Genomic DNA, 72,089 nt, shown 5'->3' with positions numbered 1-72,089 from the left:
GCATCTTGCTCTTCTCCCCCATCAGCTCCTGGATCAGCTTTGGCTTTTCCTTTTCTTGTTTTTAAAACTGCTACTTGCTTAATTGGAGCTGTGTTTGAATTTACAGCCACCTTAACAGAAGCTGACAGGTTTTGAGACAGATCAGCTGCTTTGGAGGGCGCTTCCCATCCTGCCGTAGGAGGAGGAAATGACTTTGCCTCGTTAATGGCGGCTGAAGATGGGGGAGCCGCCATGTTGGAAGCTGCTGCCGCCCCTGGCTGCTTGCCAGAATCAGCAACAGAACCGTTCAAAGTAGCCTTTCCAGTAGACTTTTTAGCTTTATCTTTAACTGATATAGATTCTCCACTCTCCTCATTGCTAGAAGTCTCTGGGGCAGAGCCAGAAGTATGCCTTCTTTTCTTTGATCTATGCTTAATAATGAACCAGGCCTTAGATACTATTCTCTCCTGGTACAAAGAATATAACAAATATGCATTAGTTATCACCAGTAGCAGGATTACACACATAAAATAAATCACCTTTGGATCCCAGCCATCACTTAAAATTACTCTTTCACCTACTGGAATCTTGAACTCCCTTATCTCAATTGGCAAAGTGGTCGAGGTTATATTTCCGTATGTACTAAGCCCAAAAAAACCCAGACAGCGGTCATACAGAAGCTGAATTTTATACCTGAACCATAAATATAATTTTTGCATTAAATATTTACCTATGTGATTGAGAAGTAAGCCCAAACAATATCTATTCCACCAATGAACATTTCGAACCTGTAAATAGGTTTTATTTAACATTTTTCACAGGATTTTTATGATTAATAAAATTATCAATATTTTTATCAATCACTCCAATTATTGAATATTATACAGCCTTTTACCAGTCATATCAAGGATCCCACCAGTCCTGTCAGCAGATTATTCCAATGGTTGACTGTTCTTGTTGAGAAATTTCCTCTTGTGTCCAGTTGGAATTTCCTCAGGAGTAACTTGTACGTATTACCCTACATGTTTTCCATGTGACTCTTTGTAAAAAGGGAATATCCATATTCTTTATAGACACCTTTTAAATACTGGAACATGGTGGTAGTCTGCCCCACCCAACTCTCTCAGACTTTCCTCGCATGGCAGGGTTTTCTGTCCTGTGACTGTTGTTGGCTTTTCTCTGGACCCTCTCCAGCCTATCCACATCCTTTTTTGCAGAGTGTGGATCAAAACTCAATATGGTATCCCAGGTATGGGCTGACAAGCACTGAGTAGAATGAAATAATTACTTCTGTATCTCTGTGTGTGATGCCCTTGTTGATGCAAACCAGTGTCTAATAGGCCTTCTTTGCTGCTGCAGCACACTGCTCACTCATATTAAACGTCTTGTACATCAAGACCACCAGGTTCCCTTTCCATAGAGCTGCTTCACAGCTGGGTAGGTCCCAGCCTGTGATGCATGTCTAGATGATGTTTTCCTAGGTGCAAGACCTTATATTTATCTTTGTTGAACTTCATCAGGTTCTTCTTAACCCATTTGTCCCTCCAGGTCTTCCTGCATGGTGGCTTTCTCTTATACAATATTTACTTCCCCACTCGGTCTGGTATCATCAACAAACTTCATCTGGGTACACTTGATTTCATCATCTAGATCACTTAAGAAGATATTAAGCAGGGCCCAGTATAAATCCCTAGGGGACTCTGCTAGTGACAGTTTGTCAGTTTGAAAAAGAACTGTTTTCCAACACCCTCTGCATGTAGTCTGTCAGCCAGTTTTCCACTACAAGCACAGACCACTTGTCTAGACCATAATGCAAAGGAAAGTATCTGGTTTATGGTGCCCAGCCCAGTGAAACTATCTTTTGTAATTTTTTCTGATAAAGTAGAGTTTCAATAAATTTCTTTATTAGGATTTAATGACAAACACAGCTGTGTATTTTTGTCCTCAAATATGGACTTGAAAAAGTGTAACACATTTGTTTAAGGAACAAATAATGGCAAAAATAAAAGAGCAAAACTCACTTCCTCATTGTAACTGGTAATCATTCTGGAAAGTGTCAAGTAAATGAAAATGGCTGTCACTAAAAGCTTTTATATACTTGAAGGTAGGAATGTGTTCAAGTAATTTTTGAAAATGTGACCTTCAATATTTGGGAACAGACCCTTGAAAGAATCTCTTTTGTTTTGCTGATTTTGGTAATCACTTTTAAAAAGAAAAAAAAAATTAATTCCACCCACAAACTTAATCATCTGTCTCCCTGCTGGGCATTGTAAATGAAAGCATTTTCATAGTGAGAAAACAGATCAAAACATGTTTCACATCTGGCAAGTGCAAATAAAAAGAAAACAGCCATTAGAGCTAACAATCTTGTGAGTAAGAAATACCCTCATCAGGAAAAGGAAGCTTGAAAGTTCACTTTTTCGAAACTGAAATGGACAAAATAAGAGTGTTAAGCTTTAATGTCATCTTCTGAGGGTACCGAGACATAGAAAGCTGGCTCCTGACCAGGGTTGAGCTGGCACTTGGCACAGCATAGAAAGGAATCAATCTCCTTCTAACCTGAAGCTGTTTAGCAGCCAAACCAACCTACTCAGAAGGCAGAGGCAGCCTGGGGAAGGTGTTCTGGCACAGGGGAAAGAAAACAAGTCAGTCCAACATACCCCATTCCCATTCTTCTGTTGTATTCATGTCTCCTCCTACATCCCTTTGTCAGTGTCAACATGCTTCCCTTGCAGGAGGGTATCTCTGTAAGGGTATCTCTGGTGTCTGAGCATCTTTCCCTTTTGGAGGAGTCTCCTGTATATGCACAAAATTCTTCACAATATCTCAGTAGCACACAGGTCTTTAGTGAGTTTTGAAGTACCCAAGTTCATGGATATTTTGGTTTCTTCCTGACAAAGTTGACTGAACTACAGGATTTTCTTGTTCTTCACCAAATAAATCCAGATTGAATGTAAGGTTTCTTTCTTAACTTGTATTTCCATAAGTAGTTATGGTAATTTACGTCTGCCTGTGGGTGCTTTCAGCTGTTGGCTAAAGATCCAAAGTGAGTGCTTGTTTCTTTTGCAGTCCTGCTCCCTACTCTGAAGTTAATTCAGAGCTGACTGAAAGGAAGTCACTGTCCTGCCTCTACTATTTCAGGGTTCAGGGTTTGAGCTCAGAGATGGATCCAAATTGCATAAATATCACAGTATCACAGTATCACAGTATAACTAAGGTTGGAAGAGACCTTGAGGATCATCAAGTCCAACCTATCAACACAGACCTCATGACTAGACCATGGCACCAAGTGCCACGTCAAATCTCCTCTTGAACACCTCCAGGGATGGTGACTCCACCACCTCCCTGGGCAGCCCGTTCCAATGACGAATGACTCACTTGGTGAAGAACTTCCTCCTCACCTCGAGTCTAAACCTCCCCTGGCGCAGCTTGAGACTGTGTCCCCTTGTTCTGGTGCTGGTTGCCTGGGAGAAGAGGCCAACCCCTTCCTGGCTACAATCAACTTTCAGGTAGTTGTAGAGGGCAATGAGGTCACCCCTGAGCCTCCTCTTCTCCAGGCTAAACAGTCCCAGCTCCCTCACCCTCTCCTCATAGGGCTTGTGTTCAAGGCCTCTCACCGGCCTTGTTGCCCTTCTCTGGACATGTTCAAGTGTCTCACTGTCCTTCTTAAACTGAGGGTCCCAGAACTGGACACAGTACTCAAGGTGTGGCCTAACCTATGCAGAGTACGGAGGCACAATGACCTCCCTGCTCCTGCTGGGCACACTATTCCTAATGCAGGCCAGGATGCCATTTGCCTTCTTGGCCACCTGGGCACACTGCTGGCTCATGTTCAGGTGGCTGTCGGTCAGTACCCCCAGGTCCCTCTCTGTTTGGCAGCTCTCCAGCCACTCTGACCCTAGCCTGTAGCTCTGCATGGGATTGCCGTGGAATAGCTTCAATGCTTTAAACTGGATTAAGGCATAATCTTGGATCTGAAAACCGACAACAATTTCACATTATTCCAAAGGGAATTTATTTAAATGTTGCAAAAGTCTTGGTATATTTTGACAAAATGAATAAAGTGAAAATTCAAACAGTGGGTAATTTGTTGTCGGATAGAGAAACTAGGATGCTGGCAGACAGTTCCTTTGGAAATCTAGACATGCAAAATAGGATTTCTAATACCACAGGTGCATGTGGGTGGAAAACTAGGTCAGACAGATTTTTCTCCTTTTCAGGTAAGGATCAGAACCATCTGCAGCTGTTGGGACTTCAAACAGTAAATTCACCTCTTGAGGTGAGGAGCCTGACAGCATGAGATTAAATGAAGGAAGAAAGCAGTTTCTTGTTGGTACACTAGCTCAGTGCATCATCAACAAATCTGTGGGATGGTGCTAAATAAAGAGAAGTATCTGACCTGCCAAAAAAAAACATCTTCAGTCCAAGGACCATGACAAACTTGAGGTCTGGACCAATTGGAAACCCATTAACTTGAGCAAGGAGAAGCAGCAAATTCTACACCTGGGGCAAAATAAGCCCATGTGTCAGTCCATTCCCTGGTGGAAAATACATGGATGCTTTAACGAATGCAAGGCTGAAAATGTGACAACAGTGAACTCTCACCATAAAATGTGGGTAAAATGTTGGAGGTATTGTGACAGAGAGAAAAAATAATAAACAGAGAAAGTTGGAGAGAAAGAATTAATACTTCATTGATAAAACTGAAGAAACAGTGAAATAACAATAATAATAATAAAAAAAAAGATAAAGTTCAGTGTTACTTACAGGGAAAGTAGAACAGAGTGACTGCAAGAAAGTAGAGATCTGGAAAGATCACCCTGCATTTGCACAGAATCTTTAAAAGATAAATCAGTGTTTTTTTGCAGAAATAGAGGAGAGCACAAGAGAGGCTATAGACAGTGAGGTGTGAAGGCCTCAGACATCACCCTGCCAAGAGGCGATGCTTGACTGAAGCATGGCAGAGTGAAATAGGTGAGAATTAAGTTAGGAATTCTGTAATTCTACATAGTCATGCACAGCAGCACAAGAACAGAAGCAAAGAAATAAAGTGTTTGAAGATGAGCCAGCAGTGGAGATTAGTGAAACAGACAGTGTAAGAGAAGAGATGGGTAGGCAGACCTGAAGTCATGCCAAAGTGGAGTGGGGGAAAAAAAATGCCCAAAAATATCTTGACAACAAACTTGATAGAGGAAAGAAGAGAGATCAGAAGACAAACAGGCATTTAAATCCTGGAGAGTGCTCAGAAACTGCTTAAACATTATTCCAGACTCATGACCTGAAGGTGGGTTCATTCCCCTGCTCAAACAGTTCTGCTATGTATCTGCCAGAATAGACATCCATTTTAACTGAGGTACTAGGCTGAAAATGAAGCAATACACAGACAGAATGTAGCTCTCTAAAACCAACTATTTCTTAATCTAAATTGCTGAAAGAGATCTGGATTTGAACAGGTGATTCAAGACACATCTAAAGGGCAGGCAGTGTTGCAACAATGGGAGTGTAGCAATACCATAAGAAGGGACAAATTTGAACTAAAAGAGGGTAGATTTACATTAGATATTAGGAAGAATTTCTTTACTATGAGAGTGGTGAGACACTGTAATGAGATATCCAGAGAAGTTGTAGAGGCTCCCTCCTTGAAATGTTCAAGGCTGGGTTGGGTAGGGTTTTGAGCAACCTGATCTAATGGAAGGTATCCCTGCCTGTGATGGGGGATTTGAACCAGCTCATGATTTGGGTTGGAAGGGACCTTAAACATTCAAAGACTGATTTTTTTTATTCTAATTATAGTGTAGTGTAAATATTGCCAAGATATTTATTATCCATCTTTGGAACTTTGTGTCACTATAAAACTCAAGTATAAGGCTTAGAATCATGGTAATTTGCATGTGCTGACTGTCCATACCAACTCATTAGACCAACTTCAGCTGTGCCTCTACCGTGATATGATAACCAACCACTTTAGAGGGGAGATGGTTGGTATCCTGTCCCTAATCTCATGAAGCATATAGGGAAGTTCATTAAATATTAATGAAAGAAGTCATAGAAGTATTAAAAGATCTTTTGTCTTATATTTTATTAATTATAGCTTAATCATTTGCCATAAAATCAAAACTGTGGAGCTGGACAAAACTCCCAACTCCATCTTCAGAGCCAATGTTTCAGCACCAACTATTGCACATATTCATCTTGCCACATTCCACCCAAAAGTGGAACCCCATCACTTTACTGAAAAACCATCATTTCAAGTGAAATAAATATATATATATATATATATATATATATATATATATATATATATATGTATATATATTTAACTGTTCACAACCACAAATTCCCAGATGGTAATTAGTTTGGAGTGATAAAGGGAAAAACTTGCAAGGCATGGAAAAAATGCTTTCCAGCAGAACTAAAGAAAATTATAGGAACTGACTTACCTTTGCTGTACTTCCTCCAAGATGCAAAAAGAACGCCAACAGATGGCTACTTGCCATTTGTCATAACCAAATACGTAAATATGTCTCCTCATCATCTTTTTTTTTCTTTTTTACTTTTTGCACTACTTTTATTCCTCCTTGTCTTCAGTAAAAATCTATTTCTTCTAAAGAACTGTTATTGCAGTAAGATTTTCCTGGTTTTATTATATTGTTAGAATATTCTAAGTTTGGATCTAGTTCAGGGCTCTATCATAGCTATGCAGCACATGCTGACATAAACAGGACAGTCTGGCCCTTCCACTCAAAGGGCCTATGCACTCAGAACTCTGAGTGTTAAAGATACTATGACTATCAGATCATTGGCATTAGTCTTCAAAATTATTCATTACTGACATTCCAAGTTTTGATATAGCTAAATAGATTATTTAATTTCTAAATAAAAATATAATATTCAAGTGCCTAAATAGGGAACTCTAGAGGTACCCAAGACACCATAAAGTATTCTTCCCTAGCCTTCAGATGAGTCCTATGTTGTACCCACTGGTACCTTCTGATTACCTCAGGTATTATGACAGTTTCAGGCTATGCCTTTAAAGTTAGCTGCAGATTTTCAAGCAGAAGAGTGAAGAAGCATAAGCAAATCCACAGTTGGTGTAAAAAGGAAAACAAGAGATTATTGTAAATAAATTTTATTGATCAAAGGTGTGGGATGTATTCTAACAATCTCACATTCTTCTTCATTCCTTTGCCCTTCTTCTGGCTGCTGAGGCTGCTTTCTGCTCTGCTTGGCTGGGACAATCTTATCAGCCTAAACTTGAGATAACAGCTCTAACTCTCTAATATCTTTTTCTCTTTGCTTCTAATTAAACAGAGGAGAAGGGCGCGGGGGGGGGGGGGGGGGGGGGGGGAGGAGGTTAAGGGAAGTGGGGCAGTTTTCCGCCGTTCAGGGGGGTTTCTGTGCTCTGTTCTGATTGTAAATACCTGCATAATATTGTACATACTGTGTATTTGTACATAGTCATTGCATTCTATTGTAGAGTGTAGTTATTGCTTGTAAATATAGCTTCCATTTGCTTTCCCCAACTGAGTGAGCCAAGTTTTTGTTAATGCTGGTGGGCCAAACTACCACAGGTATTCTAAAGAATCTCAGCTGGCACAAAACCTTTATGTTTGGATAAATGAATTGTGCCCTGATCATAGATGTCCATTGAGTTTTGAAAGCTACTCTGTTGATTATGGATCAGTGGTTTTTTTACCCTCCAGTTGCAAAGCAACTATGACTATAACCAGTAACAACAAATGCTTGTCTTGGTTTTAATTCATAATATAATATTATAGGAAGCTGGTGGTTGGCTATTTGGGGTAGGTGTTTTATATAATTCTAATATGGATCTTTTTTCCCCCTCTTTATTTCTCTATGAAAAATCTGAGCTATTCTGAGCTCTTAAAGAGTACAGGAGTCAAATTGGTTAAACCTATGCTAGTTTTTGCATAAATAGTATCTGGACTAATTGCCTAGGATCCAACAATGCAGAACTCCAAAGCAAAGCCTGGAAAGCAAAACTGCTATATGCAAAAGATTTCACAAAACTATATACAGGAACTTTTTAATAAGAACATTATTACATGGAAACACTTCAAGTTCATTCCAGCCTTTACAGCAAATGGATTGAATTCTGCATATACTCTTGCACAAACAGGATAAAGCTCACTTTTCTCACCCTGTAGGGCAAAGGATATTGGATTTCAAGGCCATAACATCTCTGTGCATATAAAACTCATTACAAGTCCTGGGCCTGGGCCAGATGTACATATATTTTAGGAAATCATTCATTTAGAGAGAAAAGAAGAAATTATATCCTTCTCAGACTGACATTATAGGTTATGGGTTTTTTTGTTTTCTTTTTGTTTTAATGAATACCAGCTGTTCAAATGTGCTCAGAAGGTAGAATGGTGAATAAGTTCCAGTGCATGGGATTATTGGGCAAAGATCTGGGCACAAGGTCAAAGAGGAGCTATAAATATTTAGACAACAGAGCTCCCATTTTTGTCAGTAATGGATGAGGGCTCAGCAATTCTAAAAAGCAGCAAAGTTTCATTTGGGTGTCTGGATATGAATTAGGGATCAAATGTGAGGGACTGTACACAGTCCTGAGATAACATGCATAGCTGTGGAAAAAATAATACATCTGTGTTAATCTCACCTCTCACCTGAGCTATTGATTCCTGACGACAAGAATTCTGATTGTATTACACTGCTGTTATAGATACACCCTTCATTTTAGAAAGGAAAACAAACAAACAAACAAATAAAACCAACATTCTATTGTACAGGCATTAGTAGTACATGTGTTTCCAATGCTTCCTTCTTTTTATGAAAATCTGTCTCAAAAATATAAATGATGCCGTTTTACATGATGTCAGTGGAGGTTGTCTAAAGTGCATGTCACAAGAACCTAACTTTAGGGTGTATTCTGTTGACACTGAAAAGTCATTTCAATATCATAGAATCACAGCATCAATAAGGTTGGAAAATACCTCAAAGATCATCAAGGCCAACCTGTCAACTAAGACCTCATGACTACTAAACCACGGCACCAAGCGCCACGTCCAATCCCCTCGAGCACCTCCAGGGACGGTGATTCCACCACGTCCCTGGGCAGCCCATTCCAATGCCTAACAAGTCTCTGTGAAGAACTTTCTCCTCATCTTGAGCTTAAACTTCCCCTGGTGCAATTTGAGACAGTGCCCTCTTGTTCTGTCACTGGTTGCCTGGGAGAAGAGACCAACCCTCTCCTGGCTACAACCATGCTTCAGGTAGTTGTAGACATCAATAAGGTCTCTCCTGAGCCTCCTCTTCTCCAGGCCAAACAATCCCAGCTCCTTCAGCCTCTCCTTGTAGGGCTTGTATTTTAGGCCTCGCACCAGCCTCGTTGGCCTTCTCTGGACACGTTCAAGAGTCTCAATGTCCTTCTTAAATTGAGGGGCCCAGAACTGGACACAGTGCTCAAGTTGTGGCCTAACCAGTGCTGAGTAGATGGGAAGAATGACCTCCCTGCTCCTGCTGGGCACACTATTTCTGATGCAGGCCAGGTTGCCATTGGCCTTCTTGGGCACCTGGGCACACTGCTGGCTCACGTTTAGGCAGCTGTCAATCAGTACACCCAGGTCCCTTGCTGATTGGCAGCTCTCCAGCCACTCCGACCCCAGCCTGTAGTGCTGCATGGGCTTATTGTGACCAAAATACAGCATCTGGCACTTGGACTTGTTGAATGCCATCATGTTGGACTCCACCCATCTGTCCAGTCAGTCGAGATCCCTCTGCAGAGCCCTTCAGCCCTCTAACTGATCAACAACCGCTCCCAACTTGGTGTCATCCGCAAATTTATTGATGACGGACTCAATGCCCTCATCCAGATGATCAATAAAGATATTGAACTGGATGGGACCCAGCATTGATCCCTGGGGGACACCACTAGTGACTGGCCACCAGCTGGATGTGGCACCATTCACCACCATTCTCTGGGCTCGGCCCTCCAGCCAGTTCCTAACCCAGCACAGAGTGCTGCTGTCCAAGCCACGGGCTGACAGCTTGGCCAGGAGTTTTCTGTGGGGGACGGTGTCAAAGGCCTTGCTGAAGTCCAAGTAGACTACATCCACAGGCCTCCCCACATCTACCAGGCTGGTCATCTGATCATAGAAGGAGATCAGGTTGGAGAGGCAGGATCTGCCCTTCCTAAATCCATGTTGGCTAGACCTGATCCTGTTGACAGCTGACAGGCCTGTAGTTTGCAGGTTCCTCCATCCGGCCCTTCTTGTGGATGGGGACCACATTGGCCAGTTTCCAGTCATCTGGGACATCTCTGGTGAGCCAGGACTGGTGGAAAATGATGGAGAGAGGCTTGGCCAGCTCATCTGCCAGCTCTCTCAGCACCCTGGGATGGATCCCATCCGGTCCTATGGACTTGTGAGTATTCAAGTGGCTCAGCAGGTCCCGAACTAATTCCTCATGGATTTCCAGGGCATTACACTGCTCCCTGACCCCATCAACCAGTTCAGGAGGCCAGTTATCCTGGAGTCCTCCTGCCTTATTGTTGAAAATGGAGGCAAAGAATGTATTTAAAAGCTCAGCCTTTTCCTCATCTTTAGTTACAATGTTACCCTTCAGGTCCAATAAAGAGTGGAGATTCTTCTTATCCCTCTTTTTTCCATTAATGTATTTATAAAAATGCTTTTTATTCTCTTTCACATAAGTGGCCAGCTTGAGTTCTAACTGGGCTTTTGCCTCACTATTTTTATTCCTACATGTTCTAACAACATCCTTAAATTATTTTGAGTTGCCTCCCCCCCTTTCCAAAGGTGATACAGCCTCTTTTTTCCCCTTCATTTGTTAAAGAGCTGCTTGCTCATCCAGGCTGGTCCCCTTCCCCAGCGGCTCATCTTTTGGCATGTGGGAACTGCCAGTTCCTGTGCCTTCAAGAGCTCCTGTTTGAAGTAGCTCCAACCATCCTGGACCCTTTTGTTCTTAAGGGCTGCTGCCCAGGGTACTTCCCGAATAAGTTGTTTGAACAAGTTGCAATTTGCCCTTCGGAAGTCCAAGCTGAGGGTTCTGTTACTGCTCCTCCCTATTTCCCTGCATATTGAAAACTCCACTATTTCATGATCACTGAACCCTAGAATGCCTCCTACCATCACATCTCCCACCAGGCCTTCTCTACTTGAGAACAGCAGGTGAAGCAGATCCTGACCCCTGGTAGGCTCACTTAACAGTTGCATCAGCAAATAATTCAGACTGGCTAAAGATATCTTATTAATTTTTATTACATTAATGCTAGTGTTTTCTACAATTTTAACCCAAATGTCTCATGAAGTTATCTTTGGTGGTACTTGCTGACATCTGTGTCCACACAGCAGTTCCCTCTACTGGTCATAAACTGAGTCTGGTGCTCAAATAGTCTGAGGCAGAGACAAGCCATTAATAAACATATGGATGATGAATACTTCTTCTTTTCCTTTCTTGTTTTTTGATCAAGAAGTCATGATCTCTATTCCAGTTATATGCATGACATTTCTCGGAAATGTGAGGTGGTTTCTGTCTTATAGGTCATTACAGCTGTAGGTAAAAGCATGAATAGTGGAATCAACAAAAAGCAGAACTGCTGGAACAGACATAAAATACTGCCCAGCTAATCATACAGAAAATATGGTGTATACAATAGTTCTTTGTTCTCTACATTCTTGTTGTCATCTGTTGTGCTGTTTTCAAGAATGTCAGATGTGAAGTGATTTGCAACATCTTTCCTTGAGGGAAACAAAGCTATATTTAATGTCTATGGTTCCTAAAATTCCATAGCAGCATTAACAGTGCCTTGGCAACAGTAAATTCAATTTCAGTTTAGTTCGAGTTGAAGAATAAAATAGTAACAAAGATAATCCCAAATGAAAATATGGTTAAAAGGAGCACCATGGAAAAGAAAGGACCTAATTTCTCAAAAGGCAGACAGATAAATTTGCCATACAAGGAATCTAATTAGCCACTTGGAACATTTTGGCAAAATTATAAAAAATCATATAATCATTAGATGCCACCAAGAACCCCATCTCTCTCAATGAATTCAATGCTAATTTTGATCTTAAATACTGCTATAAATATATGCCCAAAAGATTTCTAGCTAAAGTGGTATAGAACTTATTTTAACAATTTCTTAACATTAATCAATTAAAAAAAAGCTATTTCAAACTACAATTGCCAGAGAATGGAACAAGGAGACACTATTATTATCCTGAGACTTCAAATTGTCTATGGCGATATTTCCATTTTGACTACTGAATAAGATGCTGTACTTGCATAATATTTAATATATTGTGATACATTATGTAGTGTGCACAGATCCTTCTCATCCCATGACAGATACTCTAAAAACAATACTTTATATTTTAGTGACGGCACACAGAAATGAATTCTTGAAGTAAGAGGTTAACAAGGTTTTGTAGTAACAGTGCCAGAGGATTCTTAGATTTCATAAGTAGAGCTGTTTCACTGGACACTAATCTCACCAGATTCAGCTGTGCCTAGTGTTGGTTTCTTTTGTTTTATTGGGGACGGGGGGTACCTTTTTTTGTGTGTGTGCTTATAGACTATTATTTTACATGTAGGAAATAAATCCAGAAACTTTTGGGGTTATTTTTATTGAGTACATTTTCTATATAATACCAAAGCTGCTGAAGAGGTTTTCTGTATTACACCTAAGATTGGTTACCCACGGATTTCTCTCCCTTTGTTTTCATACTTGGCCTTGTTACAAAGGATCAGAAATTTTATACACCAAGGAAACTCTTGAATAGTAACAGTAACTTAAGAGACCAGACAATTTATTGTGAGTGTGGGGATTTTTTCAGTTATAAAATGTGAAGAATGATCTTCCCAAAGAAGAAAAAACAGATTTGTTTTTTCTCTTGAAAAATATTAAATGTTTTCTGCATTTTCTTATCCAACTAAATGGATATTATCATAACTGATTTCCTCAGTCTATATTATAAATGCAAAAGTGGTTTGTGATTTGTGTTACAAATATAATTTCAAGGTAGCTTGGTACCAAGGCTGGACGGTTGGCTTGTTTTGAGAACGAGGGTAAATGTTCAGACTGTTTTAGTTTCAAAGAGATGATAAATGCCATAAATGCCAACTTTCTCAGGACCGGAGAACATTTACTTTAGATAAGTCCTAAACAGCTGTACCTGTGTGAAAAGATGTGGTTCTTCAAAGGATACAGAAGAAAGACCTCCCCTGCTTCATCTGCGACTCCCAAAAGACCCTACCACAAGGAAGACACATGTTCAAGAAGCCCACAAATTTGCTAGAACTCATTATCATATCCCTGCCTTCTATTAAGCATAAGCATGCATATGTAGAGAATGTAGCTATATAAAGAAAAAATGGTAATTGTAAGGTGCTTTTTGGCAGAGACTGGAGGTGGCTGTGAGGGGGAATCTCTGCAGCCCGGCGTGCCGTTTCTTTCCCTTGCTTTGGCTTTTTTAATAAAACAACTCTCACAAGAAACTTAGAAATTTTCTTGTGTGACCTGTTCATAACAGTCTTTTTCTCTAAGAAGGGAAAATTGAAATAATCCCCACCTGCATGTCTATCTGACTGTACTCTGTCTTTCCCTTTTGTTCTGTTTTTCCCTTTTCTGGTAACCTATGAAATTCTTAAGCTATTAAAAATATCTTTAGGGAGAGATAAAGAATACAAGACCTATTATGTTCTTATATTTTACATGTAAATAAGATAGTAAGAAGATTCTCATTTATGTGAAAAGGGGAGGCACAGTAAAGATATAGTGGCTAGTAGGCCAGTCAGGAACATGCATCCATAAACTACTGACTTGGCACTCTGCCTCTTGTTCAGCTGTAGAACAGACAAAATGTATTTAGGAGTTATGGTACAAAGCTGAATGAATTGTGGGGGTGGTTTCTGGGACCATGTGAGAAAGTGGAATGTTGTTTTCCAAGCTCTTGGAGAAGTAGGGAGAAGGGCTAGTAACAGGAAAGGATGGTCCCACAGGAAACCAGGCTTCCTTAGCCCTGCTTGTCAGGCAGTCACCGAACAATACTTTTGGTTGCTTATTGTTTGGTTTTGGTGACTTTTTTTTTTTTTTTTAATTAGCCTGACTTGATTATTAGTATTTTCAAGAGTGAAGTAAAGACTATGAATAATCTTTTTTTTTTTTCTGTTTTATTTCCAGTTTTGCCTGATTGGATTTCCCCTTAGACCAGTGGGTAGAGTATATTATAAGGGATGATCATTTCATTTAAGTTGAAGGAATGCCTTTTTCCCTGCTTCTTGTATAGAGAAGACCAGATACAGAAATGTACCAGCAGCATAACATTTTTAATGATCATCAATGTTGATTCATTCATATGGTTTTACATTCAGTTTTGTAAAGCAAAGTCGATACTATGCATAAGCATCTAGTGCTTAGGTGTAAGACTGCTGACGTGATAACAGCCAAGTATTCCAACATTTCTCAGATGGAATAGAAGGGTGACACTTTGAGAAAAACAAAGAAAACAAGGTAGAAAATACCTTGGGAGAGAATTTAATTCAATGCACAGGCCAAATCTAAGCCAAATACACTTAAATCAGTGTTTAAAAAATAGGTTTGTTGAATTGGTCTCAAAAACTTTGGGTAGATATCCCTTTTCACTTCCCGAAGCAATCTGTCCTACTATACAAATTATTTTATTCAATGGAGAAAAACTGAATCATCTTTATTGCCTTCATATGGCTTAGAAATAAAAACTTCCAAATTTTGAGCCTTTGCTTAACTCTCACATGTGATATTTAATACCCTCAATGCTTCTGCTAGAACAAGATAAAAATAGAACCTAGAGAGACAGATGACAAACATTTTAATGCAGATAAGAGCACAAAAATAACAGATAAAAGCAAAGAGGGCAAAGAGAAATTAAATTCTCATCTGGTTGAAATATATCTGCCAAGTCTTTCAAATTTAAGCAGTGCTGACATTGTGAGCATTTTTGTGCCTGAATTGTATGCCTACAGCTGCCTATGTATTTAATAAATGCATAAGAAAATTATAATCTTGTTTTTCATTTTGTATTACTGATCTAATTAAGTTGACTGCTGGGGAACAGCTTCAGATACAGATCATTCAGGGATGATTCATTTGACAAGTTACCTAAGTAAATATTGCTATGTTGCAAAAGTAATTTTAAAGAAAATGAAGAGTTGTTAGTTACAGTCGCCTTAGGGAAAAATATGTCAGTGGTATTGTCTTCATACTCCTACTTATTCTGCCCTTTGTCAAAACATTTACATTATCTGTTTTGAAGTTTTGGTTTGCATGACATATTTTTAATGCATTTTGCTGAAAATTACATATTTTATACAATATGTGAATTTTACACTTTTTTATTCATAAACATATAGTTGTGTGTCTTTATATATGCATATCTATGTATATAGATACATATTTACACAGAGTAAGAGAGGAAGAAAAAGAGAGAATACATGTTACCCAAGGGAACATAATCAGCCTTTCCACTATGAATGTCTCAGCTGGCTGTTTTCTGTGAATGGATGTCCAAATCGAGCAGAACCATAAGAAAGGCAAACAGATATTATAAACACATGATGATGTGTAAAACTAGATCACATTATACATGGGCAGATGATTCAACTACAAGATCACGGTTCATGCTCATCTTACAGCATCTATTTTGCAGTAAATTTTCAAATGCTTATTTTATTTACTGCTCACTCCTTTACTGTGTCTCACTTTGGCTTCAGGTGCTGCCTTGAAACAATGTAAGTAGACATACAGTAGCTAATATTTTAACACAATTTTGCAGTTTTGCATGCAACAATGGACGTTTCTTTGCTACTGGTGATGTACAGAGCTTGGGTTGTTAGTTCTAGAAGGTGTACCATTTATAATTTAGAAAAAACAAAACAAAACAAAAAAACCATTTAAAGTATTGAGTCACTACTGCTTTTAGAAGTTGAATTTCAGAAACTCCAGAAACTGTCCATATACCTAAAGAAAGGTAATGAAATTCTGACACACAATACTGTTATGATTTCAAAGACAAGAAATCCATTTACACTGATATGTAGCCTTTATTCTATCTCTTTTCAACCTCTAACTGAAAATTCTACTTGGCTTTATAAATCATGGACTGAGTCATCCAGTCTATTTCAGCAGCTGTAATCAAAACAAAGAACCTTTCAACCTGGTAGCTTTAACACATCTGTACGTGAACAACAAATAATGTAAATAAATCTAATAGCATTTTCATTAATCTTATTTGTTCTGTGCCAATTCTGATTAGTCAAAAACAAAGCTTTATTGAGTTATGGAAAGATGGAAATGTTTGTGTCATAGTTTCCATTATAGAGCCTATTTTTATGAGTTTAAAGTAAATTTATAATAAAGTTATAATTCTGTATACAAATTACACTGCAGTTATTTCTTTTCCTAAATACAATAATCCTCAATATAACTGACAGTATTGCTCTAAGATACTGTAAATAAAGTACTGAAAATTTCCAAGTTTGTATGCATTTGGAAAATTTTAAAGGGCAGAAAATCTTCTACAGGACATGAACATTAACATAATTTAATTAAATAATATTTGAATAATCAGCATTCCAAAGTATCTCAGACTGCTCTATTGTGTGGAGTCCAGGGTCTCTTTCCTTCAATATGGGTCAGAAAACTACAGACTATCTTTGCAACATGTCCCCTTTCTTGATAAAAACTGTCCCAAAGGGAATTAAGGTCACAGCTTAGAAAAGCATAAGTAAAAACTGAAAAAGCAAAGGAGAAGAAAAATTCTATAGACCTGCTTCTTATGCCCATAAAATAGAAAAAGTTAACTCAAGCACCCCTCTAGCAAAGTAATCCTGTTTGAGGAGATCCCAACAGCACAAACATGATTTATGTTGTGAAGACCACAAGTCTGCCTCCGTGAGGGACAGGCCCCAACCACCCAGAATTTAACATGGTTGTATAAATTTGGAAACTATGTTAGCATAGTGCCGGGCATGAGCTAACATGTACACAGGCTTTTAAATCCAGGTTGTTTGCATCTGGCTGTCCTAGAGCACAGGCAAAACAGATGCACAACTGCCGCCAGCTGCTCACGTATATATCCTGTATGCAAATAAACACATTTCAGTGAAGGAGGAGAAAAGTAAGGAGAGAACAGTTTTCACAGTAAAAAGTGGCTGTAACCAATTTTCTTTGGCTGGCAGATCCCTATTTCAAAATAACTACCTAGCCAGGTCATCATTTTGGCCAACAAGTATTTGCACACCAAGCTAACAGGATTCTCAAGGGAGCCAGTGTTACCACAGACACAAGCCCCAGGGAAGTGATGCCACCAAAATCTGCTTCTCATTAAAACCATGGGATATTGGATGTTGCCTGTTTGGCAAAGAGATTCATATATTTAAAACATGATCTTTCCTGTCTTTCAGAAACAGTATATCCTGCAATACATAAAGTTTAATGTTTCATCTGGGTGCACCCATTCTGGACTTAAACCTCAGTCTCATTCCTCCTCCTAAGAAGACATTCAGCAGAAAAGGCATCACTGTCTGCTTAATATAACTAAGAATAGTAAAAAATATATTCTTTCTAGTTCTCATTTTATTTTCACTTTTGCCTTTGACAGAGTTTAGCTTTACAGCACATTGCTCTTTTGCTGTGATTCATGTTCCTACATAGCAGCTAGAAATGAGATGCTGTTGACAGCACTGACCAAACTGAAAATAAAAGTAACCATCACATGGTGAAGGGAAAAGGGGCATAGGACTAGACAAGAGAGAATAGGAAAGGGTGAGGTAGCGAGGCAAAGGCATACACTGTCCTTTATATTTAGATATATTTAGGAATAGATACATATATACTTAGATATATTTGGGATATATTATTTGGGAAACAGCACTTAAAAACAAAGGGGTCCAGGAGAGCTAGACCTACTTCAAGAAAGAACTCTTGAAGGCACAGGAACAGGCTGTGCCAATGTGTGGAAGAAGAGCTGCTGGGGCAGACGGCCAGCCTGGATGGGTAATGAACTTCTAAAAGAACTAAGGGGAAAAAAGAGCATGTACCATCTTTGGAAAAAAAGGTGAGGCAACCCATAGAATGTTTAAGGATGTTGCCAGGTCATGTAGAAAGAAAATTAGGGAGGTAAAAGCACATTTAGAGCTCTGCTGTGAAGGACAAAAAAAAATCCTTCTATAAATATATTCATAACAAGAGGAGGGGCAAACACAACCTTCACTCCTTGGTGGACATGGAGGGGAATGTAGTAACAAATAATGACAAAAAGGCAGAGGTACTCAACACCTTCTTTGCATCAATTTTTAATAGCAGTACAGAATGTCTTCCAGACACCTGGCCTGCAGAGCTAGCAGATGGAGCCAGGGAGCAGCATAGTGTTCCTGTGTTCCAGGAGGAGGTAGTTAGAGATCTCCTCAGACGCTTGGATCCCCACAAGTCCATGGGACCAGATGGGATCCATCCTAGGGTGCTGAGAGAGCTGGCAGATGGGCTGGCTGGGCCATTCTCCATCATTTTTCAGCAGTCCTGGCTAACTGGAGAGGTCCCAGAAGACTGGAAGCTGGCCAATGTGGTGCCCATCCACAAGAAGGGCCAGTTGGATGAGCCAGGGAATTACAGACCTGTCAGCCTGACCTCAGTGCCAGGAAAGATTATGGAACAGGTCATCTTGAGTGCAATCATACAGCACTTACAGGATGGCCAAGGGATCAGGCCCAGCCAGCATGGATTTAGGAAGGGCAGGTCCTGCCTGACCAACCTGATCTCCTTCTATGATCAGGTGACCCACCTGGTGGATGTGAGGCAAGCCGTGGATGTAGTCTACCTGGACTTCAGCAAGGCCTTTGACACCATCCCCCACAGCAAACTCCTGGCCAAGCTATCAGCCCATGGCTTGGACGGGAGCACACTGCGTTGGGTTAGGAAGTGGCTGGAGGGCTGAGCCCAGAGAGTAGTGGTGAATGGTGCCACATGCAACTGGTGGCCAGTCACTAGTGGTGTGCCCCAAGGGTCAGTGCTGGGCCCCATGCTCTTTAACATCTTTATTGATGACCTGGATGAGGGCATTGAGTCCATCATCAGTAAATTTGCAGATGACACCAAGTTGGGGGCAGGAGTTGATCTGTTAGAGGGTGGAGGGGCTTTGCAGAGGGACCTTGACAGGCTGGACAGATGGGCAGAGTCCGACAGCATGAGATTTAACACATTCAAGTGCCGGGTTCTGCACATTGGCCACAACAACCCCATGCAGTACAACAGGCTGGGGTCAGAGTGGCTGGGGAGGGCCCAGGCAGAGAGGGACCTGGGGGTACTGGTCAATGGTAGGCTGAACATGAGCCTGCAGTGTGCCCAGCTGGCCAAGAGGGCCAATGGCATCCTGGCCTGCATCAGGAACAGTGTGGCCAGCAGGAGCAGGGAGGTCATTCTCTCCCTGCACACTGCACTGGTTAGGCCACACTTTGAGTACTGTGTTCAGTTCTGGGCCCCTCAGTTTAGGAAGTATGTTGACTTGCTGGAGCGTGTCCAGAAAAGGGCAACAAAGTTGGTAAGGGGTTTGGAACACAAGCCCAGTTAGGAGAGACTGAGGGAGCTGGGGCTGCTTAGCCTGGAGAAGAGGAGACTCAGGGGTGACCTTATTACTCTTTACAACTACCTGGAGGTAGGTTGTAGACAGGTGGAGGTTGGTCTCTTCTCCAAGGCAGCCAGCACCAGAACAAGAGGACACAGTATCAAGCTGCACCAGGGGAGGTTTAGGCTGGAGGTTAGGATGAAGTTCTACATAGAGAGAGTGATTGCCCATTGGAATGGGCTGCCCGGGGAGGTGGTGTAGTCACCACCATTGGAAGTGTTCAGGAAGAGACTTGATAGGGTGCTTGGTTGCATGGTTTAGTTGATTAGGTGGTGTTGGGTGATAGGTTGGACGCGATGATCTTGAAGGTCTCTTCCAACCTGGTCTATTCTATTCTATTCTGTTCTATTCTATTCTATATGTCAGATGTCTGCTTCAAACATTATTGTAAAATACCTTCTATCTTCCATTTGCCATAAAACCTAAATTGCTTGGTCAATTTCCTTCACGTGTAATACATTTTATTGGAAAAAAATAATTGGAAAGTTCATCACTTTGAATCTTAAGTGGCTGGTAATTGTGCCATTACTTGAGTGAACACAGGGCCAGGTCCCTATTTAAATGTGCTTTCTTGTGTATGCTTTTAAGTTCTAAGTGTCTAGAAATGTCATACATAAAGTTGTTCTAAGAGCATTTGGAGGTAATATACCACACTATTGTTTGTAAATGGGTGAGTAAGTTATACTGCAAGAGTAACAATGTCAGGAAACAGTAGTAACATCTGCCTAATAAAACCCAGACTATATTATAGGGAACTGCTTTTTTCTTTAGGAGATTAGTGTTTCCTCACAAGAAAACAAAGAAACAAACAAACATATTAAAAAACCCACAAAGTGGCCTAACCACAATGTAATCCTCAAAGAAGTTATAACACATGGAGTTCATATATCTTGGAGTAAAGCAATGTCTAATTCCACAACCCTGTGTATCCCATCTAGATAATTTAACTCTCTATCTGATAACCAAGGCATGACATCATAAATCACTAGGACAGTTTTTTGTTTTGCATGTAGTTAATTTCTGGTGTATTACCTCTAGACAATTGAGTGAGGGGAAAAAAAAAAAAAAACAAACAAAATAACCCCTGAAATTTTATTTTAAGCCATCTCCACAAGTACAACATTACATTCCTTTGTTCACTTATGTGTTTGTTTTTAACTTTATCTTCCATGAAGTTTTGTGAAAATTTTAAGACTTGATCAAAAACAGCGCATACAAAGAAGCATCTCGTTTGTATAAATCAAGACAGTGTACCTTGTTTTGCATAGACTTCTTGCCACAACTAGTATTCAGTTGCAGTGACACCCCAAAGTTTCATCTATATGGTTAGATGAAAAGAAATCTTATGATTATGAATAACTATGCCAAAACCTGGAATCCATCCATTTTCAAACACATGATATTCTAAAGCAAGGGCCCAGGGCACCCAGGAAAATGTAAAATGTACTGTTGCATGGCACACTCTTCCCAGATCCAGTGGGAACAGTGGGTTCCCACACACCATTCACAAGAACAAGTGTTTGATCCTCTAACTAAGGTGCCAAGCATGCACAGGCCACAGCAGAGGCTGTCCCTGCCTCTGCTCAGCAGTGCACTGGAGCACAATCTAAGCTGGAGAATAAAAGTGTTTGCATATAAATATTGAAGGGAAGGTGAGTCTAGACTGAAAAAAAAAAAATAAATTACAGGTTTTACAGCATTGTCCATGTTCTGGCAGATGCAGAAACCATAGAAGAAATAATGCAGTTCTAGTATTATGTCATCCATCAGGAAACAATGAAAAAGGAACTACTCAATATATGCTAAAAGTAAAAAAATACAGAGTGGCATCCTTAAATTTCATGATTCACAACACTCAGTTTATATTTGGTTTCCATTAAATTTATGGACTGTTTTTCCTTCCTATGCTGCTGTACCCTTGATGACAAACATTAAATGTTAAAAAATCGCATCTGCACCTCCTGTCATTTGTCTTTTTCCTATGTATCTTTTTGAAAGCAGCTTCCTCTCTTACACTTCCCTATTGTACAATTTCAGATAATATACAGTTCCTAAAAACATTAATCTGTACCTAAATTGGAGAGAAAAAGGTAAAAGGAGAAGGTTGAACTTGATCCATCTGGTGTCTCCTCTTATACAGAGCTGCATCTGCATCTGTGTACATTCCACATGTGAGAACACTGCAACATTAATCAATAGGAGAAGAAAAAAAAACCAAACAAACCAAACAGAAAGATCATTGAACAGATATATCACAAATATGGGTTTGTTGACAAGCTTAATCTTGCCCACGTTGTGCGCCAAAAATTGTAGTGGTTTGAGCCTTAACTGGGAGTTAAAAGCCCAAATGGGGGAAAGGCTGATTATCTCTTCCCCACTCCCCCCCCTTCCCTCCAAACAGAGAGGGAAAAAAAAAAAAGGGGGTAAGGAGCAAATCCACCAAACAACAATCTGGAGTCGGCTTGGAAGTAGAGAGACAGAGAATTTTCTTTAAACTATATATATATATAACACAATAACAGGAAAGTTTCACAAGGGCAAGGAACAAGAATGGATGGGAGTGGGACAGAAAAGAATAATACAAAACCAGTCTTTCTATGAGGAGGTGTGGAGGCAGCAGGGAAAAGGATCAGGTCTGGCCATGTGGCTGAGGAGCAAGAGGGCAGCTGCAGTAGCTCTCATCCAGCAGAGGCAGGAGCCAAAAGGAGATCCAACAGCTATGATGTTCTGCTTTTTATACCCTAGCTGGGCAGGGAGGGGGGGAGTGGAACAGACTCAGCTTCCCAGGGGAAAACGCCCTGCAGGGAGGCTAAAGTACCTGCAAGCCCTCCACCCTGCTTTGTTTTTTTGTTTTCAGAAAAGGGTGTTAACCCACCACATAGATCCAAACTATATTAGTTTCTTGAAAGGAGAAAACATGAGAACAGGAAAAAATGGGAGATATTCTGCTATAACAGCCACAAAGCCCTAATGGAGATGAGGTAATTCTGGGTGTACTGGAATCACAAAATATTTACTGACTTTGATGGAGACAAGATTTCACCAGCAAATACTCAGAAATCTGTGAGAAATTAAATAAAAAATATCAAGACACTAAATCTTCTTCCATTCTGAGTAACATATAAGAGTAATCTGTCATGTCAGTCAAGTTTTTCTTTCTAAAATGGAACTGAACACCTGAAACAGTGTTTGGTTTTGTTAGCTACTGTACCATTTGGACAGGCTGGAGAAGGTCCAGAGAAAGGGCTACAATGATGATCAAAGAATTGGGAAGCCTGTCCTGTGAGGAAAGCTGAGAGAACTGGGTTTGTTCAGTCCTGATAGAATATTTAGGGGACATTTTAGCACCACCTTCCAATATTTAAAGGAAATGGAGTCTCCCTTCTTTGCAAGGAGTCACATGGAAATGATAAGCATTAAGCCTGTTCTCCTAAACTGAGCGTTTTAGTTTTCTTTTAGAATTAAGAGTCAAGCAACAGGGACCACAGAGACAAGTTTAAGCTAGCACTACCACAACCTGGAAATATTGCCTTTATAACAGTTAAACCACATCTGTTGAACAAAAAAATATCATACTTGACATGGCAGAGAAATGGACCAAGATAAATACAGAGCTTTCTCACAACTTTTTCTGTCCTAACTTATAGTGGCCAAAAGCTTTAAAATGCAGGTGGAAATGGACATAGGGAGATGTGGGAATTATAATTTCTCTGAGAAGCCCTGGAAAGAAAAAAACTGGCATATTATCAAGTTAGCTACAAGAAGTCAAGAAGATTGAGAAGCTCAGGCCTCTCAAGACTTCCATGGTCTTGGCTCAGAAATATAACTCCAGGTGGTCAGATGATGATTCTGTAGCTTGGAGAAGAGGCTCTGCTAAAGAGCCAGAGAGGGAGATTTTCATCCATCAGACATGTCTACATTCCTGCAAACAGCTTCAGCCAGTAAATGTTTTTCATATAAGAAATATTCAATTTTTTAAAAATCAGTCTGAATACTTCCTTCATGCTACAAGGCATATGGACATTAAGTGCCCTGCCACTTTGCATGTCTTTTTCCTGCCTTCTTATGCTCTTTTTGCAATTTGATGAATTTAAAATCATAACAAAATGTATTCAAATTTTATACTGTTTATTCTGCATTTAGTTCTTCACAGTCTTTTTTACTCACTTGTTAAATCCAATGTTTTTCTTGAACAAATTCTACAAAATGGCAATTTTGGTCCTGTTCTAGTAAGGTTCCCAGTGTGTCTGTCTCAGAGTTACTTTATACCCCTGTACTGCATCAAAATACCTGTCTAATAGTGTAACGGATGCTCAACTAAGCTAGCATTTGAGAGTCTGTTTCCATTCTTTGTATTCTTTGGCCTGGAATGCATCTTGGATATTTGGCATATGTAAAATGGATATTCTTTATAAAGAGCTTTGAGTTTTATGGATGAAAAGTAGTGTATAATACATGTTTATGTATTCAAAGTAAGAGTTTTAAAATGTTTCATTTTTTTGTAATAACTGTATTACTGGTTTTAATCTTGCGCATCATGAAATTACAGAAGTATCTACATTTCTATGTGAAAGCAGTTTATGAATAACAAATCTATTGCTGGTTGGATCCAGTTCTTAGAACCTCCATGAGAAAATTCTCAAGCTTTCAGAATAGGAAAATGTTTAAAAACTCTTAGCAGAAGTGTTGACTAATTCACAGACAGCATCATCCAAACAGTCTTAGGTAGCTTACTGTCTTGGGTATCTTGGTGTGATAGTTTTAGGCTGTGCCTTTAACAAAAGACAGCTACAGAATTCTCTAGCTGAAATGTTTAGGTGTAAGAAAGGAAAACAAAGATAATTCTAAATGAATTTCATTGGTAGATGAGCAGAAATGTGGCTTTAAGAACTCAATCTGACTTCAGTTGGTTCTGCTTTTTCTCTTCTGTTCTTGGGCTGATATCCTGTGCATGGATACTTATTTGAAGACAGTTGATGTTACATGAGATTTCTGATTTAGCAAAGTGATACATAACATACTGAAAACACAATACAGTTCAAGCACAATACCAGTGTGATTGCCCTTATCACTCTCTATAATACGCTCTTCTTCATAACACTGGGAGTCCCCAGTTGTCAGAAAGGAATACATGGGGTAAAGTGAGCTTAAATCCATTCTTTTCTTCAAAATCCTCTTGCTAGTTGTGAGAGACTAAAACTTGTCTCTCCTGATGTGACTCAACAAAGATAAAATCACCTTTGCTGCTTGCCCAGACAATAGCTGATGCGTATTGGGCAGAGCCACTGGAACGTGCACAGAACATGGCATCCTGGCCTGCATCAGTGGCATCCTGGCCTGCATCAGGAACAGTGTGGCCAGCAGGAGCAGGGAGGTCATTCTCCCCTTGTACACTGCACTGGTTAGGCCACACCTACTGTGTCCAGTACTGTGTTCAGTTCTGGGCCCCTCAGTTTAGGAAGGATGTTGACTTGCTGGAACATGTCCAGAGAAGGGCAACAAAGTTGGTAAGGGGTTTGGAACACAAGCCCTATGAGGAGAGACTAAGGGAGCTGAGGCTGCTTAGCCTGGAGAAGAGGAGACTCAGGGGTGACCTTATTACTCTTTACAACTACCTGGAGGTAGGTTGTAGACAGGTGGAGGTTGGTCTCTTCTCCCAGGCAGCCAGCACCAGAACAAGAGGACACAGTATCAAGCTGCACCAGGGGAGGTTTAGGCTAGAGGTTAGGAAGAAGTTCTACACAGAGAGAGTGATTGCCCATTGGAATGGGCTGCCTGGGGAGGTGGTGGAGTCACCATCATTAGAGGTGTTCAGGAGGAGACTTGATAGGGTGCTTGGTGCCATGGGTTAGTTGATTAGGTGGGTTGGATTAGTTGATAGGTTGGACACGATGATCTTGAAGGTCTCTTCCAATCTGGTCTGGTCTATTCTATTCTATTCTATTCTATTCTATTCTATTCTATTCTATTCTATTCTATTTTATTCTAGATAAGGATTGCTCAGTCTGCAGCTGAGGCCAATCAACCCAAAAACTGTATAAAAGATCTGAGCATCTACTGGCTCAGTTGAAGGAAAACATGGGAGAAGGAAAAGACCTGGACAATGCTGCACTGAGAAGATAAACGGAGAGAATACCAGAGACATCACCATGTAGCCTGGAAGAAGCAGACCAAAAGGAACCCTCTCTCCGTGTCCTAAGTTCTGCCTGCTGCAACTCATGGAGCTGAGGAGGCTGCCCAGGGGACCACATCTCTTCTATGGCTAAAGCTACAGCACCCTTCTTCTACAGACCCAACATCTCCTCTACATCCAAAGCTGCAGCACCTTTCCTCCACAGACTCAAACTGTCTTGGGGATGAGGGATGCGGTAATATAGTTCCTTTCCTCTTCTCTCTCTCTCTCTTACTCTTTATTCTCTCTCTCTCTCCTTCTCATTCATCCACTTTATTTGTGAAATAAATAGTCTAGCTGTTGATATTTTGGCCTCGTTTGTGCCTCTAATTTCATAACACAGGAATATTCAAAAGAACTGAGTCTCTTTCTCCAGGCTGAGACACTAGTTTAGTTTTCACACTCTACATTCAGCTGAGCCATATATTTACTCCCACTATACTGGTCTCATCAACTCAAGGAGACATTCACACTCCTAATGAACTCAGGGAGCTTGAGCCCTGAGGTTGATCTAGTTGGAGGTGTCCCTGCTTACTGCTGGGGATTGGACAAGATAACCTTTGAGAGTCCCTTCCAACCCAATGCACTTTGTGAATCTGTGATCTATTCAACTGTTAACAGCTGTTTTTCCAAACCAAAGGCAACCTTCCAGTCCTGTTCTGTATTAAGACAGCTTCTTTGCAACAGCTGTGCTCAGTCACACCCTGCTTTACTCCCTGACTTCCACAGGGACATCTTCTCTGCCCATATCCTTCTCTCATTTTAGTACTTTATTGGTCAGTTACACTCAGTAAGATGGCTTGTAAACATTTTTCTATTATTGTTTCAGTTGCTACAGGTGAAAAAATGCAGCAATACAAGAAAACTTCTTTGCTCCAGGTGGAACAAAGTGTACCAGGAGGAAGCAACTCACAACACCAAGGGGGCTTCACCATCTGCCTGACCCACTTAACTTATTGTTGTAAAAAGGAGTGGTTCTGATTAAACAGATCTATCTTCATTATGTAGAGCTAATTCTGTACCCTTGTCAAAGATCCACTGCCATGCCCCTGAATGCCTCTACAATACATAAAAGATCTTGAGTAGAATTTTTGACAAAATTTTTATGTTCTCCAACTGTGGGGAAGCTGTTCTTCCACACAATCTTCAAACAAGCTGACACAAGAGAAGCCTGCCGGAGTTGGCTCAGTTTATCTATGGTGAGCCCAAAAGGACTGAAGCCAATATTCCACCCTATAGCTGGAAATATCAACTTATCTGATTAACTATTTACAGTGCAGATGGTATACTTGAAGAACCTGGTTTCCGTTCCCTTTCTTTCATGGAAAACACATTCAATTCAGCATCCTCAGGCTACAATTTACCTGTAACGCAGGCCTGTTATGAAGTAACTATATTTTTAGAAAAAAGACTCAAGTGACCACTTAGGGCTTTTATGGCATTTTTACCTAAAGATGATGCTGTCATTCTGCAACACATTGTACTAATTTCCATTTGCTAGTGAAAGATACTTTAAAGTTTTTAAATACCTTAAAGCATGGATAAAACTCTCAGGACACATTTGTAAGTTCAAAAAGGCACACTGAAATCAAACTAGTAAAAAATGCTCCTTGACTGATATCTTAGATGCCAAATTGTATTCTGGAAGCATCATTTATAACCAGATTCTGAACTCTGGAATAGGGGTTTATAACGGAAACTATTACAAAACAAGGCCAAATCCCTGCATCTGGATTCAATGGGAACACCACAAGGCTTGGATGTCCTACATAAAAGTCTTTACAAATAAACATCACAAACCTCAGTAGTGCAGGCATAGTGGAAGTGCACAGTGCTTTCTTGAAGAAAAGAAAAAGGTAGCAATAAGCAAGAAATATTTTTAAAATATATCTACATTTTCCAAAGGGAAAAAATGCAGATACATTTTATTTTTCAGAACATATTTCTAAATACTTAGTACTTTGAACTCAACTCTACATTTGTGCTGATAGATTTAACCCTACTCCTAAATACGTCCTCTAAGTGCCATTTATAATATATTGTAGGAGGAAGCCTGGACTTTAGTTATGTCTGCTTATTAGAGCAGGTGTATGTTTTGCATGTTTCTCTCGTACCAGCAGGAAGAAAAATCAAAGTTTCCTAGACGGACGTCTTGATTGTAAAATACAGGAGATTGTTATGGAATGGGATCTGTAGGCTGATTAAACTTGAATTGCTCATACGCTGATCACATCGTACAACTAAAGATAGAGGTAAGTAAAATGGAGTCAGGTAGCAAAGTGTCCATTCTGCTTTATGCCCCATGCTCATAGAAATAATTTTCTCGCAGCACTAAACATGTGCTTGTGATGTTTGCTACAAAAATATGCAAGTTGCACATTGTATAGAAACTCTGATTTCTAATATTCTGGTCCACATGATTTCATTTAATCTTTCATACTGTGAAGATTTGTCTAATACTGCACTATTATAAACATCATGAAACTTAATAAGATACAGCAAAATATGATCTAAATCTGTACTTACCTTCCATGACATGCTGAGCATTGGGAAAACAGCTTTCCTCCTAGTTCACATAATTTGTAATGCCACTTACACAGCTCACATACAAAACATTTACAACTGTTCATTCCATAATAGGCTATATATAGGCTATATATATAGGCTATACATATAGGCTATATATAATAAATTTTTTAAAAGCTGTTTATTGGTAGAATCCTCTAACCTCTAAAGCTAAACATTGCTTTTGCCACATTCAATTCAGTTCTTACGGAGGGGATTAAGATGTCCACAGCCTAGAGAGGCTTTAGAGAAGAGCAGGACATATCTCACAGCTGCTCAGAGAGTCACTTCAATGTTTGTGCTCACTACTGCCATTAATTACCTGACACCAACTATGAAAAGCCTATTTTGGTATGGCTACTCTTACAGCTGCAACAAATTCAATCACAATATATCTGGGTATCCACTTTAGGATTTCAGGCTTGCCTTCAGGCATGTAAAACCGGTGGCTCTGAAATGTTTCTCTGTGAGCCTTTGATGCAGAAACACATGTCTGAGAGTACCCAAAGGCACAGGAGAGGCACTTGTTTAAATTAAGGGAGTGTTTGCAACATCACAGATAAAAATTCAGAATAGAAAATGGTTTCTAACTTAATATGTTGGAGTACCTATTCAATGAAAGCAAGAGAAGAAAGATCTCTGATTAGTTTCTGAAAAAGATTTTTCATCAGTATAACCTGTGTTAATAATAGGGTAAGTTTATTGATCTCAAGTCATATGTGCCTCTTAGTGAGGTAACAAGAAGACTGCAAATTGCAACATGTTTCAAGCACACATCATGAAGAATATCAGCAAGATTAGGATCTTAAAGGGAAGTCCACTGCTAAGAATTGAGTATTTAGGTCTAGGTTTCACTAGCAAAAGGAACTTGCACAGCTGAGTAGTGGACTGGAAGCAGATTTACAAGGACAGAATGTGTTCTTCAACTTGAAATGTTGTTCTTCAGTATAAAGTGAACAAGAGTGGTGAGAAGGTTAAAACTGAGAACTGAGACAGTGAAGGAACATTTCATAATTTGTAATGCCAAACAAAACAGCAGAAACCACACTCACCCCAGTAAAGTGACGGAGATTCATGTGGACAATGTTTAAGCACACGTTAACAGATTGCCTCTTTTTTTTTTTTTTTTTTTTTTTAATACCTGAATAAACTTGAATTCTTGGCTAAGGAAGGAAGGCAAATGAAGTAAAGTTCTCATCACCTCTTTTATTTCAGCTTTTGTTTTGAAGAGAGGGAAATATTTTTCTTTCCTTGGTTAATTCTTTAGTTCACAACATCAAAAAGAAAATGTGACTCTGTTATGCTTCATTTGTGAAACCATATATGTGGAAGTAGTATAGAAAATGCCTGACAACAGTTTTCATGTTATTATTCCCAGGTTATTAACAGTCTGATAGATGTATCCTATGCAGCTGAAAGAAAAACTTCCTCTTCACACCATTTCACTAGGAAAATAGAATTAAAAATGAGAGGAAAAAAAGAGATAAAGGCATACAGTCAAAGGAAACTAAACCTACCTTAGCATCATAGAATCATTTAGGTTTGAAAAGACCCTTTAGATCATTGAGTCCAACTCTACATCCAACACTGTCATATCCACCGTGTCACAACTCCACATATTTTTAATTCCTTCATGAATGGTGACTGAACGACATCCCTCCCTAGCATGCTGGTTTTGCCTGGATTAGAGTTAATTTAGTTTGCACTAACCAGCATGGGCGATACAGTTCTTAGATTTGTGCTCAAGACAGTGTTGATAATTCAGGGATACCTTAGTTATTTCTGAGCAGTGCTTACACAGAATCGAAGTCCCATTTATGGTATCTCTCATCACAGATTGCAGCAGATTCCTTCATTCATCCTTTTCATAACAGTACATCATTAAATACCTGTACTAGTTAGTACTTTAAGGTCTCACCTCATTCGCTGCCCTTGCGCTTTGTCATTTAGAGCAAAAGGGAAAGCATCACTGTATCTCTCGATGTAACACAAGGAATGAACTTCCCCTCAAGATTTTTACCCAGATCTCCTCTCAAATATGCCATATACAAATGGGCTGCACTGGTCTGAGAGAGGCCAAAAAGTCCTGTGTAGCTGCAGCAGTGTAGATAACACTTGTTTGTCCTGTGCTTAAAGGTCTCCGGATGCAAGTCAGTCTAGAGGTATGTGATGTGCAGAAGTATTAGTACAGCACTGTGCTCAAGTAAACAAACTCTGTGGAAAGGCAGACATGAGATCAAGCTAACACAGCTACACAATCCCTGTCTGGACCTGGCCTGCAGCCACAGCCAGTGGGCTCCAGCCACCCACGAGACATAGCCAAAGGCAGTGGAAGCAAGGACAGTCCTCTGACATCTTTGTTAGTGCTGGCACAAGAAACAGTTCTGTTTTGATGATGACAGCTGAGGAGCCACCAATGCTGTGGAAGACCTGTAACACAATCTCTTCCAAAGTCTCTGCTTTCCCTTTCTGCATACCTTGGTGCGTGTTGACCTATCATAGCTTTCCTTCCCACATGACTGACCCTCATTTTTCTTCACTTCTTAATCAGTATTTACTGCAGTTAGTTGGTGATATAACTTCTCAGGCACTGCAGCACAAACACATGAAATGTCAAAAGTAAATAAAGGAAACACTGACACTGGCACTGGAGTCAGCATGCTCTCCAAATACAAATAGTGCCGGAGGACAAGTAGAGAACAAGACACAACAGCACATGGGTTATTATTTCTGTTAGTTAACAGTTTGTTTTTCTGCATTATAAAATTGAATGCAGTCCATCAACTTTCTAGAATTCCTCATTTTTCTTCTGGAAGTCAAACAATGTCCTAATTCAAGTGCAGAAATTTATTCCCAGTTCTCTGCCAAGTGGTAAAAACAAGAGTTAATTTATTACCAGCTCCAAGAGAAGACATTTTAAAAACTCTGGTTTTCACATGTGCACCACTCACTGGATTTCAGTCTTTTGAGCTCCATCCTTCTTCTTTTCAGGATACAGATGGGAAACAAAACCTCTCTATCAGGTGTATTCATCAGTGGGATTGACAGTTTATTCCTCTCTTCACTGACCCACAACAAATAAAATAATTCACTTATAGCTTCAAAAAGTCTGTCTTGTTTAAAAACAGAAGCTTCATGTTCTCACTCCTTCCTCCATGAGGCTGCTTGTCAAGGGAAGCCAAGAGAGAAGCCTAGATTATTACTGTGAAAAGGCTGGCACTGAACAGATCTAAAAAGGGAGAAGACTGCGAATTTAATGCCCTGTGTAGCTGTTCTTTAAGCAAGCACCCTTTGATATGTCAGGAAGCAGATGCCCAGGCAAGAAGAGTAGCTAAGCAATGGAAAAACAACTCTAAACAGGCCTAAAGGCAAGAAGGAGATAAGTTCTCTGAAGGAGAGTATAGAGAAGAGAACTTGCTGAGGGCAGCAACATACTAGCACTGTAGCTGCAAGGAGAGAGCAGAAATGGTCTCTGTCCTGGGAGGTTCAGAAAATAAAGATCAGTCACTGAACCATGGAATCACAGTGGGAAAGAGACACAAACCTTCAAAGGTAAGCAAAACCACATAGATGTACAGGCACCATCTCTCCATTTCAACACTCTCAGACACTCTCTTAAAATAGGATAAATCAATAATGAGTATCAGCTCTGGCAGCATTTATTTTTATATCAAGCAAAAAGCCTTTAATATTACCCAGTTAGGTTTTGAGTTTGGTTGTTCATTTGGCTGTACTGATCTATACCAGACTATATGCGAACAAAATTTCCTTAAGATTGTCTGTTACCCACAGTCTTTATCTACTATGGTGCTCAGATTTCAGACTGTGAAAGCCTGCTGAGTTTTGTTCATTTACAGTTATCAGTTCCTGTACTCCCATTTTTGTATTGGTCGTGGGCGTTTAATTCTACACTACCTTGTAAAACACAATACTTGACTGATAAGATTTTTTTAAGACTATGACTTGGGTAAATGCCCATTATTCTGAAAACTAGGTTATGCTGAAATCTGTAAAATTTTAATAATACTGCTTTTTCCTACATATCCTCAACTACTACAAATCTAGTTTGTGACTTTATTAACATATAAATACAGAATTCCTTTTTGTTTAACAGCTAAATCATTCTTCAAAATCCCAGGAACCTTATGCATTCCACTCCACCCTCCCTCCAGGTATTCAGATCTGACATCTGCAGGCCACCATTGCTTCACAATGTAGATGTACTTCCCACAAACTACTTTTGCATAACTTGATTTTTTCAATCCTTTATTTGGACTCCTTGATCCAATCTTTTAAAAATATTTAGACAAGGGAACTTAGGCAAGATAATTGGTTCCCAGGAAACCCAAAACTTCCTTCCTAAGAGAACAGCAGTGCTATAATAGATTGCCAAATTCCTACTTTAATATTGGCTCTTGTCAAGGGAAGGTAACTTATATGGCTGTGAACTAACCACAAGGCTCATGATCGTGGTAGAAGTTTCCTTCACACACTGTTGATTCAAGTCAAAGCTTTTCACAGTTAGTGAAGGACAGCAAACATAAGAAAGATAACTTTTTCTTTAGGAACAGTCTTTCTCAAATTGTCATCCTCAATTTCCCCTTCAGTGCCTTTCTGCCTTGTCAAACAGCATGTCATTAGTTTGCTGCCATTATCTACATACAAAACACAAGTCCTTGTTCATGTGAACAGCATTTTATCTTCAGGTTATCTTTCACAAATTTGCTTGGTGCTCACTACATCCTCTGGTATTTATACTTAGTTTCCCCTGTTTCATTGAGGCATTTCCTAGCCCTTTGTGAACCCTGTGTAAGCAGCAGATACTGCAACTGAAATGGCACATGTCGGTGACATGCATGATTACTGTCTGTCCCTATCCATGTTGGATCCACAGGCTGGATTTTTCCAACCATTCAGTGCAATAGCTACCAGATAACTTAGTATTACTTGACTAACATCAGAGAAATTATACTGATGTATAACAGCTCTCAATTTAGACACTGGTAAACATGTCTTGTAGAAATATAACTGAAAATTCAAATTATAACATTTACCATGATCACAAGGCTGCCTAGGCCTATGTAGTATGTACAATTTCCCTGTCTTTAACAATCTTTTCCTGCTAACTCCCTAATTCTATCTGCTACTTATCAACTGAAAAACATCCTGTCTCTAATACTTTTCTTTCTTGTAATTTGGATTAAAAAAGATTCCATTTAAAAAAAAAAAGGGCGGGGGGGAAGAAAGTGGAAGATTACAATAAAATAAACTGATACAGTAGAGCTAGATGTGCTTTGTTGTCAAAATATTATAAATTTAGCCTGTGAACTGTTGATGCATTTACTGCTAATACACAGTTGACATAACAAATGGGTTGTTATTGGCATTTGGTTGTCTGAAAAATCATTTACAATGAAGACAGTATGCATCATATTAGTGATGTTATTTTAAAACATCACTGTAATTTTTTACTCACATATTCATAATATAGTGGTATTTTTAACTTGCTGACAGACTTTAGCACATCTTTCTGAACAAAATCTCTTCTCAAATTTCAAACTCCAAGGAATGAAGAATTTACTGCATAGACCTATCAATCTGGGCTTCATCACCCTTGTTTTCCACTTCAAGTGATGCAGATCTTTATTTCTGCTTGGTCCTACTATGCAATTTAATTTCACTAATTTTCAGAATGAACACACCATTACATGAAGTGAAAAGTGCCACCACAGCTAGATCAGGTGTAACTTTCTGCATGTATCACTGGAGTATTTCAATAGCTGTCCTCCCATTAACAGACAAAATATGTACTTAGCACTAACACTTGTGTAGCTATGAGATATGATAAGGAGATACTATAGCAAAAGATTGTCTACCCAAAGTCAGTAGGATTCAGGCAAAAAATAATTTCTTCCTACTGTCAGATTCTGTGTGGAGATGAAAAGTTGCCTTCAAATAGGTATGAGACCACCTACTACTGCTGTCTTCAATAAAATGTTAGGAAAGTCAAATTATTCTCGGCTGTATGTAAATCAGCTCTACAGACTGTAATTTTACTGATAGGGCAAGGGGATCAGATGATACACTAGTAGAAGCCAAATAATTGCACACTGAGCAAAGATGCATGGTGGAAATGTTCTCTGTAATATGGAAGAACTCAGAGTTCTACAATTTGAAATAATTAGAAAATTTAAACCCCAGTTGTCACCACATTAAATGGTAATTTTAAAAAACAATTTTTAATGTACTGATTTTGGCAGAAATGGAGTTAACTTCTTTCATAGTAGCTAGTATGGGACTATGTCTTGGATTTGTAACCAAAACAGTGTTTATAATAGAGAGAAGTTTTCATTACTGCTAGGTAGTCCTTATGCAGAGTCAAGGCCTCTTCTGCTTCTTACACCACCTCATCAATGAGTGGGCTAGGGGTGCACAAGAAGTTGGGAGCAGATGCAGCTGGAACAGCTGACTCCAACCAACCAAAGGGATATCCCATACCATATGACGTCATGCTCAGCATATAAATTTAAGGGAAGAAGGAAGGAAGGAAATTATATTCAGAGTGATGCTGTTTCTCTTCCCAAGTAACTGTTACATGTGACAGGTCCCACTCTCCTGGAGCTGGCTGAACACTTATCTTCTGATGGGAAGTGTTGGATGAATTCTTTGATTTGCTTTGCTTTTGTGCAAGCTTTGATTTTACCTCTTCAGCTGTCTTTGTCTCAGCTCACAAGTTTTCTCACTTTTACCCTTCTAGTTCTCTCACTGGGATGGTGGGGGTAAGTGGCTGGGTGGTGCTGATCTGCCTGTCAGAGTTAAACCATGACACAAAAGAAATCCAACAGCTAAAAGCATAGGTATATCATATTCTCACATACAGGGCGGATACAGGTCTCTGCAGCAGCATTGTGCCAGAAAGCACAAAGGATCAAGGTTGGTTCTTTTTGCTGTGGTGGGACAGCTATATGCCCAAGAGAATAATAAGAAATCATAGAATCATAAAATATTTTGAGTTGGAAGGGACTTTTAAAAGGTCATCTAGTCCAACACCTCAACGTGAGTAGGAACATCTTTAATTAGGTCAGGTTGCTCAATTCCCTGTCCAACCTGACCTTGAATGTTTATATTTCCAGGGATGGGGCTTCTACCCTTTCTGGGCAACCTGTTCAAGTGTTTCATCACCCTCACTGTAAAAAATTACTTCCATGTATCTCTGAGTTTCTCTCTCTAATCTACTCTCTTTCAGGTTAAAACCATTACTCTTTGTCCTATCATTACATGCCCGTGTAAAAAGTCCTTCCAACTCTTTCTTATAAGCTCCCTTTAAGTACTAGAATGGCTATAAGGTCCTTCTCTCTTCCCCAGACTGAACAGCCCCAGCTCTCTGACCGTTTCTTTATAGCGGAGGTTCTCCAGCTCTCTGATTGTTTTTAGTATCCCTCCTCTGGACTAATTCAGGCAGGCTCTTGTCTTTCTCGTGCCGAAAACCCAGATCGGTTGCCCCAGATTCCCAGTTACATGCTGGATTTTCTGTGTGCATGTGTGAAAGCGCAATGCGAGTAGCCGCACAGTTGAGCGTTTCCAGACCACTGAATGCGCCCAGGGCCCAGCAACAAACTTTCCGAGAGCTTTAGGTCCAGGATGCAAACGTGAGCTTCACCCCCTCCCGCTGCGGCCGCAGCTCCCACGGGACCCCCACGGCGCGCTGGATACGGGGCCCACTTCCCCCCGCCCCCTGCTCGGGCCCGCCCGCAGCCCCACCGTGGAGGTGCCGCCCACCCCACAAGAGGAGCTGCTCCGCCGCGCCCTCCCCTGCACAGCGCCCGGCGCGGGGAGGCAGGCGGAGCGGAGGAGCCTGACGCCCCGGCACCCCACGCCTCTCGTCCCCATGTCGCGGCGGTCAGGGGGACGCTACCGCCGCGGGAGTTGCATGTCCGGGCAGCCTGGCAAGCGGCGGAGAGCCGTTGGCGTCTCCCGCCCGCCCGCTCGCCCTCGGAGGTCCTTCAGCGCCCGGAGCGACACGTTCGGCTCCTGCCAGGACTGAAGAAGTTTCCGCGGGAACGTGGAGGACCAAGGGAAGGCAAGCGCTCGGATAAATTAAATCACTAAAAAAAACACCACACCAGGCGGTGTCCTGCTCGGCCACCCCGTGTCGCCTATGCTTAGTGGGGGCACCCGACCAGGGCGGCGGATCCCGCAGGATGACGGGCGGTGAGGCGTCCTAAAGCGGCGTCGAGGCGGGCCGCCCCGGACTGCGATGAGCCTCAAAGAGTTGGTGGCGCAGGGGAGGCCCGGAACCAGGTAGCCGCCGCCCGCCCGCTGCTCAACCCCGCACCGCCGCTCCCCGCAGCCGCCAGGGGGCATGGGAGCGGCGGGCAGCGCCCGCTGAGAGCACCGCGCCCCGCTGCAGGTAAGGAGGCCGACCGCGGACGGTGGCGGCTGCCGGTGCCAGGTCGGGGGGAGGTTGGTTTGGGCTGAGGGCTCCGGCGCAGGAGCAGGAGGGGAGCGGCTGCCTGGCTGGTGGCGGTGGAGCGACCTGCGGACCGCGCCGCCCTGTGCCGGCACGCGCCTTCAGCCCTATTGCTCAGCCCGGCGGAGATTTTCTTAACGGGATGCATCTGCCCTCCGGTACGGTAGAAAGAGACGAGTGTGGGATGTCCCCGCGCTTCTCCCCCAGCCCCTCACCACGGCTGTCTGTGGCGCACGGCGCGGCTCGGCGGGAGGGGCCTCGAAGCGCGAGAGCCGCTACTGCCTCCCCACTCTAACCACTCCACGGGCCAGGCGGGGGCCCCGCGGAGCGACGTGCAGGCAGCGCCGAGGAGTCGCCGTGTCCGACGCCCCGCCCTTCGGCAGGCTGTCGTGGCCTATTGGCTGACCCGCTGTGCGTCGGTGGTTGGAGGCAACAAAAGGCGGGCGGTTCGGAGCAGAACTAGAGGGCGCCCCCGAGTGGCGGGGCGGCTCAATGGGATGTGATTTGGCTTCACTCAGGCCCCCCGGGCTGTTCCCAGACATGCCGCTGGAACAGGGATTCTTCTGGGGTGTTGGCAGTCCCGTGCTTAGCCATCAGTGCCTGTTACCGGGGCATAGCAAGGATAAGTCCCTTCAGCCTGCCTTTGCCTGGCCATTCACAAATCATTGCGATTTCTTTAACGTCATTAATCACCAACTGTAAGGAAATGCAGTACCCCCTCCCAAAATGGCTTGAAATAAGCAGGGTGTTTTCTAAAGGGGGTTTTCATTAAAGACAGCATTAAGGAAAACAGCACCTGAATATTCTTAAGCAAATTAAAAGCTATTTGTCTTGTAAAGAATGTTAAACGTTTCATTAACTTGACCACAGATATTTTGGAAACCTCTTCATCCCAGTGAGCATTTCCTTTGAACTATAAGGGTTTGCACATGTTGGTCTTAGGAAAACAAAAAGTGTGTCATGTTGCTAGGAGATCTGAGAAAATCTTTTATGCTAAAAGCAATAAATAATGGAACTATTAATAGCTGGTAGAACTGAATGCCTTTTCATTGTTGTCACACTGTTGTACAGGAGCAGAAATTCTAGCACACTGCACCTTTAAATGTCTCACTATGGGTCTTACCATCCAGATTTAGACACATAGTTCTAAAAATCTGAACTTGAGCATCAATAGACATGGCAAGATGATAATATAAATTTTATTGTTCTGTCTCAGAGCAATAAAGTAATATACTATGAGCTCACTGATTATGCTTCTAAATAATTCTGATCATTCATAGCACCTATTTGGTTAAGATTGTAAGAGGACATCTGACATTGCAGAGTGTGGCAAATGATGACAGATCTCAGATATATGGCAAACAAATTCTTTCACTCACTTTCTCTCCCAATGACACAATTGCCTATTTATATTATGAATGGGATTAGGTCAGCCACATTTTGCACATTTTGCCTCTCTAAAATTTAGGCAGCTGGGCTGTTTGAGATATCTAAAGAATGAACCAATGAAGCTGATCTGTATTATTTCTAGGTCTTGCATCAAGTAGATAACTGATATTCAAGTGAATATGGCTAGCTTTTTTTTCTTTCATTGTCTGTAGAGGGAGCCATGGCAATTTGCATGAACTAGACATGAAGTTTTCTGATTTTTAGTCAGGACAAGTACTACCCTTGACATACAGACCAAATGTACAAAATTTATTACCATAGGGAGACAACCTGACTGTAATAGAATAGGTATTTGGTGGAAGAGTTAGAAGTGAATAATGAGGGGAAAGTTAACGTCAAAGTAGTAAATGATACTGAAGGAAGAAAACTTCTGAACTACTGAACTTTGCCTTTATTGTCTACAGACCTTTTGGGATGCTGCAGAGCACTGCTAAATATATAAAGCTATTGAAAGGATTTTTCAAACCACCTTTTCTTTTCTCTTCCTCCCCTCCCATTTTCCCCGGGCGGCCCAGGGGAAGCGAGGAGAGAGGAGGCGACAAGATGGGGGCTGTGGCGGCGGCGCTCTCCGTGGTGCTGATCCTGGGGCTGGGGCTGCTGCCAGTAGCCCAGGCCTGCCCCCAGCCCTGTGCCTGCTACCTGCCCACCGAGGTCCACTGCACCTTCCGGTCCTTGGCCGCCGTGCCTGGGAGGATCCCAAAACATGTGGAAAGAATCAATTTCGGGTTTGTATGGCTCTTTGTAGCAAGCAGTGAACTATTGTTTTTAAATAAACATTTATGTCATGGTGCCAGTTCTTGGTAAATAGGGCATGTAGTCTGTTACAGTGTATAAAAAGTTGTATGTTGAATTAAACCTACTACAGGATGTCTGCTAAAAGGTGCATGTTATACTTGATGTAGGAAAATATAGTAGGAGTAAAACTCCACAATGTAGCCAGGTAGCATTTTGGAGAACAATGAGATAAAGCATATATTAAAGCAACACAGTAAAATTAAGCTATTCCATTGTCTTTGGAGTTGTTTGGTTTGAGTTTTTTGTTTTTTTTTTTCAAGGACCTTGAAGAAGATGTCAGTGTGTTAGGGAGAAATTGCTCAGGCTCCAACTCATATTCCTCTGCCAGGATATTGCCAACTCACATGTAACTGAGAGATTGTGAGAAAAGAAGGCAGAGACAGTAGGCTGCATATCACATAAGTGCTTTATAGGGTCATTATGTGACATGGTGTGGTGCAAGAGTCACACTCCTCTTCTACTTGATACCAGAGTTGCCTCACTACCTAGTATGAACTCACCCTGAACACCTCAAGGCCTATAAACTGCAACTGAGCATGCAGTAACTGACAGTAGAGATTTCTTCTCTGTAGTTTAAATTTCTGTCCACCAACACTTTATCCATATGAAGCCTAATTTTAGTCTAAAATACCCTTGTAGATAATAAATCTGTGTTACAGTATTCTGTATTTTCATGCCATTTTGGGCCCAAAAAAAATACCCCACTCCTCTTATTCAAAATCACACATTCACAATCAACTCTCCTCTATACATCAACATTCTATGGCAAACTTTATGCTTCAGTTGCTTTTGAAAATTGGATGTATGCTTCTAAGTTATTTAGGTGTTTAGACTGCTTTTTAAAATAAAGGTTTATTACTTGATGCTAATAGCATGAAAGCCTTTTCCTATCTTTGTATTTTATGACTACAAATGCCATTTCCTGACTTGTGGCCATTCCCGGAAGAAGCAGTCTTATACCTGTTGCTATATTTCTTTGATTTTGGAAGAGTTTTCACCATATTTTCATTTTAAAGTGCCAATTTTTTAGGAGGTAATGATTATTTTCCTAATTGAAAATAATTTAGAAAAAAAAATATTTTGAGACATTCATGTTTTTTAGAAGGGCCAATGTTTGAGTCAGAATTTTAATAGGATAACTGCTACAGTGGGACTAAAAATATCAAAACAGTCTACATCTTTGGTAAAAATTCAGAATCTTCAGGTAGATAATATGGTGAGGATCTGAAACTATTTCCTTCATATTAAGGTACTTTAATTTCTTCCTGTCTCTTCTCTCCCTTTCTAGATAGTGTAAAAAAAAGTAGGAAATATCTTTAATTTTTTTTTATTAAAGACTTCATGCCCAGGTTAGTTTAATTTTATGTCTACATATGGAAAATCCAAAGGCAGAGTTAGTCTGCCAAACTTAAAACTTAACATATTGGCAAATAAAATCTGATTTATTTGTCCAAAGTGAAATTGACTTCTTTTCAAAAAATAGATTTTCTGTATTCCTTCTCTGAAAGGAGTTTCTAGGCTCAAATTACACAATTGGAAGGTCAATTCCTAGATCTTATGTAATTAGTTGATGTAGCCAATTACATATTGTAACAGCAAGTGAAGCAGGATGTGATTTCCTGCTTCTCATGCTGTTTGGGAAATACCTATTTGTAATGTCTTTTCTCCAAATCTTTATTCGTTTATTGTTAGATATTGTTTTGGCAATACTGCAGCCTGTCTAGTTTGCCAGGCTCCATAGCATCATTGGTTGGCTGCAGGCCATTCATTTATTACCATCTATAAACCAAGCTGCATGGAAAAGCATACTAACAGCTATTAGAATTTAAATGCCTATTTATTAGTCTTACTCCTAAATTATTGTTGAAGTACCACAAACTGAGAGAAAAGGAATGTTAATGTAAACATGAGCTTTGTATACTTGGCCTTGTAAAAATATTTCAGTAACTTCTGGCCCTTTGACAATGCATTCAGATCCCTCCAATTTTCCCTGAAAATTAGGTTTTACTACTGTTACATTTGCAGTCCATGACAGTCAGTGCATAAAATATTACTGCATGTGTGATTTTTTTCCCCCCAGGTTTAACAGTATACAGTCTATATATGAAAACTCCCTTGCTGGACTTACAAAACTGGAATTGCTTATGATACATGGAAATGACATTCAGAATATACCTAATGGTGCTTTGAAAGATCTCATATCTCTCCAGGTAATTCTCAGGTCTTCCAAAATTCTAACTTTCATGGATAAGAGAAGACAAAGATAAGTGGTTTTTTAGTGCCTTTCTTAGGATTAAGATGTTTACACCCTAGATATACTGGAGATCTCTCAACCATGCCTTTGTTATACTAATAGTCATTTGTATTTTCCCTTTTTGACCAGCATATCATTTTGCATGGTTGCATTGACATTTGAATGTGAGAGGAAGACTTCCGCTTCCTTGCTATTCTGTTTGAATTTAGATAGAAAACCCAAAATTTCTCTCTTCTATTTTTTTAGGTTTTCAAAATCAGTTACAATAAATTGAAAGTCATAACTGGCCAGACCCTCCAAGGACTTTCAAGCTTAATGAGACTGCACATGGACCACAACAGAATTGAGTTTATTCATCCAAATGCTTTTAATGGATTAACTTCTCTGAGACTGGTCCACTTAGAAGGGAATTTACTCCATCAACTTCACCCCAACACCTTTTCAACATTTGTGGTCCTTGATTATTTCAGACTGTCAACAGTTAGACATCTCTACCTATCTGAAAATGCTCTTAGGACCTTGCCTGCAGGGATGTTTCAAGGCATGCCACTGCTGGAAAACCTTTACCTTCATGGCAATCCATGGACTTGTGACTGCAGTTTAAAGTGGCTTCTTGAATGGAATGAAGTTTCTGGAGGTAAGAGCAAAAATACTAATGCTTCTTCAAATCATAATGCTAGATTATTTTCTCTTGTTCTGCATATGGACAGTGTTGTTGTGTTGTTATTTCCTGACTATTACTTACATGATGTCTTGGTGCATTATTGCATTCCATTACCACTCAATAAATGCACATATTTAAAACACAGTGTAGAAAGGATTCTACTTTGTGTCACTAGTTAGAAATTTGTATTCAGCAACAAAGGAATTAGACATTACATTCAAGATGGGAAAAGTAATCTCAAAGTTTATAATTGGAAAGAGGAGATAGGCTGTAACCTGTTAGCGTGCTCCTTTGTGCACCAGTATATCTCTGACTAAGGGCTGTCAGTGGTCCTCAACCAACGAAGCTAGTAACCCTGTGCTTTCATGGGAGGTGCAAACATTGGATTTGAACTTGTTTGGATAAAGAAGGAATGGAAGGCAGTTTTCCAAATTCCTGGATGAGTCCTTTAGCTTTGGTGCAGTTAATATTAAGGCTGTTATGCAATATGCATCCTTCGTGTCTATATGTTCTTTCATTGACTGCAACTTCCTTTTATGATCGAGGAAATATATTTTAAGAATTTCCAGAGAAAACCTGCAGTTCTGAAATTTCTTTCTGTAAAACAACTGGTCTTTCTTTGTCCAGACATATGTGAGAGAAGTGTCATGATACTTAGGCTGGAGCACTTCTCATCATGTGCAGAAGCAAAATACTGGAAGGAAGAAAGGAAAAAACCCACAGATTTATAATGCTTCTGTATCAGGAATGCAGTAAATGAGTAGTACTATGAATGTTAGTTGTTGATTTGGGCATCTCAGTTCACCATCTCAGTTAGTTGAGTGCTTACTGTAGTAGGCCGGAGGGGTAGCCTTCACTACAGCAACCATGAAATGATAGAATTTAAGATCTTCAAGGCATCAAAAAGGGTGTAAAGCAAGCTCACTACTCTGGATTTCAAGAAAGCAGGCTTCACTCTGGTGAAGTCCTTGCTGACAGGAAAAGGGAAAATACAACTCCTGTCTCCATAAAGGGGAAAAAGGAAGACCCTGGAAACTATAGGCCAATCAGTCTAACCTCTGTACCTGGCAAGATCATGGAGCAGATCCTTCTGAAGGCTATGCTAAGGCATACAGAAAATGAACAAGAGCTGATTGGTGGTAACCAACACAGATTCAGTGAGAGCAAATCATGTCTGATGAACTTGGCTTTCTATAATGGAGTTACAGCATCAGTGGACAAGGGAAGAGCAACTGATGTTATCTATCTGGACTTGTGTAAAGTGTTTCACACTGTCCCACATGACATCCTGGTCACCAAATCGGAAAAGCATGGCCTGGAGGGGTGGACCACTCTCTGGATAAGGGATTGGCACTATGGCTGCACTCAGAGAGTTACAGTCAATGGCCCAATGTTCAAATGGAGGTCAGTGACAAGTGGCATCTCTCAAGGGTCAGTACTGGGACAAGTGCTATTTAGCACCTTTGTCAGTGATACAGGCTGTGGAATTGAGTGCACCCACAAGTTTGCAGGTGACATGTGGTCTGGTTGACACACTGGAGGGAAGGGGATAGAACCAACAGTGAGATGGATTAGGAACTGTTTATAAAACAGAGTCCAAAGAGTGGCAGTCAATGGTGCCAAGTCCAGCTGGAGACCTGTAACTAGTGGACTCCCCCTAGGATCAGTGCTGGGTCCAGTCCTGTTCAACATCTTCATCAATGACATTGATGAGGGGGCAAACAGACAGATGGACAGAGTGTCTGCTCAGCAAGTTTACCAACGATATCAAACTGGGAGGCTTGACTGATACACCTGAAGGCTGTGTGGTCATTCAGTGAGACTTGGACAGACTGGAGAGCTGGGCACAGAGGAACCTAATGAGATTCAACAAGGGTAAATGCAGAGTGCAGCACCTGGGAAGGAATAATAAACTGCACCAGTACAGGTTAGGGGGTGATCTGCTGGAGAGCAGCCCTGTGGAGAAGGACTTGGGAGTCCTGGTAGATAACAAGTTATCTGTGGGTCAGCAATGTGCCCTTGTGGCTATGAGGGCCAGTGGTATCTTAGAGTGCATTAAAAGGAGTGTGTCCAGCAGATCAAGGAGGTTCTCTTCCCCCTCTACTCTGGCCTAGTAAGACCTCACCTGGAATCCAGTTCTGGGCTCCCCAGTTCAAGAGGGACAGGGATCTACTTGAGAGAGTCCAATGGAGGGCTGCAAGGGACTGGAGAATGTGCCCTATGAGGAGAGGCTGAGAGACCTGGGACTTTTTAGTCTGGAGAATTTTGAGAGGGGATTTAAGAAATGTTTATAAGTATCTGAGGGCTGGGGGTTAAGAGGGAGGGGACAGGTTCTTCTCAGTTGCACCCTGGATAGGACAAGGGGCAATGGATATAAACTACAGCACAGGAGGTTCCACCTCAACATGAGGAGGATCTTCGCTGTGAGGGTCACAGAGCACTGGAAGAGGCTGCCCAGAGATATAGTGGAATCTCCTTCTCTGGAGACTTTCAAGACCCAGCTGGATATGTTCCTGTGAGACCTGTGCTAGATTCTATGGTCCTACTCTGGCAGGGGGTGTTGGACTCTCTGGAGGTCCCTTCCAACCCCTAACATCCTGTGATCCTATGAAGGGACTTGGACAGGGTTGAGAGGTGGGCCCAGACCAACCTCATGAAGTTCAACAAGGCCAAGTGCAAGGTCCTACACCTGGGTCAGAGCAATCCCAAGCACAAATAGAGACTGGGTGAAGAGTGGCTCGAGAGCAGTTTCAAAGAGAAGGGCTTGGGCTGTGAGCTGACAAAAAGATCAACATGAGCTGGTAACGTGTTCTTGCAGCCCAGAAGGCCAACCATGTCCCAGGCTGCATCAAATGATGTGTTGACCTTAGCTGCAGTTCAATACTTTTAAGAGTACGTAACTCTTGAACATGTAAAATAAGTGTTCCTGCCTGAACTGATACTTGAAGTCTCTAACTCAGGTATTAAATGTCACTAATTTACATTTTAGGATTATTGTATGCTCTCCTTGATCTAGATGAGTGTGTCTGTTAAGCACACTTAGATTGCAGTGTAAGTTGTAACAATGAAATATTAAGTAAACTTCCTATTCTTGTGCTGTGTTGGCTTGTTGGCATTTTTATTCAGTTTGCAACCCTTTTTACATTAAAACAGTAGTGATTATTAGAAAAATATTTTATCCATGCCCTTTTTATGTATAACAGATTTTGTGCCTTTATATAATGATAACATTAACTACTTTTGGAATTCTGTACAGATAGAGTTACAAAAGTCCTTCAGACCAGTGTGACCTCTGCCAAGGTTCTGTCATGAAGCATGCTTTCCTTATCTCTGATACATATTTGAATCTGCAAGTGATGGGCTAGTTAATTTGTAAGATCTTCTAAAGAAAAATAGGCAAAGCATTTGTTTTTCAATTAAAAAACAGAATGAAATTTTGCCACTCATTTCCTCTTCTAGCATTTTGCCTTATAACCCACAGGTATTGTTCATTCACTCAAATATCCCCCATTCCTCAGTGAGTAATCATCATGACACTTATTCCTGGAATATCTGGAATAATTTTATTTACAGCCTGTTTCCAAACTAAATATACAAGGTGACATTTGCTATTATAATGAGCAGACCAATGTAATAAATATGTGACTCTTATTTTGCAGTCAAGTCTTTCTGGCATGGACAGAAGAGAGGAGTCAAGGCTGTTGTCTCCTGTTTTAGCACTCCTTCTCTGTTTTAGTTTTTATTTTATCGTAAAAGAATTTACAGTTATTTCAAAGGTCATGGAAGAAGTATCACTTCAGGGTTTTTTTGCTGACAATGAATAGGTTTTAAGTGCAGGAACTAGTCAGAAATTTTGGTAGCCACATGTAGTCATTAATAACAGACAAAAGTAAATAACTTTCTGGATTATTTAATGAGGAAGTTCACCATTTCTCAGGCAAATGCTACATTTTGAAAAACTGAGAGGACCAAGTCCTCATATTGTTAGATCCACAAGTTAAATGGTTAGGGTCTCACAGTAGAGATGCAGACTATTTTGCACAGCGTAGATTTTTACAGACTTGTAAAGTGTTGCTCTGAACACTTCCGTTTCTAGGCATTTTACTCAGATTCAGTGAATCTAATTTTCAGAGGGTTGAATATTCAGTCTTCTCATTAAAGTCAGAAGAAATTTGGGTCAGTTTGAGAATCAGGTGTCCTTTTGACTGTGAAAACCATGAGGTACCATTTTAAAAGCCTTGTCTTATGTGTCACGTGCCATAGTGAGTTCTTCATGCTGTCCATTTCAGAGTTTTGAGAGTTCTCTAACTTTAGAACAGTTACTCAGCTTACCTAGTATTCGTTTTCCCTTTTTTTTTTTTTTTTTTTAACTCTTTTGTTGTTGTTACAGGTGTTTTAAAATGCAAAAAGGACAAAGCTTATGAAGGGGGACAGCTCTGTCCTAAGTGCAACAGCCCAAAACATCTACAGAAAGAAGATATTCAAAACTTGAAAGATATTTCCTGTGTAAAACCGATCATTCAGTCTTCATTGAGGCAGAATAGCAGCACTCAAAATGAAGATGATGGTGAAAGTTACAAAGTCCCTCTGGAAAAGATTCAGTCGTCTCCGTGGAACATTACTCTAAATATGACTGATGAGCATGGCAATGTAGTCCACCTCAACTGTGAAATCAAAAAACCAACAGGCTCTACCAAAATTCATTGGAATCAAATCCAGACTCAGGAGATGGATCTAAATGCTACAATTTCATTGGATTTTGAGTGTCCAATGAACCGAGAAAACTATGAAAAATTATGGAAGCTTATAGCTTATTACAGCGAAGTACCTGTCAAATTGGAGAGGGAACTTATGCTCAGCAAAGAGCCTAAAGTAAGCTATCGATACAGACAAGGCTTAGATTATGATGCTCTTTACTACACAGGTGTAAAAGCTCAAATACTGGCTGAGCCTTCCTGGGTGATGCAACCTCTTATAAATATCCAATTAAACAGACATCAAAGTACAGGGAAAAAGGTGTTACTATCTTTTTCTACTGTGTTTTCTCAGACAATTCATACCAAAGACACTGGGCAGCAGAGAAGCTGGGTAATGATAGAGCAAAACCAGACCACAAGGACATCACAGATTGTGGTGGAAGGGTCAGAATGTCAGCTGAGCTGCAATGTGAAAGCTTCTGAGAGCCCTTCCATTCAGTGGCTATTTCCAGATGGAACAAAACTGCAGGGGCCATTTAATAAAAAAACCAGTCGATTTTCCATTCTTAGCAGTGGCCAGCTAATAATCAAATCAGTGAGTTACACTGATAGTGGTCTGTACCACTGCATTGCACAGGTGAGAGATGATGCTGACATAATGACTTTCAGACTTGTGGTGCAGCCTTCAGCTGTTCAGGTAGCTGATTCAGATATAGTGAGAGTTGAAAAAAATGTTGGAGATCCAACAGTTTTGCCATGCAATGCAGTTGCCATCCCAGAGCCACAGCTGAGCTGGATTCTTCCAAACAGTCAGATACTTAATGATTTATCAAACTCTTCAAAAGGATATATGTTGCACAATGGTACTTTGCTTATTCCAAAAAGCCACGTCAGTGATAGTGGCCACTACAGATGTGTGGCCGTCAATCAGCAGGGATCAGATCAGTTTGTCGTAAGGGTTACAGTAAATAAAATGGTGTCTGACAGGTCATTTAAAAGGGTAAAACTAAAAAAACGCCCAGGCTCAAAAAGTTTGTCAAAAAAAAGAGGGCATGTCATAGATGATGGAGAGGGGTCAGGAGCAGAAGGAGTGGAGGAGTTCCCTCAGAGAAAAAGCCGCCTGAAAGACTGGGAAATAGGCTTTAAACAAAAAAGTGACCATGTGACAGAGGCTCAAATTAAAAAAAGAAAGAAAGGCAGACGAAAAATGAAAATCTGGAAGAGTACTGATAGAAATCAAGACAGCAATGTTGCAGAAGGCCGGAGAGTATTTGAATCTCGAAGGAGAATTAATGTAGCAAGCAAGCAGATTAATCCACAGCACTGGGCTGACATTTTGGCAAAGGTCCGTGGGAAGAATATTCCTAGAACCACAGCTACAGCCATTCCTTTAACAACCGCACTGACGTCAGTCATGCAGAGAACTACTTCAGTCTCTCATCCAATAGCCAGCCCTCCAACTTCAGGAGCAACAGCTGATGTGGTAGATTCCTCTGCTGATGCACCACCTGTGGGGGAGGATGAGCCATTCTCAGTGACGATTTCCCAGAACACTAAAGCATTTTCAGTCCAGTCCATATTAGTAAGGTCAGAAAGTCAACCCTTCTCCGACCACAGCGACTTAGAAGCACCTGCAAGTACATACCCTGGTGAAATCACTGTATCAGCTGTTCATTTGACTCCTGTCTCTGCAGCTGTAGTCAAAGAAAATATCTATCCTTTCACTGAAGAACCTCTAACCAGACAAATTGTAACAAACTTCCCTAATATTCAGAGCAGCTCATTTACAGTGGAAAATATCGATAGGAGTGTGTCTTCTACATCAGAAGAGAATTCTGCTTTTGCTGAGCTACCACTTGATGTTGCATTCCTAGCCAAATATCAGACTGCAGATCTTCATAGCATCTTGGAGACAACTGTGAAATTAAGTAAAGTGGATCAAATAAATATTGGCACCATAATTTCAACACCTTTTCAGTTAGATGAGATCATCCCAACAGATTCTATAGACACTACTACCATTTCTTCATCCATTTCTCCATTTGTTAGAGAAAAAAGCAATGACTTGATACACCAGCACAAAGAAGCATCTACAGATCAGACAAAAATGGCAGACATAAGTACAAGTTTTCCAGTTGCCACATCCATTAGAGTTCAGAGCAAGGAAGAACCTGAGACCTATGGGAATATAGTAACTCAAGAAAGCATGTCCAGCCATTATGCAAAGAATTTTCAGGGAGGAAACAGAAACTTGGCTACTCCAAAACCAGATACCACATTTGTTTTGCATAATACTAATACTCATAATAAACCAGCAGAGGGGATAAAATCTGCTTCTGATGACAATAGGTTGACCACTGTGGCCACAACAACAGCTCCTTATAGAAAGACCATGCCTCCACTTGTTACTCAGCATGCTAGGAGAAGGCCATATGGGAGAAGGGGATTGAGGCCAAAGAGAATTCAACAAAAAACAAAGCCTTTACCCCGCATTGTTTTAACCACAGAGGCAATACCTGTTGTTCCAAAGACACCTGTGGTTGAAGCTGTGACCAAAATCCCTTCTGCAACTCTTGAAAGCCCTGATCTTACAGGCAATGTCAAAATACAGGCTAAACAAGAGGAGCACATGGCATTTATTCCTTCATTAGTTTCTAATCCAGATGTCTTTGAGAAAATTACCAAAATCAAAGAGGTAGTCACAACCTACTTTACGCCTACTGCTTCTTCACCTCAAGAAGAACGTATGACACTTGCTACTGCTTCAGAAACCTTGACACTTCCAGTGACTGCACCTGTCACAATTTTATCATCTCATGATGTATATGACACAGGTTCCAGGAAAGAGTCAAGTGCACCTCTGAAACCTGAGCTAATGGAAGTGCCAGGATACACTTCATTAGACAATATATCTGAGATGGGCATTAAAGCACATTCTAAAACAATGGATAGTAAGGCAGAACAAATGAGTACAACAGTTTCTCCTAAGCACCTAAATAGCTTGATGCTATCTGCAAAACCAGAATCTCAAGAGCCTATCCTATTTGACTCAGAAGTTGTGGTTAACAAAACAACTGCTGAAACATTCCGGTTGATATATCCCACTTCAACTGACTTAGGTATTTCTTTTGGAACAGTAGAAGATTTTAAGGACATCTCGGTTTCAGTGGAGTCATGGAAACCCACAGTATCTTTAGAAACACCAGGAATAAATGAACGAGCTCAGCAGCAGGAAACAATTACTTCATCGTTCTCCTTCAGCAGGACAGAAACTTATACTTTTCCACTTAATGAAACAGAAAAATCTGTTGCTTCTCAGACTGAGACAAAGCCATCTTCCTTGGAAGACAAGCAAGCAATGTCGAAAGTATTTCATCATAATCCCACATTGGAAACAACTGAAAAGCCTTCAACTATATCCACTGCCTTTATTCCTTTTATAAAACTTGTCACTATTCCACCTTCTATTTCACATCCTTCACTTCATTATGCCACTGAAGAAAGTATTACTTTGAATCAAGAAAGCCTCCTAGAAGGAAAACAAATTGAAACAAATAGGGACAAAATGGTGGTATCAAGGTGGAATGTGCACCCTATTTCTCCTTCTAGCAAAACCAAAATAAGCATACAATCAAAAGGGGAGCAATTCAAAGAGTTACATAGTAGCATGTCAAACAACAGTTTATTGATAAATCCAAACATTCCACATCCACCTGCTGGAATGATACCAAGCCTAAACCAAAGGCTACTCATTGTGCCTCCAAAGCATGTTCCAGTAAGAGGTGCAGTGAAGCCTCCATATATTGCAACACAAGGTTCACTTCACTATTTTATGACACACCAGCCTCTTCACTACACAAACAAACCAGAGATAACAGCATATGCAGCACATGCCATACAGGACAAAAAATCTTTTGCCTCTCAGAAGGAAGCAGCTACCCCAACACAAACCTCTCTATTTCACAAAACAAATCCAATCACTGCGAGCAAGTTCAGTAATCAGGGTCAGAACAGATACAATATTAATTCAAGATTTTCTGGAAGTAACTATGTTCCAGATAACAGAAGCACAGTAGGGAGACTGCCAAGTCAGTGGATCCCCTATTATCCTAGTTCCAGAATGCCTTTCCTTTTCAACAGAACAAGGATATTCCCTCACTTAAATATGCATCCGAAACCAGTGGTCCCTAGTCAACCATTTCTGAAAGATGTAAATGAGGAGAAGGTTGCCCAGGTTTCCCCTTCTAGCATTACAATGCAGAAAGCTACAGCTATTCCAGTGCCTCCAGTGTCACACACCACAACCACCACATTTCCACCACCAGCAATTTTGAAGATTACCCCTCCAGCCTTTCTCTCTCAGCACACAAAACCTCAGCTATCTACTGCAGTTCGTCCAGTTAAAAATGTGCAGCAGCATCAAAAAGTTCCATCTGTGCCTTATGTGGGAGGCATTCTGTCACACAATTCAACTGTATTTCAGTCTCCCACTAACTTCAGGATTCATGGAGAAAGACCTAAAATAATCACAAAAGGGTCTCAGAGCATATCCATTCTTGCTGAAACAGATATTTCTATCCCTTGTGATGCAGTAGGGGAACCCAAGCCTTTTATTACTTGGACAAAATTCTCTACAGGTAAGACAGAGAAAAATGTGATTTTGATAATTTTCTTTTTTAAGGATATAAATACTTGGTTTGTTGTGTAAAAATGTAACATGATTGCATGAATAGTCCAAAGCACTGAAGAAGAATTTGTCTCATTTAGTTGTTATAGATAAAATGTGACTAATGGCAACTAATCATTACAGATAAAAATTTTGCCATCTTTCTTGTAGTAAAAGAAAACCTCTACCGTTCAAAGAGTTTATTTTTTTAAGAAGAAATAGAAGCCAATTCTGATTATTCACAGCAGTTAAAATTTATGATGACAATGCTTGTGCATATGGGTTTGTTAACGCTACTGTCTTAAATATTGATGTGTCTGTGGTGAGGTCCCAGATGACTGGAAACTGGCCAACGTGGTCCCCATCCACAAGAAGGGTCGGATGGAGGAACCTGGAAACTACAGGCCAGTCAGCCTGACCTCAGTGCTAGGGAAAGTGATGGAGCAGATTATCCTGGCAGCAATAACTGCGCACCTGAAGGATGGCCAAGGGCTCAGGTCCAGCCAACATGGATTCAGGAAGGGCAGATCCTGCCTCTCCAACCTGATCTCTTTCTATGATCAGGTGACCCACCTGGTGGATGTGGGGAGGCCTGTGGATGTGGTCTACCTAGACTTCAGCAAGGCCTTTGACACCGTCCCCCACAGCAAACTGCTGACTAAGCTGTCAGCCTGTGGATTGGACCACTACACTCTGTGCTGGGTTAGGAACTGGCTGGAGGGCCGGGCCCAGAGAGTGGTCGTGAACGGTGCCGCATCCAGCTGGAGGCCAGTCACCAGTGGTGTCCCCCAGGGATCAGTGCTGGGCCCTGTCCTCTTCAACATATTCATTGATGATCTGGATGAAGGGGTAGAGTCAGTCATCAGCAAGTTTGCAGATGACACAAAGTTAGGGGCAGATGTTAGTCAATTAGAGGGTAGAAAGGCTCTGCAGAGGGACCTCGACCGACTGGACAGATGGGCAGAGTCCAATGGGATGGCTTTCAACAAGTCCAAGTGCCGAGTGCTGCACTTTGGCTATGGCAATCCCATGCAGAGCTATAGGCTGGGGTCGGAGTGGCTGGAGAGCTCCCAGACAGAGAGGGACCTGGGTGTGCTGATCGACAGCCACCTGAATATGAGCCAGCAGTGTGCCCAGGTGGCCAGGAGGGCCAATAGCATTCTGGCCTGCATTAGGAATAGTGTGGCCAGCAGGAGCAGGGAGGTCATAGTGCCCCTGTACTCTGCTCTGGTTAGGCCGCACCTTGAGTACTGTGTCCAGTTCTGGGCTCCTCAGTTTAAGAAGGACATTGAGACACTTGAGCGTGTCCAGAGAAGGGCAACAAGGCTGGTGAGAGGCCTTGAACACAAGCCCTATGAGGAGAGGCTGAGGGAGCTGGGATTGTTTAGCCTGGAGAAGAGGAGGCTCAGGGGTGACCTTATTGCCCTCTACAACTACCTGAAGGGTGGTTGTAGCCAGGAGGGAGTTGGCCTCTTCTTCCAGGCAACCAGCACCAGAACAAGGGGACACAGTCTCAAGCTGCGCCAGGGGAGGTTCAGACTCGAGGTGAGGAGGAAGTTCTTCACCGAGCGAGTCATTCGGCATTGGAATGGGTTGCCCAGGGAGGTGGTTGAGTGATCGACCCTGGAGGCGTTCAAGGGGAGATTGGACGTGGCACTTGGTGCCATGGTCTAGTCATGGGGTCTGCGGTGTCAGGTTGGACTCGATGATCCTCGAGGTCCTTTCCAACCTAAGTGATACTGTGATACTGTCATTTCCATAAGCAAATGGAAAAAGGAAGTTCCATTAAGATTTAAGAGGAATGCGAAAGCATAAAATACTTAAAAGTTCCCACACTGTACATGCTTGCAAACTAGTATGGTTAGTTCTGCAATAGAAACAAAGACTAATTTATGCAATGGAGTGTCAGAAGATGTTGTGTGATCCATCTAAACTTGTAATTGGTGTTAAGTAAATCTAAAGTCTTACACAAGATTTTTTTCACTGCAAAGATGTATGCCTTAAATCCTTTGAATTTCTATTTCTTTTTTTCTTTCACTTTTCCAGGAGCTCTAATGACAGCCAACACCAGGTTACAAAGGTTTGAAGTCTGGAAAAATGGTACTCTCCTTATCCAAAATGTTCAGCTTCAGGATCGTGGACAGTATTTGTGCACAGCTCAGAACCAGCATGGCATAGATAAAATGATCATTCTGCTCACAGTTGTAGCCCACCCCCCCAAAATTTTACTTTCCCGCTATCGGGATGTCACGGTCTACTTTGGAGAGACCATAGCAATGGAATGTCAGGCTAGTGGGACTCCAAGCCCACATATTTCATGGATTTTCCCAGATAGGAAGATTTTACAGACAGTCTCTACCACAGAAAGCAGGATAATGCTTCATGAAAATCGGACCTTGTCTATCAAGCAAGCGACTTTTTCTGACCGAGGAGTTTACAAATGCATTGCAAGCAATGCTGCAGGAGCTGACAGTATCTCAGTGAAGTTGCACATTGCAGCCTTACCCCCCATCATCCAGCAGGATAAGCAAGAGAACATTTCCTTGCCCTTTGGTAGCAGTATTAATATCCACTGCACTGCCAAAGCAGCACCTCCTCCCAGTATCCGCTGGGTGGTCTTTGATGGCACACAAATCCGACCCTCTCAGTTTGTCAATGGGAATTTATTTGTTTTTCCCAATGGAACTCTTTATATTCGCAACATCTCCCCCAAGGACAGTGGGACCTATGACTGCATTGCTGCTAACATGGTAGGAGCTGCCAAGAGAACAATACAACTTCATGTGAAGAAGCATGCATCGAATGCTAAGATCACTGGGAGCTCTCCTCAGAGGACAGATGTAACTTATGGCAGCACCCTGCATTTGGACTGTAGTGCTTCTGGAGACCCTTGGCCTCGGATATTATGGAGATTGCCTTCCAAAAGGATGATTGATTCCTTACACAGGTAAATTGCTATTTGAGGTGTCACATCTAAATTAGTTTAGATAGAATAGAATAAACCAGGTTGGAAGAGACCTTCAAGATCATCACTTCCAATCCATCATCCAACACCACCTAATCAACTAAACCATGCAACCAAGCACCCTATCAAGTCTCCTAAACACCTCCAATGATGGCAACTCCGCCACCTCCCCAGGCAGCCCATTCCAATAGGCAATCACTCTCTCTGTGTAGAATTTCTTCCTAACATCCAGTCTGAACCTCCCCTGGCACAGCCTGAGACTGTCCTATTGTTCTGGTGCTGGTTGCCTGGGAGAAGAGACCAAGCTCTGCCTGTCTACAGCCCCCCTTCAGGTAGTTGTAGAGAGCAATAAGGTCACCCCTGAGTCTCCTCTTCTCCAGGCTAAGCAACCCCAGCTCCCTCAGTCTCTCCTCATAGGGCTTGTGTTCCAAGCCCCTTACCAACTTTGTTTCCCTTCTCTGGACACGCTCCTGCAAGTCAACATCCTTCCTAAACTGAGGGGCTCAGAACTGGACATAGTACTCAAGGTGTGGCCTAACCAGTGCAGTGTACAGGGGCACAATGACTTCCCTGCTCCTGCTTGCTACACTGTTCCTGATGCAGGCCAGGAGGTCATTGGCCCTCTTGGCTGCCTGGGCACACTGCTGGCTCATGTTCAGCCTACCATCGACCAGCACCCTCAGGTTCCTCTCTGTTTGGCAGCTCTCCAGCCACTCTGACCCCAGCCTGTTGCACTGCATGGGGTTGTTGTGGCCAGTGTGCAGAACCCGGCACTTGGATATGTTAAATCTCATACCGTTGGATTCTGCCCATCTGTCCAGCCTGTCAAGGTCCTTCTGCAAAGCCCCTCTACCCTCTAACAGATCAACTCCTGCCCCCAGCTTGGTGTCATCTGCAAATTTCCTGATGATGGACTCAATGCCCTCATCCAGATGAACTTGGAGAAAAGACAGTTCATATCTGTTCAAATTTAATTCTTCTGTGAGTTTTGAATGAGTCTCCCCAGTCCTTAAGGAAGAATTTGAAATTCTGTCAAAAGTTCGCCAAGCCATAACTAGGCATAACTTTCTTGAAAACAGTAGTACTTTGGAAAAGTCAGCTTGAAGTGTTTAGGATAAGCTGCCACTATTTGTCTATTACAGCTATTTGTAGTAAAAAGTGAAGATAGGCATCTTGTGTACTGCTTGTTCCAATGTTCTTCGTTTGCATAGAGTGGCACAGGTGTCTGCTTGACTCCAGGAGCAATGGGATTGCTGAATGTTGTTTATCTGTTGTACAAATCACTCTATGAAGTAAATATAGAGTGAAGAAGTAATATTATCATTTCTTAAGCATGGTCATTTTAACATCAGTGTATAAATAAACATATTTCAATAAGGTCTGTGCAAACCCACTTACAGATAAATGCCTAAACCAATTCCTTGTTCAGTGTTTTAAATATCGAGTAAAGTATCTGTTCTCTAAACTGAGAGTAACTGTCCTAAGGCTTTGCTGAAAAGACAGTTTCTGCTCTATAAATTGGTCATTACTCATGCTTTGAGTACTATAGACAGATGAGAAATCTACTGAAATTTAAATGCACCACTATCAATAACTGTCTTAATAGCTGAACTTAGTCATCTTTTTCATACTGATAAAAGATACACTTAGGTAGCCCACAGATAGCAAAAAACCCCAAATTTAGTTTTATGCCTGATTGTGGTAGCAACAAAATACTGGTGCTTTTTAAAAAATTTTCACACATGATCTTTAAGTGGGCTGATTTTCAGACAGGATAACTTCTCTGGGGAGAAAGCTGGGGCTACTGGTGAAATTAGTTTTGACCACAATTTGCCTATTACATAGCAAAGTGGAAAGGAAAAAATAGCGCATTCAAACTCTTTCTTCATATTTCAAAGCTTATCAATATTGTACTTCTTTGTTATTATTTTGAGGGCCAGAAGGAGTTGCTCACCTTGATTTGTTTTCAGCTGATGACCCAAGTGCCAGATTCCATAGTTTCCATGTAGGTTTTTTGTAGAGTATATCATTCAGAAGTTCCATATTTTAATGTTGTAGAATACTGTATTATGCACTCAGAAGAGTAAAAAATACCATTGTTTCATAATGGTTGTTTAATGGTCAAAATAACTGTTAAAGTCGTTGAATGGAACAGAATTGCTTGAATTATTTTTTTTCCATTTGCTTTTTGGTGGTGAATATCTTGGACATTTCAGATGATCTAATTATCTAACAAAAGCAATGCTCCTTTCCTCTCTATTCAGTATTAATGAGTTGGGGTATTTTGAACTCCAGTTTTAACTCAATATTTATTACCTAAGATGTGATTTTTATATCTCATGTTCTGTTATTTTTTTCTTTTCTTACAGTAGCTTGGAGACTAGAATCAAAGTGTTCAACAATGGGACTTTGGTTGTCCATTCAGTTACAGATAAAGATGCAGGAGACTATTTGTGTGTGGCTCGCAATAAGATCGGGGATGACTATATGGTCCTCAAAGTGAATGTGATGATGAAACCAGCAAAAATAGAACATAAGAATGATAATAACCACAAGGTCAAGTATGGAGGGGACCTGAAAGTTGACTGTGTAGCAACAGGTCTGCCAAATCCTGAGATCTCCTGGGGTCTCCCAGATGGCAGCATGATCAATACCTTCATGCAGTCAGATGACAGTGGCAGCAGGACAAAGCGATATGTGGTCTTCAATAATGGAACCTTGTATTTCAATGATGTTGGACTGAGAGAGGAAGGGGACTACACATGTTATGCTGAGAACCAGATTGGGAAGGATGAGATGAAAGTGCGGGTCAAAGTAGTGGCCGAGCCTGCAACTATCAAGAATAAAACATATGCCATTATTAATGTACCCTATGGTGATGTTATTACAGTAGCATGTGAAGCCAAAGGAGAACCCACTCCCAAAGTCACCTGGTTCTCCCCAGCCAACAGACCCATTCCTGCCCTATCTGATAAGTACCAGGTCTATAGGGATGGCACCCTCCTCATCCAAAAGGCCCAAAGATCTGACAGTGGTAACTATACTTGCGTAGCACGGAACAATGCTGGAGAAGATCGGAAAATTGTCTGGATCCATGTTAATGTTCAGCCTCCCAGAATTAATGGGCATCTCAGTGCAATAACATCTGTGAGAGAGACAGCCATCAGGGACAGCCAGAAACTTATTGACTGCAAAACTGAAGGCATCCCTGCTCCACAGGTATTATGGGCTTTTCCAGAAGGAGTAATCCTGCCAGCTCCCTACTATGGGAACAGAATCACTGTGCATCGCAATGGTACATTGGACATCAGAGGGGTAAAGCAGACAGATGCAGTGCAGCTCATATGCATCGGACGGAATGAAGGAGGGGAAGCAAGACTGATTGTGCAGCTCTTCATTACAGATGACATGGAAAAACCCTCCTTCAGAGACCCTGTCAGTGAAAGGATCACTGCCATTGCTGGGCACAGCATCAATCTGAACTGCTCAGTCAAGGGGAACCCCAAACCCAGCACAAGCTGGATCCTTCCCAATGGCACTGAAGTGCTGAGTGGCAACCACCTGCACAGATTTTACCATAAGAAGGATGGGATCTTACACATCAGCAGCCTCTCTGCTGGGGATGCTGGGACTTACCGCTGTACAGCTAGAAACCCAGGAGGTTATGTGGAACGAGTTGTCTTCCTGAAGGTGGGACTCAGGCCAGAAATTAGCAACCAGTACAACAACCTAGTGAGCATCATCAATGGAGAAACTCTGCAGCTCCATTGCATCACCCAGCCAAACCAGCGGGCACAGATCTCCTGGACCCTGCCCAATGGGATGGTTATGGATGCTCCACAAGCTCTGGGTCGCTTTTCCCTGATGGAGAATGGCTCACTGACGGTGCGTGAGGCTTCTGTGTTTGACAGGGGCACTTATCTGTGCAAGGTGTCCACAGAGTATGGCACCTCTGTTATGAATGTGCCTGTCATTGTGATAGCCTATCCTCCCCGAATCACCAGTGAGCCAGCACCTGTCATTTATGCCAGGCCTGGAAATTCAGTAAAACTGAACTGCATGGCCATTGGGATTCCTAAAGCAGAAATAACATGGGAGCTTCCAGATAAATCTCATCTGACAACAGGAGCTCAATCCCGTCTGTATGGAAACAAATTCCTCCACCCTCAGGGGTCATTAGTCATCCAGCAGTCTTCTCAAAGGGATGCGGGCTTCTATAAATGCACTGCTAAAAATATACTAGGCAGTGATTCGAAAACAACCTATGTACATATGTTCTAATAATCAAACAAATGCCTTTGGCTGGCTACTAGTGTTCAAGTCAATTCCAAATGAGTGCAATGAGGAAAGTACTGTTTGCAGCAAAGCCAGGAAGTCTGAGGGCAGAAAAAAAGGAATTATATTTTTATGCAAAGTGTATTGCATGTATTCAATGTGGTAATAAGTCCCTGAAATAAAGGAGGCAATAGGCATACTGAAACTGAGGAGACTAACATGTTAAAAAAGGATTTTAAGTTGTTACGACAGTATAGTGTGTTTTTTCATGCTATCTGATAGCACCTGAGACGTGAAGTACTCTATTCTTGTCAATAGTGCAAAGCTATTCCTTGTTCTAACAAGCACCTTAAAAAGTACCAAAGAAGTATTAATTGTTAATAAATGAGCTGCAGTGATAAAAGTGCTTTAGTGAAACATAATTTTCTTTATACCCTGCAGTACTTTTACATAATCTAGCCTTATAGAATATGATTACTAACCTTTCTGTTCATTCTTTATCAGCTCCTCAAAATCAAAGACTAACTTAGCAAATAAAAGTGGTCTATTTTAAAAAAAATACATGCAGATGTTAATTACCTTAGCATATGAACAAACCTCTTCCACTTACTAAGGACACTACAGTCAGATCATTTATTATATATTTTATATATATTTTTAAATCAGACTATGAGACTAGAAAGAATATCAATTAATTTGGTCTCATTTTATAAATTATTGGTCTTTACAAGACTCTGATGCATTACAATGTTTATAATATTAAGGTCAATATACTGTACATTTTATAATAAAAAATATTTTCCAGGAAAAGTGTATTCGCTGTGGTTTTCATTTGGTTTTAAGAAAACATGAAAATTTTGGCAGTGAGAGTATGAAGTTAAAAATCAGAAGTTATGTAGTGTTACACATACTCTTTATCCTCCTCAGTGTGATTTCCTAATAAAATCATAACACTGTTCTGTATATTTCAGGATACATTTATGATTTCAATACTTCTTATGCAATCAACAATGGCTTATTGGATCATGTATATCATTTTAGTAAGATTTACCAATTATGCTATAGACCTCATTTCTATAAGGTGCTTAATATGCCCATGTTTCAACAAACAACTCCAAGTAGAATTTTGCAAATGTTAACTCACCTTTGAAACATGGATTCGCTGAGATATTCTTGAATTCTTAAATTTCTGATTGTTTATAAAACTTACGTTCTAGAATATGATGAGAATAAAAGATTTAGTTTTTCTATTGTTCAAAACATGGCAGAAAGTAGTGTAAAGCACTATTCTAATATTTAAATCTAGCAAAACCTCTAAACTAAGATTTCTGCACCCCACTAATTTGTCCAGTTTAGGAAAATTGTAAGCTGTTGCAAAATATGCATTCATTGTCATTTTAATCCAAGTGAGCTACTTGAAGTAAAAAAGCATATGATTAGAACAAGGATGTTGAATTAAATGTCAAGGGCAAGGACATTGCTGAAGATACAAGGGACATAATTTATGTGATAGAATATTTTCTAAAACTTAGTTTTTAAAAAGTCACTGCAAGCTAAGAAGTGGATTCTACACAAGCATTTATTAAAGTTGCAATCATATTACATGCCTAATTAAATGTCAATTATGTCTTCTTTTTCATGGTTTAAACCCTTGGGCCTGAATCAGCTAATAGGTGATCAAGGTGAAGTGTGCTTAAGTATCTGGCAGAGATGTAACTGCTTGTGATAGCAATTCATGAATAAAGGAACAAGGTTTTTAATTAGAGTACATGTGCCTTTTCTAATCTGACTATTTTCCTTGAACATGTCATAAATTAGGTATGTCTTTAGTTCCTTTACTTGATTTTAGCGGTTTTTTTTTAATTTTATGGCCGTTCTTGGAAAATGGTTTGAAAAAAAAATATACATTTTAAAAGAGTTTGGTCAGCATTTTAGCACTGGAGTAGGAGTCAAGCACTTCCTTTCATTTGTCTATCAAATGAAGTTAACACTTTAGTTAACACTGAGTAAATTTAGATATTCTTGGTTGCTGAATGACTTCTATATATTTCCATTAAACAGAGGAGTATTTAAGTTAAGGGAAGACAATTAAATCCAGAATCAAACATTTGATCTGCTGGAATTAAGCAAAGCATTTGATAATGTTTTATTCATCAGTCCAGAATTCCCACTGCTGACAATGGAAAATTTGGAGGCATAAGAAATGAAATATTTGGCTCAGGACCTTTTTTTAATTCAAGACTTGCATGCTTTAAAAATTCCCTCTAAATTGGACTTACCATTTTTTAATGTTGTAATTTGCATTACTTTACCCCTTTGATGACAATATACTCCAAATATAAGGCCTATAAAATAGACTTTTCTTCCAAAATAAATGTAACTACGGCTTAATAAATACCATATGAACTTTTTTACTCTCAAACAGTATTTGGCAGGATGTCCTGTCTGTCTTATGCTTTCTTTACTGAGATATGGGTTGTTCAGGATATCCATCTTTTGTAAAAATAAAGAAATTCACAGGGAAACCAAGTCTGTCCCAGGACTTCTGTTCTAAGGGCTGAATCTGTGTGTCACTCATTCTGAATTACCCATCAAATGCAGGTTACCATAGCACACAGAATTCAAATCATAACATCTTCCTTTTTTCCCAGGTAATCATCTGCATCTTACATGAAATAAATCAATGGCAAATTTGCATTACTTCAAGGATACAAAACTTCATTGAAATTTTTTTATTTTTTTTTCTCAGAAATCTGCATTCATCATTCACACCAAGCAGAGCCATTCATTCAAACACAATGATGCTTGTTCCTTTTCTGATTTTGAGAGATGCTGGGACATGAACCACAGAATCACAGAATGGTGGGGTTTGGAAGGGACCCCCAAAGATGACTGAGTCCAATCCTCCTGCCAAGCTAGATTGCCTGGGGCATGTCACACAGTCACACATCGAGATGGGCCTTGAAAGTCTCTAGTGAAGAAGACTCCACAACCTTTCTAGACAGCCTGTTCTAGTGCTCTGTCACCTTTACATTAAAGTTTTTCCTCGTGTTGAGGTGGAACTTCCTGTGTTTCAGTTTGTATCCAGTCCCCCTTGTCTTATCACAGGACACCACTGAAAAAAAGCCTAGCACCTTTTTCTTGACACCCACCCTTCAAACATTAGTAAGATCTCTCAGTCTTTTCCACACTAAACAGCGCCACGTCTTTCAGCCTCCTCCTCATAAGACAGATATTCCAGTCCCTTAAAAATCCTCATAGCCCTCCACTGGACTCTCTTTAATATACCCCTATTCCTCTTGAACTGGGGAGACCAGAATTCGACACAATACTCCAGATGTGGTCTCACCAGGACAGAATAGAGGGAGAAGAGAACCTCCCTTGATCTTTTTTTGAGAAGATTTCACAGTTTTGGTTTGATCAATCAAAGCAGGTCCTGGATAGTTTCCATGGAAAGAAAATGGGTGATTTTTTGCTTTGAAAATGAGGGGAGAGAAAGGTTTGTTTGACTCCTATTTTGGAGAAGCACAGTAACTACATGTCTTATTACATAACTGCTCAGATGGAAGATGGAGTTGTACAGGTTTTTTTTCTCTGATTTTCACAAAAAGAGGTTCACTGTAACCATATCCCTAACACAAGTAACAACTGATAACAACAATGAAGTTAGGAATATAGGCCAGAAAACCAAAACCCATGGAAATAAATTATGCTCATATCTTCAAGATCTGGTAATATTTGTAAAACACTAGCCAGTTCACTTACATGTTTTAGTTATTACCTTCAAAAGCTCATGAAGGCCTATTGAGGCACAAGACCAAAAAAAATGCTAAAGCTGTAGTTGAGGAAACAAGGCAGCCAAACCCTGGTATCAAGAGAGGTACTTGACTTAATTCATTACTAAACAGTCAATCTAAGAGCACCTGTAAAATAGCACAATAAGACGCAGATATTCTGGAAGTTTCCACGACGATGTAATAGCTAACTAGTTATCTTCTCACAAAAGTGATTAGTCCAGAACATAGAGAACTGGTATGAAATATCTTAATTAAGCAAAATTTTTGCATAGTCATATGGGATGTTCTCATGTCCAAACTAAAGACATGCATTTTATCTGTTATAAAGTAGGAGAAGAGGTGTTTTCAAAACTTTTAACAAGAACTGATGACAAATTTGTTGTCAGTTAAGACACACCAACTAAATTCAGCTTAGGTCTAGTACATTTCCAAATTTTCATTAATGACTATCTGATATAGAGAAGATACTTTGAAATGTGAATAATATGAAACCAAAACAGATTAAATCATATAGGCCTGAATGGCAATTCAGAGTGATTTTTCTGTATTGGTGAAATTATTGTATTTTTTTATATTATTATTATTATCCAGAAAATACAAATGCAAGCATTATCTCCAAAAGGAAGAAACTGAATGCACATACAGCAAACAATTAGTGAAGTAGAAGTTGTACAAGTTAACAGCATGATGCCATTTCAAGCAAAACATTGTCACTTTGAAATCAGTTTGGGAGGATTGGATGAAGCAACATAATGGAAGTAATTGCTCTCTTTTGCAAAAAAAAAAAAAATCTGGAAAGCAAGCAAGTGTTTTAGGAATGATAACCTATGAAGATAAGTTGAAATAACCCAACCCAGCTTTTATTTATCCATATGTTTTGATATAATTATTCATCATCTTTCAAAAAATATCCTAAAAGCTGTAGAATCATGTGTAGCTTGTACGCTCTTTCCCTCTTCTTTTATTATTTGCAATTTGACCACAGTGTATTTTCATTGATGAAATGCAGTGTAAGTCCTCAGAAAGAAGAATTGAGACTCCAGCAATCATTGCTCAAACATGTTTCATGAAAAAGATAAACAGTAAAACAGAAGCCATTGCACACAGTGGGGAAACATGAAGGAGATCATGGAGGATTATCCTCTTTTGGTAGAATTAGTGGTTTGTTAGAGCTGTTATTATTTCTTGATGTATAAAGTTGAAGATTGTTTTTTGCCCTAAAGATGTGTAATTTTTGCAGCTATTCCTGCTAGCCTAACAAAAGGTACTGGTTTTCCCTGCAAAACTTTTCAAATTGGTTCAAATAGCACTGAAAAGTTTATCAGTATATGACAAGAATGGAGACAGGGATGACAGCACTCAGTATGAGTGATAGAAATCATCCAACTTTATTGTTCCATGCTTCATTATTTATAGTCTTATCTTATGCATAGTTAATTCTATTCTAATTTAGCACATACTATCAGTTTATCTCTAAAAGGTTACATCATTATTTCACTACTCTGTGGTTTTTTTTCTACTCAGTCTAATTGCTCTTTTTCCCAGATCTCACCTCCTCCTTATCTTGTTTGTCTCTTCTCAGGGGCAGCTTGACCTTAGCATACCAGGCAATCAGTGCTTTTCCACAACTCCTATTCCATTGCTATATTTTCAACAGAAAGTTCTTCAAGGCCTGAATTGCACAGGTGTTCCTGGGACCCATGCCCTTTTGCCCTGAGCCAATCCTCAACAAGTATAAAAGTAATGTGTGTGTTAGAATGTCACCTGCCAAAAATTGTCTGAGCCTGGCTGAAGAGCAATTCAAAATGTTCACCCATTCTGTGATCAACCCCACCACTTTCTTTGGAAGGAAACTGGGGTTTATAGGTGGTATAATAGTGAGGAGATTGCAATCAACAGAGACACAATGTGGCAGTAGTTGAGGACATTCCTATTTTTAACCAGTCTTTTGCACAGGGGTCTTGACCCTATGCTTACTCTTTCTTTTGGATAAGCAAACTTCTTTGCCTGGGAGGTAGACCTCTCATGTTTCTTTCCTTCTCATAAGCAAGATGCAGTCTTCATATGGTAAGTAATGCATGTGACATTTGGGTATTGAGGCAGAGAAGATGTGATGACGTTGGACTGCAGATGTTATGATGCTGGATTGCAGCTGTGTACCTACTACACTCTTCTTCAAATGTTAGGCCTCCATAAAATGAAATGTGTGTTGGCAACAGTACTGCACTGTGGCTTCTTCCCTACACCCTGAACCCATTTACCAAGCACAGATGGACATAATATCAAAGAATTTGTGGACTGGACACATCTGATGGGCCAGATCACCGAGAGGAAAAGAGACATAAACACTTGGTATCTCTCATCTGCCAGGAAATGGAGATGGCAGCCAGCAGAATGAGTCTTGACAGGTGTGGGGGTGGAATGACATGTTATGAAATTTAAGGAGTAAGTGGTGCTGCCACACCTAGTTTACCTCCTATTACCTACCTCTGTATCACTTGAAGCACACCTGATATCGTATGCACATTCCATAACCCCTGAATTAACAACATATGCATGGGCTTCACGGTTGCCTCTGCTTCTGGTGTTAATCAAAAAATCTCTAAGGCTCTGACTCAAAATTAGTTTTTGTACTTTGTTTCTACCACAATGGACTAAGCCACTACGCTCACCTCCTGAGAATGGCTCTGTGCTTTTATGAGCCTCTCCAGAATATTGTAACAACAGTCCAAATGAGCAACATTTTCATAAATCCCTAGTTATTAACCTGTGGAACGAGGAGTGGTAGTCAAGGATGGCAAATGTATACAGTTCCTGTAGAACTAGCAAGCAAAACAACCCACTGAAATCAATTGGAAAATACTTGGATTCCAAATTGTCTATAAAAAGAAATTCTTTACAGTCTTTTAACTGACTGGGGTTTTTTTGGGTTTTTTTTGGTTGGTTGGTTGGTTGGTTTTTTGATTTTGTTTACATAAAGTGAGCCTGGTAGCTGTTAAGGAAATTGAAAATCTAGATATTTTGAAAGCAAAGGAAAAATATAGCAGTTAGGACTTGGATACTTTATACAAGGGACCTTTATTATAAAAATAGAAGTAAATATTTAATTGTGTTGTTTTAAAAACGTTATTGAAGTTTCTGCACACTGTGTAGGGCTAACCTGTTCTGTAGGGTGTTTTTAATTCTTCTAGCAAGTTGCTTAAAATCTGAATAGAAGTCTTACTAAGCAGTCATGGTAACAGTATTATGGTGCCATTATTACAGGGTCCATGGAAAACATGTTTGCATAAATAAATGTACATAATTATTTAAAAACTGTAAGAGGCATCTTATAATAAATTCTTAGTAAAATATTATAACTTGCAATATTGACATAATTAAAATGTATTTCCAGTCATCTTTAGGTCTCACATATATAACAGTATGATGAGCTTGTGGACAAGAACATTGCTTACAATGCAGTTAGTAATATAAGGAGAGCTGAGTACATTTCTTTAGATTCCTTACAACAGCATTTTTGTTAGTCTCTGTCTTAGCCATTTAAACTCACTAATTTGCTAAAAAAACCTAATCATGGGGCTGTGGAGGGTATGAAGTGTGTGGTTTTCTGCTCGGCTATTGAGTTGAACTGTCTCACCAAGGCAACTAGTAAAAGGCTCACAAGTGAGAAAACAAATACACAATCTGGAATGGCAGAAGTTGATATAGGGGCACCTCTTCCAACAGCAGTAAACTGTTAAACTTTTCCTAATGTTTAATCTGACTGTGTCCTGTGAGTAACTGGGAGGGAAACGTCTCTTAATTTAATGAGATTTTTATATTCTAGCTAAACAATTTAATATACATGCATGTACTGCTGCTGAACAGAAGACCACTGCAGATGGAGTAGTCAGCGACCTATATCATGGCTAACCTGAGCTGGTGCAGGTCTATGCAGTGCTGTGCTGTGTATACAATGTGGGCCTCAGAGCCATTTTGTGTTGCTAATGTCTCTCAATTGTAGCTTAAACTTGGCCAGTAAATATAGCAGAGGAGCCTGCAGGACGCTCCAGCTTGGTACTGGTAATTACACCATCTGCATGGCCTTACCTTTACCTAATAGTGCAGCAACAAGTTCAAATGTGAAGTATCTTCTTTATTTGACTATAGAAATCATGATCAGAGTTGTTTTCTTTTAAAAAATAACTCAAATGACCAATGTGGGGCAACCATAACAGAGAGGGGCTCTGAACAGTGTGCTGCACCCTGATTAGAGGTTCATTTGGTATGCACAGTTCATGGTTTTCTAGAATCTGAAGGGCAAGCACGCTTATGTATACCACCCTCTCTTTCGTTATAGTGGTAGCTCTAATAAATAACTTTTTAAGACAGACTTTAAGAGTGTCTTTCTTACTGGAATCATCATGAACCTCTGGGTGCAAAGCAAAGTGTATTCATTCCTCTTGTTAGCATGAAAGCTGTACAAATAACCATTGTAGTGAAGAACTGTTATCTCTATAAAAGGCAAAGTCAGTAAGAAAGAGAATACTGAGGCAAATTCTCTTTTACAGTTGTTTTTCACAAACTGTGACAAAATTGCACATTGTCTTAAGATTAAGAAGGAACACTTTGAACTGTATTAGTAGGAACTTTCTAGGGTTGGAGGAATTTGCACAGATATTTTCTCGATATTCCAGATGACGTGAAGATTTGCCCTCAGAATATATCCCAGCACTTCTCATAATTTTGCACAACAAAAGAAATATTAATCTGTACCCTAGACAATGAACACTCAATTCTGCTTAATAGCAACCATGAAGTTAACAATACTGAGAAAAGCAAGTGTCTCAAGAAAATTCCTTTTTCTCTTGTTAAAGAACACCTTGCATATCCTGGGAAGCACTGTAAGACACACACAACAAAGGCCTACGTGACCTCACGAACTTCTGCTGTTTGTCAGGCTGTTCCATTAATCACAGTATTTTGACTCATATAAATATTTTATTGCTCTGTTGAGAGAAAGACACATAAAGGGTTAAATGGAGGGGGGACATGAGGTGAGACTCTGGATGTATTGAAATTAACTGCAAGAAAAGGTTTAGGGGATTAATGTTTGAGTTTTCTTCATTGTGACCTTTCCAGTATTTCAGAATTCATTTTGACTGTGTTTGGGTTGTATGCTGCCAAGCCCTTAAAACCAAATATATCCTATTACAGTTTCCTCTTATGGTGTGACAGTTTTAGGCTGTACCTTTAAGAAAGGGACAGCTACAGAATACTCTAGCTGAATGTTTTGGTGTAAAAGGGAAAACAAAGATAATTCTAAATTAATTTCATTGGTAGATCAGTAGGAGTGTAAATTTAAGGATTTAGTCTGAGTTCAGTCTGTTCAGCTCTTCTGTTCTAGGCTGGTGCTGACCTTGGACTTATGAAAACTAACTTTTTTATTTTTTCCTTAACAATGGCTTTGAGCTAACAAAACTTCCCTTAATATCCATTTTCACTCTTTAATCATCTTTGGGAAAAGGGGAGGAAGGGGGGAAAAGGGTTTTAGGGGGAACCCAGAGGGGGAATTCTCCTCCGGGGGAGTTTCTGTGTTATGTTCTTTCCTGTATATTTTTTTATATACTGTAAATACTGTATATGTTTTATATATTCATTGCATTTCACTCTGCTTGTAAAATACAGCCTTCTTCATGCATTTTTCTGACTGAGTCAGCTGTGGTTTGGGCGGTGGGAGGATTGAACTTTCTCACTACCACATATGGTCTTAAGTTCCATTCTTAAACTTCTGGACAATGCTTAAGAGTTTTCAGTTTATCCAGTTCAACTTTCAGAAAAGGACTATTATTAAAATAAAAATAGTCCTGGCAATTCATGCAACATATCAGTGAATCTGAGGGATATTCCCAGCTCTTAAAAACTAAAGCAAATAAGAAATGGACTTTTTTTCATGATCATGAACAGCAAATGCTGAAAGGATGAATATTTGTTAGTTTAGCGAATCAGAAGACTTCTTCTGTCTCTTCCAACCTGGCTTATTCTATTCTATTCTATTCTATTCTATTCTATTCTATTCTATTCTATTCTATTCTATTCTATTCTATTCTTTCTTTTACATCTCTGATTAATGTCACATAAAACAGGGTAATACATGCATACATAACATACAAAAGCAGAGGAAGCAAAACTACTTTGTGATGACTACTACTGTGATACTGTGATACTTGATCATAGGAGACTTACTCATAATACTGGCTTGAGCCCTTCCCCACAGAATCACAGAATCACAGAATCACCAAGGTTGGAAGAGACCTCAAAGATCATCGAGTCCAACCTGTCACCACAGACCTCATGACTAAACCATGGCACCAAGTGCCACGTCCAATCTCCTCTTGAACACCGCCAGGGATGGTGACTCCACCACCTCCCTGGGCAGCCCATTCCAATGGCTAACGTCTCTCTCACTGAAGAACTTTCTCCTCACCTTAAGCCTAAACTTCCCCTGGTGCAGCTTGAGACTGTGTCCTCTTGTTCTGGTGCTGGTTGCCTGGGAGAAGAAACCAACCCCTTCCTGGCTACAACCACCTTTCAGGTAACTGTAGACAGCAATGAAGTCTCCTCTGAGCCTCCTCCTCTCCAGACTAAACAACCCCAGCTCCCTCAGCCTCTCCTCATAGGGCTTGTGCTCAAGGCCTCTCACCAGCCTCGTTACCCTTCTCTGGACATGTTCAAGTGTCTCGATGTCCTTCTTAAACTGAGGGGCCCATAACTGGACACAGTACTCAAGGTGTGGCCTAACCAATGCAGAGTGCAGGGGCACAATGACTTACCTGCTCCTGCTGGTTACACTATTCTTCATGCATGCCAGGATGCCATTGGCCTTCTTGGCCACCTGGGCACCCTGCTGGCTCATGTTTAGGTGGCTGTCAATCAGCACCCTGAGGTCCCTCTCTGTTTGGCAGCTCTCCAGCCACTCCAACCCCAGCCTGTAGCTCTGCATGGGGTTACCGTGGCCAAAGTGCAGCACCCGGCAATTGGACTTGTTGAATGCCGTCATGTTGGACTTTGTCCATCTGTCCAGTCGGTCGAGGTCCCTCTGCAGAGCCCTTCAGCCCTCTAACTGAACAACATCTCCTAAATTGGTGTCATCTGAAAATTTTCTGATGACTGACTCAATCCCCTCATGCAGATCATCAATGAAGATGTTAAAGAGTATGGGGCCCAGTACTGATCCCTGGGGGATACCACTGGTGACTGGCAGCCATCTGGATGTGGCACCATTCACCACCACTCTCTGGGCTCAGCCCTCCAGCCAGTTCCTAACCCAGTAAGAGTGTTGCGGTCCAAGCCACAAGATGACAGCTTAGCCAGCAGTTTTCTGTGGGGGACAGTGTCAAGGGCCTTGCTAAAGTCCAGGTAGACCACATCCACAGGCCTCCCCATGTCCACCAGACGGGTCACCTGATCATAGATGGAGATCAGATGGAGAGGCAGGATCTGCCCTTCCTAAATCCATGTTGGCTGGACCTAAGCCCTTGGCCATCCTTCAGGTGCGCAGTTACTGCCACCAGGATAATCTGCTCCATCATTTTCCCTGGCACTGAGGTAAGGCTGACAGGCCTGTGATTCCATGGTTCCTCCTTCTGGCCCTTCTTGTGGATGGGCATCACATTGGCCAGTTTCCAGTCATCTGGGACCTCTCTGGTGGGCCAGGACTGGAGGAAATGATGGAGAGCGGCTTGGCCAGCTCATCTGCCAGCTCTCTCAGCTCCCTAGGATGGATCCCATCTGGTCCCATGGACTTCTGAGTATCCAAGTGGCTCAGCAGGTCCCGAACTAATTCTTCATGGATTTCCACGGCATTACACTGCTCCCCAACCCCATCTCCCAGCTCAGGAGGCCACTCGTCCTGAACTCCTGCCTTGCTGTGAAAAATGGAGGCAAGGAAGGTGTTCAGGACCTCAGCCTTTTCCTCATCTTCAGTCACAGTGTTCCCCTCCAGGACCAATAAGGAGTGGAGGTTCTTCTTGCCCTTCTTCTTATTGTTAATATATTTGTAAAAATGCTTTTTATTGTCTTTCACAGAGGTGGCCAGCTTCAGTTCCAACTGGGCCTTTGCCTGTCTAATTTTTTTCCTACATAATCTAACAACTTCCTTAAACATACCTCAAGAAGCCTTTCCCTCCTTCCAAAGGTGATACAGCCTCTTTTTTCCCCTTAAATCCTCCAGGAGCTGCTTGCTCATCCAGGCCTGTCACCTTCCCCACTGGCTCATCTTTTGGCACATGGGAACTGCCAGTTCCTGTGCCTTCAAGAGCTCCTATTTGAAGTAGATCCAACCATCCTGGACTCCTCGGTTCTTGAGGGTTGATACCCAGGGAACTTTGCAAATAAGTTTCTTAAACAGGCTGAAGTTTGCCCTCCAGAAGTCCAAGGTGAAGGTTCTGTTGGTGGTCCTCCCTATCTCCCTGCATATTGAAAACTTCGCTATCTTGTGGTAACTGCACCCTAGGTTTGAGAGCCCTGCCTTGAGCTGCCCAGTCCAGAGCCTGGGATAAAAGACGTGAGCCTACACATTGCAAGCTAGAGAAGCCACAATCTTAGAAACTGGAGCCAAGCCTCAATTCCCCCTAGAATTTTGTCAAGCCTCAGTTTACTCAGGAAAGCCAAGAGCCCTTTGTGATAGCATTGTAAAACATGTGGGGGACTGTGATGAATCTGTGGGCCTTCTGAAGAGCTGTGATGAGGAGTTCAGTATTGAAAACATCACTGTGTTCCCCTGAGAAGTTGGAAACTCCCTGGACTGGATGTTGGAGGATAAAAAACTGCAAGATAAGACAGGAGGCCACCTGGACTAGCTTAACAAGTAACTATAGCAATGCTATCACTAACCCATATGAATCTTGAGTTAGTTAACCAATCACATGCAGCCACACTAACAACATAGATACAGATATGTGTTGCTTGCTGGAATAAAAGGGAATCTTTTGTCTTTCTCTATACTCTGCTTTCATTTTATCTTTGTCACTTTGGCCATCACCCTATCCCTACAGCATCAAAAACAGACACCATCCTGCTGAAGCCAGACCAACCCTGAGACCGTGTGGCTTTCTTGCCAGCAGCCAACCATACCAGTGCCCCACAAGAGTGCCCCAAAAGCCTCAGTAGCTAATACACAGCAGCAGCACTCCCCATTTGGGTGGAATCAGCTGTGTGTAATTAATTCATTACCTCTTTGGCTTCACAGTTCTTATTGAGTCTCCCCCCCACTCTGGTCAAGCACCATTTCACTCCTGGGGGTTGTCTCTTTCTGATATTCCCAGTTTGCTTAAAATTGTTAAAATTCTTATATTTGCCTAAATACTGTACATTCCCACTGTAAACATACATTCAACTGTACATTGAAACTTCTTGATAAGTTTTGGCAACTTTTTCATATTAATAAAAAGTTATTAATATTTTAATTATTACTTGCATTTGTCATATCTATATTAATTAATTATTTGCATAATTCCTTAACAGCATGATATGCCTAGAGAGCTTACTAATTTATTTTGTTTTTAAACATTTGAGAAATGCTTATGTTGGCATAATAACTCTTTTAGATAATTTTATATCTTCTTTCAGGTAAATACTACCACATATATGGCAACCAAAATCTTCCCCCGCTGACCCAGTTTGGTTTCCAGTGAGACAGG

General features: G+C 40.7%; 1 protein-coding gene across 2 annotated transcripts; it reads left to right on the top strand.

Moving 5' to 3' along the window:
- Window positions 1-38,811: 38,811 nt before the first annotated feature.
- MXRA5 (matrix remodeling associated 5) lies at window positions 38,812-60,372 on the top strand. Of its 2 annotated transcripts, none has more exons than XM_068141658.1 (6): window positions 38,812-39,021; window positions 41,172-41,301; window positions 41,592-41,982; window positions 46,400-51,343; window positions 53,419-54,319; window positions 56,710-60,372. In XM_068141658.1, the coding sequence occupies exons 1-6, from the start codon at window positions 38,840-38,842 to the stop codon at window positions 58,616-58,618; spliced, it is 8,457 nt and encodes a 2,818-aa protein (XP_067997759.1). In that variant the 5' UTR covers window positions 38,812-38,839; the 3' UTR covers window positions 58,619-60,372. The 2 variants fall into 2 exon arrangements, with proteins under 2 accessions (XP_067997759.1, XP_067997758.1); XM_068141657.1 differs by having other exon boundaries at window positions 56,707-60,372.
- The last annotated feature ends 11,717 nt before the right edge of the window (window positions 60,373-72,089 follow it).

Source organism: Melanerpes formicivorus, unplaced genomic scaffold (genome assembly GCF_026170545.1).
Source record: "Melanerpes formicivorus ecotype bairdi unplaced genomic scaffold, bMelFor1.0.p_v2 SCAF_1, whole genome shotgun sequence".
Lineage (NCBI taxonomy): Eukaryota > Metazoa > Chordata > Aves > Piciformes > Picidae > Melanerpes > Melanerpes formicivorus.
The sequence above is the reverse complement of the archived record's forward strand: the minus strand, read 5'-3'. Positions and strand labels throughout refer to the sequence as shown.

Bases quoted from the DNA above. Each gene is read 5' to 3' on its own strand.
- MXRA5 (XM_068141657.1), top strand. From the start codon at position 38,840: ATGGGGGCTGTGGCGGCGGCGCTCTCCGTGGTGCTGATCCTGGGGCTG. The intron at 41,302-41,591 runs GTAATTCTCAGG...CTATTTTTTTAG, and splicing joins AAGATCTCATATCTCTCCAG to GTTTTCAAAATCAGTTACAA. The intron at 54,320-56,706 runs GTAAATTGCTAT...CTTTTCTTACAG, and splicing joins ATGATTGATTCCTTACACAG to TAGCTTGGAGACTAGAATCA.